The following is a 72,089-nucleotide window of genomic DNA, read 5'->3' on the forward strand; positions in this document are numbered from 1 at the left end:
GTGTCCCTGCCCATGGCAGGGGTGGGATGAGATGATCTTCAAGGCCCCTTTTAACCCAAACCATTCTGTAATTCCATGACAAACCAGTGCTAAATTTTCATTTAATCAACAGCCCAAATCCCTTGGTTTGATCCTCCATCCCGCTGTGACCTTTCTGGACAAATTGGAAGAAAAATGGGAAAAACAAAAGGTCAACATAATTTGAGAAGCCCTTACAAAATACAGAGGGCCTGGCAGGATTGCTCTGCTTTGCTATAGATCTTAATTCCTGATTATTTATTTGGGGTTAGTTTGAGACTCTGTCCTTTGTAGGACAGAGGGAGAAGTTTGGTTTTGGGCACAAAGCTGAAAGCCAGGGAATATTCAGAGAATTTCACACCAGTGCAGTTTCTGGGGTGCTGCTTTATGGAGAGGATGTTTAAATATGTGAGGGGTGGTGGGAATGCAAAAACGACGTTGGAATTGGAAACAGAAACACGTGGGAGATAAAACATGACCAGATTTGAGATCTGGCACCAGATTGGGGAGGAAAATTTGGTGACACTTCAAACCACTCAAGGAAAAACTCGGTGGTGTTATCTCTAATTACAGAGTAGTCCCATTGTCTGGGGTTTGCTACAACACAATAATAACGATGCAAATCTTTAATCTGAATTGTTCAAAGCAGGAAAACACCTGGAATTTACCAGTATACAGCTGGTTTTTACTGGGATTGATGCCTCGAGCAGGCTACCCTAGAGCAGAGGCTGGATGGAGTTCCAGAATAAAGCAGGGATTGATTCAAAGAATCTCCTCCATGGATCCACCTTGGGCAGCACAAGAGCCCAGCCAGGGCTGCACCCAAGATGAACCAAAATGGCCCCAAAATGCACGGCCGGGCATGGGGTCTGTCCCTGGGATCAGTTCTGCTCCATTTGCACCTTGCAGTTCATTGTCCCATTCCAGCTTTAGCCCAGGCAGTCCCAGCCTGCTTGTTTTTCTCTCTCCAGCCCACGGTGTTTGTGCTCTTGGGCTGAGATTTGGATCATTTGTCCTTGGTGCCCAGCTGGAGCAGGAATTGTTTTGTCTCCCTGCTCTGTGCACAGAGCTCACCATCCCATAATATGGAGCCCAGACCCACTCACTAAAGCAGCACAGAATGTGAAAAATAGAAAAGCTGAACCTAAGGCATCAGGATCTCCCAGTGCAAATCCATTGCTGTTGTATTAAACACATTTACAAAAATTCTCATAAATATACAGTAATACATTACACAACAATACTTATACATGTATTACAAAACAACACATTACAACTTATACGTTATAACAGTTACCTTACTAACATCTATCTCTTCTAGTCGAGGCAGTCATAACTCAAAGTAAATCCCTCAAATGTCCCAAACCAAATCCCTCAAATGTCCCATAATTATTACTTGTTGGTGGCTCACCTATTCCCAGGTGTCTTGATTGAGATAATAAGGTCTAGACCTCCTTGTGGCTTCCACCTGCCACTCTCTGCTTCACCAATGCCGCCTCCCCCACTCCGTCCCAGTGGGTCACAGTAGCCCTAAACACTCATACTTATACATTACAGTAAACCTTACAACAAACACTAATACGTTATAGTAACCATTGCAACTACAGAGTCCATCCTGTCCAGGGGCTTTTCCCAAAGCATCCAGCCAGGAGCATCTGCAGCTAATCCAGCAGCAATCCAATGAAGGATATTGCTGCCAGACTGCCACAGAGCCCTGACATGTCCAAAGCTTCTCAACCCTCTCCTGGGGTCTACCTTCTTCTGATAACAACAGAGTCCATCTCCTCCAGGGTCTTCTTCTGGTCTTTCTCTTCTGGGGTCTTGGGATCCTTCTCTTTTCTGCTGGGGTTCCTGGTCTTTGCAGCAGCCTTCTCCTGCAATCTTCACAACAGCCATGCAGCTCTTCTTGCAGTCTTCATCCAGCTCTTACTCTGACTCTTTGGCTGACTCTACCCTTTTATGCTCCTTGTTCTTAATTGCTTACAGGTGTATATGTCACTTGTTCTTAATTGCTTGCAGGTGTATATGCCACTTGTTCTTAATTGGTTACAGGTGTGGGCTGTTCCTAGCAACCAGCTGCAACTCCTTGTGCCCCCCTACACCTTGCCATTTGTATAAGTCCCAATTCTTTTCTGCTGCAGGAACTCACTCCTTCTGTGACAGGAAATCCTGGAATCCCAGACTGGTTTGGATTGGGAGGACCTTGAAGATCATTGTTTCACCCCTTTCCATGGCAGGGACACCTTCCACTGTCCCAGGCTGCTCCAAGCTCCAGGGTCCAAGCTGGTCTTGGGCACTTCCAGAGATCCAAATGATGCCTCAGGTCTGAGCTTTTCTATTTTCACATTCTGTGCTGCTTTAGAGTGTGGGTCTGGGTTCATATTATGGGATGGTGAGCTCTGTGCACAGAGCAGGGAGACAAAACAATTCCTGCTCCAGCTGGGCACCAAGGACAAATGACCCAAATCTCAGCCCAAGAGCACAAACCCCGTGGGCTGGAGAGAGAAAAACAAGCAGGGTGGGACTGCAGGGGCTAAAGCTGGAATGGGACAATGAACTGCAAGGTGCAAATGGAGCAGAACTGATCCCAGGGACAGACCCCGTGCCCGGCCGTGCATTTTGGGGCCATTTTGGTTCATCTTGGGTGCAGCCCTGGCTGGGCTCTTGTGCTGCCCAAGGTGGATCCATGGAGGAGATGCTTTGAATCAATCCCTGCTTTTTTCTGGAACTCCACCCAGCCTCTGCTCTAGGGCAGCCTGCACCAGGCACTACAGGGGCAGCCACAGATTCTCTGGGAATTCCATTCCAGCCCCTCCTCACCCTCCCAGGCAGGAATTCCTTCCCAATATCCCAATTAAATCTCCCCTCCTTCACCTTAAAGCCATTCTCTGTGTCCTGTCCCTCCATCCCTTATCCCGAGTCCCTCTCCAGCTCTCCTGGAGTTACTCCCCCCTCTTAATTTCTCCCTTCCAGCTTCCACATCCGAGTTCAGCATCTCAAGGACTTTCAGCATTTTAGCAAAGTCTTGTTCCAGCAAGATACACCCGACTCCGTTTCCCAAACCCCGGCAGAGATAAGATCCGGGCCGATTGCGGGTTGTGTATTTAGGGATTAGCTGCTGTGTGTGGATCCTTCAATTCTCTCCCCATTATGGCAGAGCAAGATAAGGAGCGGATTTTGCACCTTTGCTAATTTCTCTGCCCGTGCAAACAGAGATAACCTTTCTTCTCTTATCAGCTATCAGCTGCTCTATCACATAATTGCTGCTCTCTCAATTAACATGTGCTGCGGGAAAGAGAAACAGGGATCACAGACCTGACTAGAAAGGGAAAAGGGAATTTTTGAGACCGTGCAGGGAGGAGAAGAGGGATTTAAATTGGGAGAACGCAACCACCGTGGTAGGGAATGTTCTGTTGGATCGGCGGCTCGCACAGGATTTTTATCACAGTGGGAAGAAAACTGATCCAGAAATCCTTATTTTGATCCTGGTTCAGCTATGCCTGGGATTGGTTGTGTTTGGTTGAGAGGCAGGGATTGGGAAGGGCTGATGGAAGGGGCTGAAGGTGGGTTTGGATGCAGCCTGAAGGAAATTGGGAATGTTTGGAGAGGCCAGTCCTGGAAATAGGAAGGTTAAACAAGCTGGGGAATGGGAAGGGCCAGTGAAAAGGTCTGAAGGTGGGTTTGGATGTGGTCTGAAGGAAAGTTCGGAAGCTTTGGAGAGGCCAGTCCTGGAAATAGGAAGGTTAAGAAGGCTGAGGATTGGGAAGGGCCAATGAAAGGTGGTTTGGGATGTCTGATGGAAAGCTGGGGAAGTTTGGGGAGGCCAGTGCTGGAACCTGAAAGGTTTAGAAGGCTGGGGATTGGGAAGGGCTGATGGAAGGGTCTGAAAATGGGTTTGGGTGGGTCTGAAGGAAACTTGGGATGTTCTGAAGAAGCCATTCCTGGAAATAGGAAGGTTAAGAAGGTTGGGGATCAGAAAGAGCAAATGAAGGAGTCTGAAAGTGAGTTTGGATATTATCTGAAGGAAAACTGGGACACTTTGGAGAGGCCAGTCCTGGAAACAGGAAGGTTGAGAAGGATGGCACTCCAGCAGCTGGTGAGGTGACAATAATGACATCATCATCCCTGCAAAGGGCACTTGTTAGAAAAGCTTCCACAGCACAGCAGCGACCGAGGTGAGATCCTGCCCGGAGATGGCCGTGCCTGTGAGGGAATCCTGGAGGCTGGGATGGGATTCAGTCCTATCTAAAGGGATTGGAAACCATGAGCTGGCCACAGCAAGAGTGGGTGGATGGCTGAGCCTTGTCACCGGGCTGGCCAGGGAAGCTGTCCCAGAAGGAAATGTCACCAGAAGGAATTGTCACCTGTGAGGGAAACCTGACTGCAGCAGTGGTGCTGAGCCAGGAGCCGTGAGTGCAGGGATAAACAAGGTGTGGGAAAGGGGGGTTATAAAATAATACGGAAAATTTATGGACTAGCACAGAATTCCAGGATGGATCAGGCTGGAAGGGGCCACAGAGGGTCACTGGTGCCAGTCCCTGCCCAGGGCACAGGATTGTGTCCATGTGGCTCTGGAATATCCCAGGGAGGAGACTCCAGCCCCTGTCTGGGCTCTGCTCAGGGCTGGGCACTGCCCAGGGCAGGAGTTCTGCCTCCTGTGCCCGGGAATTCCTGGGATCAATCCCTGCCCGTGGCTCTGGGGCCATTGCTGGGCCTGGAGCAGAGCCTGGGCCTGCTCTGACCTCCTGCACACACGGACAGACAGGGACAGACAGGACAGAGAGGGACACCAAGGGTTGAGGGCCCCTCTCAGCTGGGGCTCCTCCTGAGGCTGAGCAGCCCCAGGTCCCTCAGCCTCTCCTGGCCATGGACATGCTCCAGGCTCTCCAGCACCTCCAGCAGTGAAGGATTTGGATCATGATGGGGGTACAGAGAGAATTCTGGGATGAAGCATCCAGTCTGGAACACGGATACCCCATGGATGAGAGCAGGATTGGAGCAAAAAGAACAAACCCTAAAGAAGACCTTTCACTTCTGACAGCCCCACTGAGCCTTGGGATCCATCCTGTGCGTTCCTGCTCAATGGATGCTCCACATTCCTGGCAGGATCCACCAGCCACAAGGTCCATTGTGCTCAGTGGACTTGACATTGTGCTGGGACAATGGGTCACACATGGCTGCCAGATGGGGAAGGCTGGAGCTGGTGAGGATCCCAGAAAGATGAATTGCTGTGGGCACTGGATGGGGAGTGGGGAGCCAGCGGTTCCAGGGATGCAGCAGGCAGATGGATTTAGGTTTGGATCTGCAGCGACTACATGAAGTGTCATTATGTCCTCCCTTGTCATTTTTCCAGGCATTTGGCAGCTGAGGATTGCTGGACAGCTGGAAAAACACCTGGGTTGTGTGGTGCAGAAGAGCAAGCTGGATGCAAATATTCCAGAACTCCATGGGTGAGAAATAGTGGCTCTAGGGTGAGAGGATAATTGTGCAAAGCTGCATCTCCCGCCTTGGATCATGGTGCAAAAGGGAAAAATCCTCCTTTGCAATCACAAGGAATTTTAATCATTGAAATGGGCTGCCCAGGGAGGTTTGGAGTGCCCATCCCTGGAGGTGTCAGAGGAATTCCTGGATGTGACACTCAGTGCTCTGGGCTGGGGACAAGGTGGGGATCAGGCACAGCTTGGACTCGATGGCCTGGGAGCTCTTTTCCAGCCTCAATAATTCTGGGATAACAGGCTGGGAATCTGCAGGGTGGACAGGGCTGTAAAACCTCCCTAAATATTGGAGCTGTCACAGTCTGAGCTGGGCTGGGTTCATTAACTCTGGCTGGTGCATCCATGTCCACATGGAATCACCTTTGGCTGCTCCTTGCCCCGGTGCAAAGACAAGGAAAAACTCATTTTCCCCAGGAATAATTTCCAGCCTTTCTCTTCCCCTGCTGAACAACCCCAAATCTTCTGGTGGACCTCATTCCTGGCAGCACAAATCCTTTTAAAACCTGAGCTTGGCCAGATTGTGCACAAACTCATTCCTGCTCACTCCCAGAACCGTTTGTCCCGGAGCACTCCGGAGCAGGTATTCCTGGAGAAGAATTTGCAAAGCTCCAGCTTCCATAATTTATTCCCAACTCCCGCCCCGCCAAGGTAACAAAAGCTGGCACCAAAGGCACAACAACAGTTGCTAAATGACAAGATGGAGCAGCCCACATGGAGCAGGGAGGGAGAAGCACAGATGGCAGGGAAGGGCTTGCAGGAGGCAGCGGGAACGCGGTCGGAATGCAAATCCCGAAATCGAAACATTCTGGGAAAGAATTTGTCCAAAAAAAAAAAAAAAAAAAAGGCAGTTTGGTTTTAGATCTCTGGAAGTGTTTTATGTTCCCACCTCACACAGAACTGGGAGAGGTCACGGCTGTGTCCTGAGGGGTGGGAGTAAACAAAGGGTTTGGGAATAAATCCTTGTTATAATCTGGGACATAATGCCGACTTTTCCAGAGGAGGAGTCAGGTGGAATAAATTGTTTTTTTTCATATTTCATGGAGAACCAGGAACATTTGGTGCTTCATGAACACAAACACTGCTCTGATTCTGCCATGGGATTTATGGAAAGGAAAGGAAAGGAAAAGGAAAAGGAGGCTCAGCTGGAACCTTCTCCCTCTCCACACTCCCTGTGCTCTGCTCTCATGGAACAAGGATGAGAGGAAATGTTGAAATATTTGGGAATATTTCCAGGAATATTTCCATATTTTTCAGGAAGTCTCTGTTCTATAGAAATACACAAAAAAATTTGTAAATGAAACCTTTATTTTCTCCTGAATTAATTTCTCCTATATAATGGTCATTTTTAAAAAACCCTCTGATGATTTTGCCTTTATTTTATTCTGGAGCAGACTCTCAAAATTTTAGTCACATCTAAAATTAATTTTCACCTCAGAGAATTTTTTCTTAAAGTTACAAATAACTTATTGAAACAGACTGAAAATCCCACTTGGACCAAAATCTTCTAGCTCTTCAATGAAAAATGAAACTTTATTGATAAAAGCATTTAGTTTGGAAAGAACATTTGGAAAACCAAAGCATAAAACAGAAAATTATGAGACTTTCATAAGCATGGACATTTTAGTTGGGTTTTTTACAATTTTTCTTTAGGGATTTTATTATCAAATTCAAAAGTGCTTTCAGAATTGCCTTTCCTGGCTTGGAATTAGCTGCTAAAAAAAAAAAAAAGGGAATATAATTGAAAATAAACCCCCATTTTCCTTGCTTCCAGGTGAACCTCACAAACTAATTCCTGAAATTCTCTTTTTTCCCCTCCCCTTTCTGTGGCTTCCTTTAAAGGGAGCCCAAATTCCTTTAAAAGGAATGCATAGGAATGCATCAACCATGTTAATTAATTAATTAGTCCACCCTGAACCTTCTTTTCTCCAGGCTGAGCCCCTTTCCCAGCTCTCTCAGCCTCTCCTGGTGCTCCAGACCCTTCCCAGCTCCATTCCCTTCCCTGGACATGCTCCAGCCCCTTATGTCTTGTCATGAGATGCCACAGAGTCCCATCCTTGGACATTTTTAATGTTGTTCCCCAGGGAAGAGGCATCCACAGGTCTGAGAATGTCCATGGAATGATGGTCTTGAGGTGCTCCTTGCTGTGATTTGACATCCAGAGAGTTGGGCCAGATCACTCCAGTTGGGAATGTGGCCTGAGGGCCTTGGTAGAAATATTTGGATTCTCATTTGTTGTGTGTATCACAAAGAACATCCAACAGAACCGAGAAGATGTGGCTGCCCCTGGATTCCTGGAAGCGCCCAAGGCCAGGTTGGACAGGGCTTGGAGCCACCTGGGGACAGCGAGAGGTATCCCTGCCCCGGCAGGGGTGTAATGGGATCACCCTTGAGGTACTTTCCATCCCAAACCCCTATTCCATGATTTCTCTGTTGCTCAGTCCCTGTTTTGAAAGGTTTGGGGAATGTGAATCCATATGATGCCGGACCATGATGTCCCTCCATCCTCATGGATGGAAGTGGATGGGATTTAAGGCCCTTCCAGCCCAAACCATTCCATGATTCTTCTCACATCATGGATGGAAGTGGGTGGCATTTAAGGCCCTTCCATCCCAATCCATCCCACGATTCTCCTCACATCCACAAAGGTTTTAGAAGCTGTGTTGGCCCCAGAGCCAGCTTCATTCAAAACCTAAATTCCACTTGAAAAAACACCACTCCAGAATCGAAATCCAGATTTTTTTCCCCCTCAGGAACCCAACTGCAAACAGGCCTCAAGGGCTTTAAGAAGATTCCTGCAGAGCTTCTGCTCAGCCCCGCGCGTGCCTGGCAGTTCTGCAGGAGCAGTGACCTCCTCCTTGTCCGGGGATATAAATAGAGCCTCTCCTGCGCGGAATGAATGCTAAATATTTACCTTCCCAAAATAGCGGCTCCAGAAAAGGGAAGGTCCAGGCTCAGGACCAAAATGCTCCGTGTGAGTGTCACTAGCTGAGAGGTGACAAATCCAGGACTTCAGGATTCACAGGCAGCCAGGAATCCTGCCAGGGATAAGGTGTGAATCCCAATCTCTGCGTTTCCAGTGGCAGAGGGGATGCATTGGATATTTTGGATTCCAGCTGGGTTTTATGGATGATGGCAGCTCTGTCACTCAGCCCCTGACAGTGACTGCTCGGAGATGGGGACCAGAGAAATAATTGATAAATCTGAGGGATGAATTTATTCCTTCTGGCTCTGGGTTTGCATATTTTTATTCTGGGATAATGAAGAGGCAAATTTGGCACCCAGTCCATGCTTGTAACTCATTTAAAGGAGAGGGAAAAGGTGGGAATGGCCTTATGCTCCAAATCCAAACAGGATTTTTGCTGTATTTTAAGATGGGCCTTTCTGCACTTCCACAGGTGCCCAGGATGATCCTCTGGAAGTTATCCATGATTCCAGAGAGAGGAGGGAGCAAGGGGCATCCTCACCTCCTGTAGCCCCATGTTGGATCACAGCTCCTTGTTCCTCGGGAATATTGGGAATTCCTCTGCCACTGCTTTCCTTGGTACACTTCCTGACTTGTGGGGGTTTTATGGAAATTACTTTGGAAATTGCTGATGTCTGGGTTTGGGATCAGAAGGATTTTTTTCCTTGGGGTTTGCATCCTTTTCATGCTGTTCTTGCATCAGGATAAGGTCGTGGAATTATAAAATCCCAGAATTCCAGAATGGTTTGGGTTGGAAGGAAGCTTAAAAATCATCTCATCCTGCTCCTGCTATGGACAGGGACAGCTTCCACTATCCCAGGCTGCTCCAAGCCTCATCCAACCTGACCTTGGAGACTTCCAGGGATCCAGGGGCAGCCACAGCTGCTCTGGGAATTCAATTCCAGGGCCTCCTCGCCCTCCCAGCCAGAAATTCCTTTGTTATTCCATCTAACCCTGACCCTCCATCAATTTAAAACCATTTCCCCTTGTCCTGGCACTCCGCTTTATTTTCCAAAATCCCTTTTCAACTTCCTTGTACCCCTTTAGGCACTGGAAGGGGCTCTAAGTTCTCCTGAGCCTCTTCTTCTCCAGGCTGAAATGAATAAATCGTAATTATTACCACTCCTCATCCAAATAAATCCATTTATTTTTTTCCTGCTTTGCAGCAATGTGAGCTCTCACTGTTTATCCCTGATCCACAGGGCTCGGGACTGCTTTGAATAATGGAAAAAGGAGCCAGACCCAGGAGATTTTCCAGCAGGAGAAAAGGAGAGAAAATCCAGAGACAGCACAAATCCCTGGGAATGGGCTGTGGAGAGTCTGAGGGTGAGGTGGTGAGGGCCCTCTTGGCGCTGATTTTTCATTCCAACCAAGTGGCATCCCATCATCAGCTCCGAGCGGAGTGAGAGCTCGGGAGCAGTGCCAAAGCAGCCTGGATTTGTTTCAACTCGAGTTTGCTCCTGTTTTTTAGGAGAAGGATGCTTGTGAATTAATAACCTGACAGGTTTTTTTTTGTCCCTTCCTTCAGCAGATGTCCAGAAAGGCAGAAGATCTGGGAGGGAGGAGGGAATATGAGCATGGAAAAGGAAGGAGAGGAACAGGCTGAAGTTGCTTTTGTTTGAAAATTTCCTGAAGTTTCATTCCTGTGCTGGTGTTCACAGGGGTTCTTGGATGAGGGAAGAGATGAGGATCTGACTCCATGTTTCAGAAGGCTGATTTATTATTTTATGATATATATTACATTAAAACTATGCTAAAAGAATAGAAGAAAGGATTTCATCAGAAGGCTAGCTAAGAATAGAATAGCAAAGAATGATAACAAAGGTTTGTGGCTCGGGCTCAGTGTCTGAGCCAGCTGGGCTGTGATTGGCCATTAATTAGAAACATCCACCATGAGCCCAATCACAGATGCACCTGTTGCATTCCCCAGCAGCAGATAACCATTGCTTACATTTTGTTCCTGAGGCCTCTCAGCTTCTCAGGAGGAAAAAATCCTAAGGAAAGGATTTTTCATAAAAGATGTCTGTGACACGTTCCATTTTGTGGGATTGGTGGAAATTAATGCGTGTATTGATGAGCAACAGCCCTAGCCAGGCCTTGGCTTGGGAGGGTGACAAATAAATGAGAGTTTGGCTTTTCTGGACCAAAATGAGGTGTCAGTTTGAATCCCAAAATTATTTGGGAGGGAAGGGACCTTCAAGCTCACCTCATCCCACCATGGACACCTCCCACTGTCCCAGGCTGCTCCAAGCCCCAGTGTCCAACCTGGCCTTGGGCATTTCCAGGGATCCAGGGGCAGCCACAGCTGCTCTGGGAATTCTACCCCGGTTCCTCCCCACCCTCCCAGCCATGAATTCCTCCCCAATATCCCATCTAAATTTCCCCTCTGCCAGTTTGAACCATTCCCCCTTGTGCTGTCCCGGCAGTTCCTGGGGGAACAGTCGCTCTCCCATTCCCTGGAGCCCCTTTGGGTACTGGGATGTGCTGGAGGTCTCCACACAACCTTCTCCTCTCCAGGCTGAGCATTCCCAGCTCCCCCTGCCTCTCTCCATAGGAGAAGTGCTCCAGTCTCTATCAACTCCGTGGCCTCCTCTGGATTCCAGTGTCTGGATAAATTGCAAACCAACCTCCCCATATGCTGAAATTCTTGTAGGAGTCATACCTAAAGAAGAATTTATAAAACACATTTTAAACGTGATTTTTTTTTTTTTTGTGCCAGACAGAGAGGTTGAGTTTGTCCTTGGGCATTTTTCCTCTACTTTCCAGACACTCAGGTGATTATGGCAATATTCCTGCAGGAAAACTTGGAATTCTTTTAGATTTGCTTTAAAATAATTGGATAAAAATGAGCTTGGCTTACAGTTAGAGAATTCCAGATGGGTTTGGGCTGGGAGGGAGTTTAAAATTTATCCCATTGCAGCCCTGCCATGGGCAGGGGCACCTTCCACTATCCCACATTGCTCCAACCTGGCCTTGGACACTCCCAGGGATCCAGGGGCATCCACAGCTGCTCTGGGAATTCCATCCCAGATCCTCCCCACCTTCCCAACCAGGAATTCTTTCCCAATTACCTGGGAATTTCTTCCAGTATTCCCTGCAACATTCCAGTGCAAGGGAATTTTTCCATCTGTCAGTACAGCATCACAGGGGATCCCTCTATTAATATTTATCCCATTTTTTTTTCCTAATGTCCCACTTCCAGCAGCCTGGAAATGCAGTGCTGACGTCTCCACCACTGTACTCTCCCTTGGATCACTCTGAAAATTCCCCCTCAAAATGCCCAGGAAGCCCAGCAGGAATCACGGATGGCAGAGCTTTGTGCACAGAGACATTGCCCTAAAAACCACTTTGCTCCGAGGAGTTTCTTACAGAGAAGCAGCAGCTCATTCCCAGAAGGAATTTTCTCTTGCAAGGCTTTTACCTAAACACTCACTTCCAACAGGAATTTTCACTCAGAATGGAGACGCATCCAAACCGCTGGTGGTTCATCTGGGAGATGGAAGAGGGCTTTCATTTAATTTATGTCCCGCACCAACCACTTACTCTACACAAAATAATTCACAAAATTATTCACTGGGCTATATATAGAGAGGATATATGCAGGATGTGTTTTTCCTCCTTTTTATCTGTTTTTTGGAGGTTAAAGTTTTAAAATCCTGGACAACAGCATCAGGCTGTGACCCAGGGCTTGGTTTTCATGGGGATTTCATGGTGGGTGCTGCTCTGTGGGTTCTTCCAAACCATGGAAGAGGAACAGGGCCCAGGACACAAATCCTGAGTCCTTTCCCTCCTGTTCAGGAGGTCTCAGTTCCAGCTCATTGTACCCAAAAGGAGGAGGTGAGGGATAAATGGTTTAAGATGGAAAAGGGTGGATTTAGGAGGGATATTGGGAAGGAATTCCTGGCTGGGAGGTGGGGAGGGGCTGGGATGGAATTCCCAGAGCAGCTGTGGCTGCCCCTGGATCCCTGGCAGTGCCCAAGGCCAGGCTGGACATTGGGGCTTGGAGCACCCTAGGACAGTGGGAGGTGTCCCTGCCATGGCAGGGCTGGGATGGGATGGGATTTAAGGTCCCTTCCCTCCCAAACCATTCCAGAATTCCATGATTGGGACAGTCTCCCACCCTTTGATTCCTTCATCCAGAGGAATGGTGGCCAGGACCAACAGCTGAATGAAATGTTCGTGGATTTTGATGCTTTATAATGAAATTATTTGCAGGAAGTCCAAATGAGGATGGAGGGACATCATGGTCCAGCATCATATGGATTCACACTCCCCAAACCATTCAAAACAGGGACTGAGCAACAATTCCAATCATGGAATAGGGTTTTGGGATGGAAAGTCCCCCAGGGGTGATCCCATTCCACCCCCTGCCATGGCAGGGACACTTCCCACCATCCCAGGCTGCTCCAAACCTCATCCAGCCTGGCCTTGGATACTTCCAGGGATCCAGGGGCTCCACAGTTTCTCTGGGAATCTCTAAACTCCGTTTCATGTTTTAACATCTTCCTTCCCCATGGCAGATTTTCATCCAAAAGCCCCTTCCAGCAGCCCCTGAATCAAGCAGGTGTGATTGATCCAACCCAGAGATATTCCATCGTTTATTCCCAGCCCACGGGAATATTGGCTTCCCTGCTAAATATTCCACACCCCACACTTTGTATGAGATATTAAGTTCACAAAATGAAAATTTTATGGAACTTTCTCCAGACATTCCTCTAAATTAATCTCATGCATGACCAGGATCCAGCCCAGCCCTTGAGGTTGTTCGGTCCAAGTCCTTCAGTCCAAAGTTGGATTTGATGATCTTGGAGGTCTTTTCCAACTTTAAGGATTCTTTGATCCCACCATTTCTTTTCCAGGAATTCTGGCAGTGAGGAAATCATGGGAATTTTGGAATCCACTGACAAAATGCCAGTCGTCCAGGGAAAGCCACCCAGGAAAGCTGGGAATATCCCTGTGGAGGGATATGGCTGGAATGTGTGTGCTGCGGGGATTTGAATCCTGAAATCCTTTATTGCATTTTTTGAGGCTCTTTTAGGAGCAGGGAAGGCAGAGCTGCTGCTGAGGGGTTTTATATTTTAGGCTGTCTTAGGCTAAGCAGTAAAATATATTTAGGTTGGTGTTTTCCCTTGGATTTTACTGGGATAATGACAATTCCAGTGTCTGGATAAATTGCAAACCGACCTGCCCATATACTGAAATGCTTGTAAGAGTCATAGCTAAAGAAGAATTTATAAAATACATTTTAAACGTGATTTTTTTTTGTGCCAGACAGAGAGGTTGAGTTTGTCCTTGGGCATTTTTCCTCCACTTTCCAGACACTCAGGTGATTATGGCAATATTCCTGCAGGAAAACTTGGAATTCTTTTAGATTTGCTTTAAAATAATTGGATAAAAAAGAGCTTGGCTTAGAGTTAGAATATTCCAGATGGGTTTGGGCTGGGAGGGAGTTTAAAATTTATCCCATTGCAACCCTGCCATGGGCAGGGGCACCTTCCACTATTCCAGATTGCTCCAACCTTGCCTTGGACACTCCCAGGGATCCAGGGGCATCCACAGATTCTCTGGGAATTCCATCCCAGATCCTCCCCACCTTCCCAACCAGGAATTCCTTCCCAATATCCCTCTCTCATTTTGAAGCCATTCCCTGTGTCCTGTACCTTCATCCCTTGGAAATCCTCTCTCTCCCGGGATCTTTCCTGGAGCCCCTTCAGGCCCTGGAATGTCACAACGAGGTCACCCCCGAGCTTCTCTTCTCCAGCCGAGCAATCCCAATTCTCTTCTCTGAATTCAAACCCCAAAATTTGGGGTAAAAATAAATAAATGCTCCTTTCTTCGCTGTAAAAGTTTGGAAATTATTTGTTTAAATCATGGTCAGGGCGTGACTTTTTGTGTCTTTTTCAATTAAGTAATTAACTTGTGCTGGCCTGGCCTCCCCGACCTCGCTCCCTGCTTGGAGGATCAATACCTGATCCTGCTCTGTACATCCACATTTTACACCGATAAATTAGGGAATTATTAATTAAAGTGCATGCTGGAATGCACAAGGAGCCTTTAATTTAGCAACAGTCACAAACAGAAAATATTGGGGATTAAAATACATATTTTAATATGAATTTGGTTTTTAGGCTTTATCCTTTTCATCAGTCAAACCCATAAAAAGCTCAAGGGTAAAATTTAGAGGCTTAGATCAGTTAATTATTAGAAATATTTGTCATCAGGACATGAGCTGGACAAGCTTTTTAACTTCAAAATGAGGAACCATCCAGTGAAAACAGGAGCAAATAAATAATGGAATTCCAAACACATTGCTGCTGCTTCTGGAACAATGGATCCAGCAGCAAATTCCTGCTTCCAAATTCTGTTTATTTTTAGGCAGGGGGGGTTTAGGAAAGGAAGAAACTCCTTAATCAGGGATTGGGGAAGGATGGAAATTGCACAGGGTGGGAAAAAATGGGTGCTGATCCCAGCAGGAATTTTGAACACCCCTTTTTCTTTCAGGAAGAATGGATTTCCACCCAAAGATGGAACATGTTTTTCCTGGAATTGTGGGATGTGACCAATTCCCAGTCAGTTCCCAACTGGATCAGCTCCAAGGAGGAAAATTAACTCCAACTTAGCCAAAACCAGGACAGGTATAACGGAATTTAAATTACCTGGATAAATCCAAGGTTTGGATCAATCCATAAAAGGGTTTGGAAAGCCCCAGATCTCAGTTTGCAACCTGGATCCATCTTTTCCTGCAGAAATTACAGATATTTCTGGAATGGCAGCCTGGATCCACCTTTTCCTGCAGGAATTACAGATATTTCTGGAATGACAGGTGATACAGAGCTCTGGTACAATCAACATCCAGGCTGGATATCAGAAATCAAGGAATAAGCAGAGATAAATCCACAATTCCATGATTATTAATAAAAATACTCAATATGAAATGCCAGATTTTAATAGGAATGGACGTGATTACCATGGGAATAATGGTGATGAGGGAAATAAAGGTTTAATAACTGAGCAGCACGGATTTATTATGGTTATTTTATGCTTTTTGCTCCTGTTTTTGCAATTTCTGGGGGGTTTGCATACACAGAACGCAGCCCATTGTTCACTGCTGCCCTGCCCAACTAATTATGCTTAATTTTGGCACTTCCTCGTGCTTTAATTAAGAACTGTTTGCATTTCCAGAGCATGCACAGAGCCAAAGTTTGCCTTTTTAATTAAAAGCACAAAGCAAACGAAGATGTTGTGGGAGGAATGGGAATGAAGCTCCAGCGAGCAGGGAAGGGCGGGGATGGAGTTCAGCCCCGGTGAACTTTAATGCCGATGGTGCAAAATGCAACTAATTAGGCAAGAATCGATTGTTCGCATGGAGGAGTAACTACAAATTTATTTGTAATCCCGACAAGGCAGGAGAACCGCTCCTCTCGTTCCCGGGGATCGCTGGAATTCGGGATGGCACAAAGCCGAGCCGCCCCTTTGTGATGCAAATCAGCGGCGGAACATCGACAGCTCACCTGGAAAAATTGGGTTTTACGGGATGTTCACCGGGAGCAAACATCCCAAGGGGATCGAATGCCCCTGAAATGTATTTAAGGAGCTGATGTCGGACCACACTCGGTGCTTGTGGCGCTTGATGAAAGTTTTGGGATGGTGTCCCAACATTTCCAGCAATTTTGGGAGTTAATCTGTCTCATAGGGCTATAAAAGAATCAGCACCTTTTAAAACAAAAAATCTGGCAGGGATATGGAAATAAAACCGGGGATAATGGAAAGGGTCCTTGCCCATGGCAGGGGTTTTAAGGGCCCCTGAAACCCAAAGCAGTCTGGGATTCCCTGATTTCCATCAGGATGCGCTTTTCCATAATGTATCTACTGCTTGTTCTTAGCAACTGCTGCAAAATGCAAATATCAAAGAATTTGCAAATATTTGCTTGCTTTGAGTCCACAAATCGTCACACCAGGCACCCTTGGGATTTTTGGGAAGTTCTGAATATTATGGGTGTTGACAGAAATTGAGAACTTCTCCCTGCAGTGGGAAAAGGGCTCAGGTTGCAACCAAGGGAAGTTTAGATGGGATATTGGGGGAAATTTCCTCATGGAAAGGTTTGTCCAGGCCTGGAACAGCTGCCCAGGGCAGTGGTGGAGTCCCCATCCCTGGAGAGATTTGAAATCCATGTGGATGTGGCTTCCAAACAGCTTTTGGTCCTTCCCATGGCCTTTCCTTTCCCGTGGCAGTGGTGGGAGGCAGCTCCTGCTGGAGATGGTTTTCCCAATCCTGGTGCTCCAGCAAGTTGTAGGAATGAATTTTCTTCCAGGCAAAACGAGGTATATGCCAGTAAAATTATGATCCCTCACAATTCCTGTTACATCATTCCTGATATTTATACATCCTGCACTTCCAAAATATTGGAGGGGACTTCAAGGATCATGTCATGGACAGGGAGATGTTTCCTTCATTCCCTGTGGAGGTGATCCTTGGATCACTGCACTCAGGAAACCTTGGCAAGCTGAAGGATGAACCATTTCCAGAATCTTTGGGCCTAAGCTTTCACTTGGGAATGATGCTGGGATGTTCTTCCTTGTTGTGCTAAAAGTCCCAAGGAAGAACTTCAAGGGAAGTGGGAATTTTCTTCATGGAGTTGGATAAAACTTCAGGCCAAATCCTTCTATCCCATACCAAGGCATTAGCAAGGGAATTACTTTAAGAGCCTATATGAGGGATGTGGGACTCCAGGGGCTCTCCCAAATGCAGTTTATTGTATCCAAGGTGTCCCAGCAGCCCAGGGCCGTGGGTGACAGAGCTGTGCCCACAGCTGTCAGCTCCAGCTGCAGGCAGGCCTGCACACCCTTAGTTTAGGTCACAATACATTATAGACTTTTCTGTGCTGAGCATCTTCATACAGCAGAACCAATCTGTACCTTAACTTTTACCTACAGCCCATCACAACTGCTGTAATTACCATATTCATGTCACTGTTCTCCAGTCACTAAAAGTCAGTGCATCACAGTTTAAGCTAGGAGTTGTTTTTCAGTTTTCCTGCAGTGGAAAATTCTGAGACCTTTTTTCTACTTGCCACATTTGCTGACTTGTTTGCCTGTGCTCTCTTTGTGCTTGGTACAAACATCTTCTTGTTTGGGGTGGGTTTATCCTTTGCTCTGAGCCATAAAACCCCTTCTAACTAACACACCCTTTGCCTCCTTGGTTATCCAGTAAGGCTGGCTCAGCAATTCTTTTCTTCTAGATCAAAACTTGCTTCCATCTCTATTCCTTCTTCAGATTCTACATTCAAAAATCTTTCTGCCAAGCACCCATATCTGTGAGACTTCCTTGTCAAACTTCCATCCTTTCCAACAAATTACCAGAAATCTATTTGCTTATCCATGTGTTCCCAGTCCCTTTCCATTCCTAATATCCTTTTAATTTCTTTCCCAACCTTGGTTTGTCTCCAGCTCATCCTCTTGTTCCCTGACAATAATTCCTGAGGATCCAAATCCTATCCTTGCCTTGGCCTCAGCCAGGCATTGACATTTTCCTTCCCTTTTCCATTATTAAACACCTTGAACCAAGGACTCAGATCTTCCATGGGATGCGCTGGGAAGAGCTGGACCTGGGATTGGAGCTCCATGGAAAAAAGGTTATTATGGAATAGCATCCTCCAAAGCTCACACATTGGAGGATATTGTATCTTGTCTCTCCTAAAATCTCATTTTTCCTTGGGAGTGACCTCATCCCAAGGCAGGATAATGTGGAATGTTAATGAGGCAGCAACGGGAATAAAGTGTCCCCAGGATGATTGAAATCCCAAACAGCTCTTCCCCCTCCAAAAGCCTCCTAAGCAGAGCTCCCTTTGATGATGGACGGCTCATTCCCTTATTAAACATTTATTGTTTCCTCAATAAAAGTCATCTTGCAAGTATTCAATTATTAATATAAATCAGACACCAAATGGGAAACAGCAGCAATCTCATTTTCTTCTTTTTTTTTTTTCCATTCATCTTCTTTCTTATTCCACAATCACAAGAGGAGAGTGGATAAAACCCATTCAGAATCACTGGAAAACAAATAAAGCTGGAGTGAGAAAAGCCAAATTTTGATCTTGATCTGTGTCAGGAGAAAAAAAATAAATTAAAACTCCTTGGAAACCAGGAACGTTCCCAAATATGTGGTGAGGTATTGTTGGTTTGGTGTCCCCAGCTTGGAAATCAGGAAAAATTGAGGCTGGAATGGGAAAGAGAAGTGGATCAATATTTATGGGATCACAGCAGGAATTTTGGTGCTCAAAGCTCTGAAATAACGATGGATTAACTCAACTCCAGGTCCCCTTGTGCAGATCATGAACACCCTGGATTGGTTTGGTCCCCAGGGACGAGGGAGGAATATTTTTAATATCAATTTAATTGCTGAAATAGTTTTACTACAGTTGGGACAGTCTGGGTTTTTTAGGAATCTTTTCAATCCATGTTACCCATTACACCTTCCAAAGCCAAAGCCACCAGTTCCTGGTATAGCATCAGCTGAACTCAAGTCATAATCTCCAGGTTTCCCTCATTCTTAAATATTTCAGTTTTATTGGAATGCTTTCTATTATTTTCATAGATCCACCAGTTTTTTGGGTGTTTGGAATGATCTCCTACTCCAAATCCAGCCAGGATAAAAGTGTTTCACATTTACGTGTGAGAGAGCTGGAGAGGGATTTTGGATTAAGGCAGGAGTGACAGGATAAAGGGGAATGGCTTCCCACTGCCAGAGGGCAGGGATGGATGGGAGATTGGGAATTGGAATTGCGAATTGTTCCCTGGGAGGGGCTAGGATGGAATTCCCAGATTTGCTGTGGCTGCCCCTGGAAGTGTCCAAGGCCAGGCTGGACAGTGGTTGGAGCAGCCTGGGACAGTGGGAGGTGTCCCTGCCCCTGGAATGGGGTGAAATGGGATTGGATTTTAGATCCTTTCCATCCCAAACCACTCTAGAACAATCTCTGAGCTGATTTTCATTCCAGTCAATTATTTTACAGGATAACTATAAAAGGACCACTTTTCCTGGGCAACATTCCCTGATTAAAAAACAGGATCAAACATTCCCTGATAATAAAACAGGATCAAACTTCCCTGCCCATGGAATGGGGTGAAATGGGATTGGATTTTAGATCCCTTCCATGCCAAACCACTCTAGAACAATCTCTAATCTGATTTTCATTCCAGTCAATCAATTCTACAGGACAAATACAAAAGGACCACTTTTCCTGGGCAACATTCCCTGATAAAAAAACAGGATCAAACTTCCCAGAACTTTTTATCTGATCTCTTACAGCAACAAATCCAGCAGCTGTCAAAAAATCAAACAGAAAGGGGCTCGAAAGCACCTTTTAACAGACTGAAAAGCATTTTCATGGATTTAAGAGTCCTTCACAGCCAATTATCAAATCAAAATGCAGCCAATCTGCCTAACATCACTCCAGAAGGATAAAAACATCCATGGATAACTCATCACTCATCAGCCTGCAGAGCAAACGCTCTCCCAGCCAGTGCTGGATTTATCTGGGAATTTAAAGAGGAATGTGGTCCTGATAGGCACAAAAATGCTGCAATGTTCTCCCAGCTGCAGGAACGGGAGCCCAGGAGCCCCAGGAGCCGTGTGGGCAATGCTGGCAGATGAAGCTGAGTGGGAGCTTTTCAACATTCCTGCTGGCTTGGAGATCCATGGGCAGGTGTGGAGACGGATGGAAATGGAAATGGAAATGGAAATGGAAATGGAAATGGAAATGGAAATGGAAATGGATGTGAATGTAGATAAGGACTTGGGGCTGTTGTCAAGACAATCCAAGGAATGGAGCAGCTGTGCTCTGGAGCCAGGCTGGGAGAGCTGGGGGTGCTCCCCTGGAGAGGAGAAGGCTCCAGGGAGAGCTCAGAGCCCCTGGCAGGGCCTGAAGGGCTCCAGGAGAGCTGGAGAGGGACTGGGGACAAGGGATGGAGGGACAGGAGCCAGGGAATGGCTCCCAGTGCCAGAGGGCAGGGATGGATGGGAGATTGGGAATTGGGAATTCCTGGCTGGGCTGGAATTGCCAGAGCAGCTGTGGCTGCCCCTGGATCCCTGGCAGTGCCCAAGGCCAGGCTGGACATTGGGGCTGGAGCACCAGGTCCCTGCCCATAGCAATGGTGGGATGGGATGGGATGGGATTCAAGTCCTTTCCAATCCAAACCATTCCACGATTCCATGGTGATTCAAACTTGTCAGGGATGGATCTTTTCTCATCCCCAGCTATCAGGAGATGGAGGGGTAGAACTCTCCCACCACGAAATGAAAGATACCAGAAATCCCACAAATAATCCGTTACTCCCAACAGTGACAAATGGAGTCACACTCCCAAATCCAGGACGTCCCTCCCACTATCCCAAGTTGCTCAGAGCCCCATGCAGCCTGGCCTTGGACACTTCCAAGGATGGGGAATGCACCCATCCTCAAGAAAAAGACAGATTTTACACCGTTCCTGAGCCTGGCAGCCAGAACTATGCAAAGCAGGGATTTACAGCCAGAAAAAACTCACATCTCCTTCCAAAACACAGATGAAAGCCTGACATTTCCTCAAACCCCAGGATTTCACACAGATCCCAGGAATTTACCCTTTGGATAGCCCAGCCACATGCTGACGAGTCAATCTGGAGTGTTGGATGCCTTTGGAGAAGGACAGAGCCTGGCTCCCATTGTCCTGGGAATGTGTCTGGAGAGGAAATGTCAGCCAGTGGCATCTGGGGCTGCGTGGGGACAGACGGACCTGGGAATCTGCTTGGGAAGAGGACACCAGGCAGAGCAGGAGCCTGGCAGATGGTGGGATGGGCTCCATCCTTTCCTTGTGGCTGGGAGACTCTGGAATGGAGCAGCTCAATCCTACGAATGCTCTGCTCCTGCCACAGTCGTTATTCAGCATTCCAGGCTGGGCTCAAAACTGGGAATTGCAGGGAATTGTTTCCTTGAGTGACTCTTTGATGTCGCCACATTTCTCTTCCCAGAGAAAGCAAGGCACAATTCTTCCCAAGAATATTTTTGGGTTCCACATTCTCTGAACCTCAGAGAAAGGAAAAACAATTCTTATCATTTGTTGTGCCTGTGTTTGTGCCACAGCAGAATGCAATGTGGAGATTGTTCAGCCACAGTGACGGGGTTTGGGTTCCTTGGCCTGTCAGGGCCAGGTGTGTGTGTCAGGACTGTCGGGACAGTCACGAGATCCTGGGCAGTGTGAGCAGAGCTGAGTGCTTGGCAGATTCAGTTTAGATGTAATCTAATATAGTGTAATATAGTATAGAATAATATCGTATAATCAAGTAATTAATTAGCCTTCTGATGAGATGGAGTCCTCCTCATCACTCTCTCCCCTCATGGGGGGTTCCCTGCAAATTCTATACTTTGAAGGTCATGGTTTAGCCATGGTTGAGGTAGCTTGTTCATGGAAAACACATTCCAAGGAAAATGTTCAGTTCTGCCCTGTTCCGAGGAAAAGCGAAAGTTAAAATCACACAAAACCCCCTCATCAACCCAACAAACAAACCCCAAACAACAACAAACAAATAAAAAATAAAAAAAGAAACAAAACCGCCCCTCACAAAACCACCAAAACAAATAAAAACCCCTCAGAAAGTAGAAAATAAGGTAATTTTTAAAGTTAGTTAATAATGCAGCCATTGGGTCATCCTTGTTTTATCGCCCTTTTGAATCCAGTGAAATATTCAGTAATACTAATTTTAGAAATTTGCTGTGATGAAAAATCCAACAAAACTCTCGTGAAATTGGTCCAGGATCAATTAAATCACTGCTTAAAAATTGGGACGTATTTCCAAATCTGTTTTATTGGTTTTAGAGATGTTGCAACACAGAGGAATCCAACAAATATCCAACATGAGGAGACAACATCTGTCCTTTGTTCCTCCATGCCTGAGAATTTATTGGGACAACATCCATCTTTTGTTCCTGCGTTCCTGGGAATTTATTAGGCTGCATTGAAGCATTCCTTGTTTGTTTTCACTTTTCCAACACTCAGCACAATCGCTGCTCATTAGCAGCCTGTTCTCTTTGTTACTTACTCCTAATTAACGGCATCTGCAATCTTAATTAGTGAGAATTTCGGGTTATTGTTTCAAATATTAACAGAGTTAAGATGTGGTATCGGAGGTATCAGCTAAATAGCAACATCCAGACAGCTGGAAAGGCTTGAATTCCCTCAGGTACTCCTGGGACAACTCGGGATTGTCCTGGACGTGGATCTGGAAGTCAGGGGGCACCAAATGCTTTATGGAATTTTAAGGATACACCAATAGAAGTTGGATGAATGAGGCCACCTCAGATTTCCAGCAAGGTAAGCACAGGAATTATAAAATTTTCAGATCCAATTTTTTATACCTAATTTTTATCTTTAATTTTTATCTCTAAAAATCTCTATTTTTAATAGTGTAGCCACTGCTAAAATAAAGTTGGAAAGGAAAATATTTAATTGTTTTGATGCCGTGTAAGATTAGTTTGTTATTGATTGGGGATTTTGAAAAGTCACAGAATTAAGGGATGGTTTGGGTTGGGAGGGACCTGGTTGAGGGCTGGGATGGGACAGGATTGAGGGCAGAGGGAGGTGAGCAAAGAGTGCAAGGTCAGAACAGCAGATTCCTCACAAGATGAGTTCTTGATATCCTAAATGATGATATCCCAAATGATGGCATCCCAAATGACGATACCTAAAATGATATCCCAAATGATGTTATCTCAAATGATGATACCTCAAATGATGATATCCCAAATGATGGCATCCCAAATGATGACATCCCAAATGATGGCATCCCAAATGATGACATCCCAAATGATGATATCCCAAATGATGGTATCCCAAATGATAGCATCCCAAATGATGGTATCCCAAATGATGGTATCCCAAATGATGATATCACAAACGATTATACCCAAATGATGACATCCCAAATGATGATCCCATTGGTCACGTTTTGATATCCCAAAGGATGATATCCCAGGTGATCATAATTTAATACCCCAAATGTTGGTCCTGCCCATCTGTCCAACCACCTCACACGCTTGTCCAACCAACTCACAGAAAACAAAGAACAGCCTGACTTTTCCAGGTGTGTTCAATTCTCCACAGAAATCTGGATATTTGCAATATTTTCTGTTTCAGAAACATCCCCACTTGTCAAATACCCGACCACACCCGTCAGATAATTCCGGTGATTCTCGTTGCAAAGCAGAACTCAGTGTGTGAACATTCTCCACGTGGAATTTTGGGGTTTTTTCAGCCCTGTGCCACCACAGGTCAAAGATTTGAAATCCTGACAACTTTCCAGACATCCTGAGGGATGAGATGTCAAAGGAAATGGGCACCAAAAGTTTTCCAAAACCTTTGACTACGATGAGCCCAAAGCTCAACTAGTCATGGAACCATGGAATATCCTGAGTGGGAAGGATCTGAAAGAGTCAAAGTCTTTTGTCGTAATTGTGGATTTTTTGGGATGGGATAAGCCTTCTCTGGATGTGTGGAATGTACTAAACACAGCTGGGTACTTCCCTGCAGTTGCTATTAATAAACAGGATAGTAAATAATAATAAATTGTAATAATATTAAAATACATAATTAATAATAATTTAATCAAGAAATCAATTTTCCTCTAAAAACCACAAGCGTCTCTCTCTCTCTCTTCAGGCTGGAAAACCTACTTAAAATGTTCTCATTTTTTCTCCATTTTTATTTTAACTGCCTGGTTTAATCCTCATTACATTTCTCTCCGAAAATCTTGGAGGTATTTATTCCATCTCCCCTCCTGCCATGGATGACATTTATCCCCGGGCAAGGCTGAAACCTCCGGCAGTTCTGGAGAGGGGACGTTGGAATTCCATGCTGGGAGAGAGGCCTTCTGTCCGTGGTTTATTTAGAGACAGTCTTGTTCCCAAGCCTCCCAAAATCAGGATTAATCAATAATTACAGCCCTCATCAGCAAGTGAACCCCTGGGGTTTTATTTATCCTCCAGTCACACTGCTCCGAGACCTAGAGCAATATCCAGGAGTTTTTGCTGTTGGGAAAATAAATCAAATTACATTTTTTGCATGCGCATGTAGTTAAGGCTTATCTTCTTTAGTCCTGGGAAGGAACGGAAATTTCTTTTAGAGTTGCCTCTTTCATCTCCATTTTGTAATCGTCATATTTGGGCCACAAAATGATTCCCAAGCTGTGTTTGCCAGTTGGGTTTAATCCTTGGAGTTTTGAATTTGGAAAACGATAGGAGTCTGTTAATTTGCAGGAGAGAGATTAAAATAAAAGGGATCTTTGTGTTTGTACTCCAAGCGCAAAGATTTCCATGCCTGAGTACCGGGATGAATAAATGTTCCTTCATTTGAATTTCTGAGCAGGAAGTTTTCCACAACGAGGGAAAAAATCTCCTTTCTGATTCACTTTCTTGCAGAAGTTCAAGTGGATGTTTAGGATGGAAAGTTAAAAGTCTTAAAGGTGAATTTCCAAAAGTTGGGAGCCAGGAAAAAAAAAGGAAAGCAGTACCTGAGGGAATCTGAGGAAGCTTTAGGCCAGATATCAGGAAAAGAGTGAGACAACTTCAGACTTCAATTCCAGTCCATGAAAATTATTAAATACTTATCCCACTCCAGGGATTAGCCTGAGACATTACCAGGAGAAGTCCCAGAATTCCTAAAAAAAGAGTTAACTGTGATTTTGTCTGTCCCAGCTGCTCTGCTGATTCACAGAGAGCTCAGCACTGGTTATTTTTGCCTTTTTCCACCACCAGTATTGATGTGGAGCTGCAGAAGAAGAGAGAAACCATCCAGAAGATGTTTTCTGAATAGTGAATCATTGAAAATAAAAGGACTGATGTTGGAAAACACCTGCTCTGGTGTTTGTTGATAGATCAGCTAAGCAGGCTGAGGTGTCCCACCTTTTAAAATCCAATTATTTTTGATTTGGTTCTGCTCCTTTTGTATTGGATAACCTGTGGATACTCCAGAGATTTGGCTTTTGCTGGATGGAGCATTTCTCCATGGAGTGAAGCCAGGACTGTGCTCTCCATGGGGTTTTTTCACATTAACAAAAAAATCATGGAATCGTGGGATAGGTTGGGTTGGAAAAGGATCTGTCTGAGGCCTGATGGAAGATTTTGGGAGAGGAACAAAGCGAGCAAGGTCAGAAGAGCATTCCAAGGATGATTGAAAGAACCACCTCGTAAAGAACCTCCTCGAGGTGGTTGGCTCCTGAAAAACCAGGAAGTTTTTTCCATGGAGAAGGGGTTGAGGAGAACAGTCAGTCTCCAAATCCAGATGGGATCAGACATGGGACGATCAGCCCGTGCAGAGATGTGCCAGCAGAGGTGGAGGGTGAGGAGCAATCCTGTTCTCCTTCCAAGGGGCTCAGGGTGACAGTGGTTGGAAAACTGTAGTGCCACACGGCTTCCTGATGGCCTAAACGGGAATAAACTCCAATTCCAGAGAAATTTGGGACACCAGGAGCAGGGAGACTCTGAAACAGCTTCCCAGTTACACCGGTGAGAGGAAACTGGGGCATTTCTGTGTCATAGACATATTTAATGAAAAATACTTTCATTAGGATTTTTCTCCTGAGAATCTGAGAGGCCTCAGAGGAAAAGAAAAATAATAATAATCTGCTGCTGTGGAATGCAACAGGTGCATCTGTGATTGGTCTCATGTGGTTGTTTCTAATTAATGACCAATCACAGTTCAACTGTCTCAGACTCTCTGGTCAGTCACAAGATTTTATTATCATTCCTTTCCTATTCCTTGCAGGGCTTCTGATGAATCCTTTCTTCTATTATTTTAGTATTGTTTTAATATATAATTTTCTTTTAATACAATATATATCGTAAAATAATAAATCAGCCTTCTGAGACATGGAGTCAAGATTCTCATCTCTTCCCTCGTCCTGGGACCCCTGTGAACACTACTGCACTTCTGAAATTCAGATCATTGATGGGTCACCACTGAGGACTTCAAGGGATGATTTATGGTCCTCAAAGTGTTCCTTGAATCCCTCTGCTCTTCCCAGACCTCTCCATGGACCTGCATCCATGTGAGACGCCACAATCTGCAGGAGAGGGTTGAGGAACTCAACATTGTGTGGGTTCCAGCCACAGAAGCAGCCCCAGCCAGGTGAAAATGAGCCCTGCAGGTTCCCAGGACAAAAATGTATCAGTCCCACTCCCAGAGGATCCACCAAAACCCTTGGAATGCTGTCCCTCTCCTTGTTCTGGCCAATGGAGAGGCGAGAATCCTTCCCTGCCTCCCCTCCCTCTCCTGCTGGACGGCAAAGGAGTTGCATTTCTTCCTAGAGGTGGAGCTTCCAAATTCTGGACTAATTTTCCTTTGGTTTTAAGGAGCCCTTGAGGAAGGCAAGTCAATTTTCCTATTTGACAATAGGAAAAGCAGGATTTGCTTTAATTCCCACCTAATCCAGGCTCTGCGCAATCATTAATGTTATCAGCAAAAGCCTTGATTTAATGTAACTCATGAAAAGCAGCTTAGTTATTGATATAATGTTATTTTCCCAGGAGATTAAAGCTCCCCGTGCTTCAGGAATTTCGCCGCGGAAAGGCAAATGTGGAATGGATGATCCAATATCCTACAGCAAATGGAGGAGCAAACAAAGCCTGAATATTTCAAAAGCAGGGAGATAAGGATGCCAAATCCACCCTAATGTGCTGTGCACATATCTCCCATCTCTGATCCGTGTTTTTTAAGCCTGGAAAAGGAGCTCGGAATTCTTTTATTTCCCAGCTGAAGAGGGAGGTTTGTAAAAGCTGATTTGAGCATGAAATGCTGAGTGGGAATCTTTGAGGGGTTGTGTTTGGAAATTCCTGTTAACAAATGGAGCTCGGAGCAACTTGGGATAGTGGGAGGCGACCCTGGCAAGATCAGGGAGTGGAACTGGATGATCCTTAAGGGTCCCTTCCAATCCAAACCATTCCATGATTCCATGTTCAACCAAAGCCTCAAATTCCTCTTTTTAACGTTTTCCAATAGAATTAAAGAAGTCTGGGATGTGTTTACCAGAGGAATCTGATGTGGGGTCTCTGCCTCACCTGGAGCACTTGAGGAAGTTGTGGATCTGAGGTCCCGTTCCCACCTCATTTCCCGGTTTTCCAAGGAATTTATTGCCATGGCCGGATGGGACATGAGAAAACAGGAAGATTTTGCCTCAGACTGGTAACAAATCCAAGTCTGATTAATTCCCTGAAAACAAAATCATGGAGCAGCAAGCTGGAGTTTGCTTCCACTTTGTCCCTCGGATGGGAGGCTCCTAAGGAAATGGACCACAGAAATTTGGAATTTTTTATCATGGAAAAGGTTTTCCAACCCTGGCATAGCTGCCTGGGGCAGTGGTGGAGTCCCCATCCTGGAGGGATTTACAATCCATGTGGATGTTGCCCTTGGGGACATGGGGCAGCAGTGGCCCTGGAAGAGCTGGGAAGAGTTGGACTTGATTTTGGAGGATTTTCCAGCCTAAATAATTCCGGGATTCTATGTTGCAGCTGCTTGTTGGGATGGGAGTCAGTGATTGGAGCAACAGGAGCAGCAGCTCCCAGCTGAGCTCCCAGGAAAACCTTTAGGTAGGAGATGTTTTTATGGATAAGTTTCATTCCAATCAATATCAAAATTCATATTTCCTGAAGAATATTGGAAAAACTTCCAAGGGAAAAAGGTTCTGTTACATGAGATTTTTGGGAAGTGCAATTTTTACATTTTCCTTCCAATTAGTGACCAAAATACCTTTGGAAACTCCTAAATATTTACAGTTCTCACCTTGCACACTGATTCCCTGAATCTTTGGAAGGCAGCACATCCCATTTTGGAATAAGAGTCCAAATAATTTATTTTTCATTAATGCTTCTAAACAACACTAAACATTTTCCTCTGCTTCTCTGAGTATAAATTGATTGTTAAGGTTGGCAGATAGACAAGACACTTTAATCTTGGATATTTCCTTAAAAATGCTCTCAAGGATGTGCATAAAAATAATTTCTAAGAAAATTTTTCTGCTCCTCATATTATTTGAAAAAAAAAAAGATCAAAAGAAAGAAATTCTCCCTCTGCTTGCTTTTCAAAGTTTTTTTTAAATATACAGGGATTTTTTTTTAATGTTGGATTATTTTTGTCTGGCCAACATCCTCATTTAGTCAAAAGTAATTTAGACATCCCTTCCTTTCATTCCCAGTTGGAAAATCGAGTGTTGAGATGCATGAAACACCCTCAGAGGTGTGGAGAGATTTACCTGGGAGCAAACAGAGCTGGGAATTGCCAAATCTTCCTTCCTGGGAGCTGTTGCCCCTCTCTGATAAAAGTCAATTTATTGATGTGCAGAGCAATCCTCTGAGAGGGCACAGTGGTGGCCACTCCCATCCAGTTGTATTTGTAGGGAATGTCCCAACAAAGGCGGGGATGATGAATCTGACTCCATGTTCTCAGAAGGCCAATTTATTACTGTATAAAACTATATTATATTGAAGAATATTAAACTATACTAAAGAATACAGAAAGGATACTTACAGAATGCTAAAATGATAATAATGAAAACTCGTGACTCTCTCCAGATCCCTGACACAGCTTGGCCCTGATTGGCCAAAGAGTGAAAACAACTCCCAGCAGAATCCAATGGAACAATCACCTGTGGGTAAACAATCTCCAAACACATTCCACATGAGCACAACACAGGAGAAGCAATGAGAGAAGAATTGTTTTTCTTTCCTCTGAGGCTACTCAGCTTCCCAGGAGAAAAATCCCAGGCAAAAGGATTTTTTCAGAGAATGTGAATGCCACACCATCTCATTCCCAGAGTTCCTTATGCTCGGGATCAAGTGGATAAAAGGTTGGGATATCTCTGTCAGAGTCAGCTGAGCCCCCACTCCCCCATTTTCTGCTTAAACCATCCTTGGATCTGGTTCTTTTCAGTGGGTTTTGGTTCACAGATGCTTCAGAAATTCGGGAATTGAACCCAGCTTTGGGAAGGGAGAATCAGGAGCAGAGCAAACCCCATGGGATGGGCTCCTATGAGGTTTGAAATTCTGGATCATTAGAAACCCAGCTTGGTTTTGTTAATGAGAGCTCTGAACTGCTCCCATCTCTTTATTCCCGCTGTTTTTAATCCAGAGGTGGTGTGGTGCTCTCCAGAAGCTGATTTATCTTGGAATTACTGGAATTATTTACTGCCAAGCAAGTCTGGAGGACCCAAACTTGATTTCCAGGGATCCAGGGCAGGTTTCAGCTCCCAGCTCCAATTCCTCAAATTAATGAAGCCACGAGGAACCCCTGGAAGAGTCATTAAGGAATTCATCCCTGCCAAGAACAGAAAAGGATCATAGGAGAGAATCATGGAATCATTAAGTTTGGAAAACACCTCGAGGATCATCAGGCTGGATGGATGGGGGTTGCTGAGTTCATAGGGAAGTTTCCAATGGATTAACAGAAAACCACTGGAAAAAAGACAGGAATAATAATTTCTCTCTTCCCGGGAAGGCTCTAACCAGGAAAATCAGGATTTTTGTCACAGAAAGGAAGATTTGGGCTGGGATTGGGAAAATGTTTTTAGTGTGGAGGGTCAGGAAGTGACTCAGTGGGGATCTGGCAGAAAGGGGGGATCTCTGATCCGTTCTGAAATGACAGGGGACATTTGGGATCAAGGAACCAGAGAATGGTTTGGGTTGGAAGGGGACTTCAAACCCATTTTATTCCAAGCCCTGGACATCTTCCACCATCCCAGGCTGCTCCAAACCTCAGCCAACCTGGCCTTGGACACTTCCAGGGATCCAGGGCTGGCCACAGTTTCTCTGGGAAAATCATTCCAGCCCTTCTCCACCTCTCAACCAAAAATTCATTCCGAATATCCCATCTAAATCCTCCCTATTTTGCTTAAAACCACTTCCTCTTGTTCTGTCACAACTCTTCCTTCCCATTTTGTGACACAGGACAAATCCCCACATTCAGGGGACACTGGGTTCTTTCCTGATTCTTTTGGAGTTTTCCCATAAATCTTGAGCTTGGAAATGTGATTTGGGATTGCAGAGACTTTTGGATGTCCAATGTCTGCCTGAGCTAAAAACCAAACACTCTCCCCTTGAACAAAATAATTTAATTATTCCCATTTCTGACTCCAAAACCTTCACCACGTTTCCAGAAGGAGCTGGAAAGCTGGAAACTGTTTTAAATCCCACAGGAATTCCCAGCCCTTGGGACTCCCATTCCAAATCCTTTTCTTTTGACAAGGAGCTGGTAAAATCCCAATTGCTCCTTCCAAGTCCTCTCACTGGGCATTCCTTGTGCTCCGAGCTGGAATCCAGACCAGGAATTCCCATCCCAGGGATTTGGGGGGGTTGGAAAAACGTTGTCACTCTGCTCATCCATTGGCATCACCCAGCTCATCCTGTGAGGTCACCGATTCTTCAAATTATTTTAAAATTATTTTAAATTATTTTTAAAGTGATATTGTTATTATTTTTATAAATTATATAATTTAAAATGGTTTTATATAATTTTATTATTTTATTTTTATGTTTTAATAATTTGTTATTTTATTACTCTATTTCTTTTATTATTTTAAAATTATTTTAATTTATTTTACAATGACTTTTAATGATGATTGTGCAGCAGAGCTTCCCATACAGAAAGGATTTCTCACTGTGCTTTTTCCCTGGTTTTATCCATTTTAGGTGGCTCCCAAAATCTTGACTTTAATGCTGTGTACAACCCACATTTGCATATATTTATTTAATTTATGAATCACCTCACAAAAATCCACAATTAAATCCTACAGACGGCAATTTGGAAATGGTTTATTTGATTTTGTGTGTAATAAAAAATTCATAATAATATAATTACTTGAATTTGAAAAGCACTACAGATGTCATTGTGCATTCTTAGTTTCAGTTTTAACAAGGCAGGCTTTAAATTAAACTCCAACTCCACACTGAGATTATTTCAATTAAAGAAACCTCTTGTGATCAAATATTCTTTGCTTTAAAGTCATCGTGCTGCATAAATATTTCATCCTGTATTTAATAACAACTTTTTCAGAGTGGAGAAACAAACACAGAGCTCTGAAATCTGTGGATTTAAACAGCTGCTGACAGAATTTTGAGGAATATTTGAGTTGGGAATTAATTCAGCTTGGGGAAAAATGCAGAAATAATGTTGGGAGGGAGGGAGCTGGATGGAAACAAGTAGAGGAAAATGTTATTTTTGAGCCATCAATTCATAATTTGCTGTCACAAAACTCTCCTGGGGACCTCAGTGAACCAACAATTAAAGTGGGATTTAAAACAAAACCAATTCCAGGCACTCCAATGGAAAATAAACATTAATTGTCACAGGGATTTTTATTTCTATCCCAAATAAAGACCCCTTTGGGAGGAACAAGGAGGAATTCATTGGGAATTTAGCACGGAATGTTGGGACAAAGGGACAGCTGGACAAAGGGACACCTCCCACAGTCCCAGGTGCTCCAAGCCCCAATGTCCAACCTGGCCTTGGGCTCCCCCAGGGATCCAGGGGCAGCCACAGCTGCTCTGGGAATTCCATGTGGGAATGTTCCCATGGGCATAATTCCAAATAATTCCCCCTCTTCATTCCTCATGCGCTTCCTCACAACATTTTCCCGCCTCAAATGTGTCACATTTAGGATTTATCACCTATAAATTCCCCATATGAAATAATAAATCTCGATTTTTCAAGGAGATTTATGAAAGGTGGAACTCCTGCTCATCCAGCACCTTCCATTCCCTGATTTCCATTTCCTCCACAGTTTTCCTGTTGTTCCTTTTATTCCATGTGCTGCCTTTTACTACATGTCCCACATCCTGCTGTGGGGAGAGCAACGTTTATTCAGAATTCATAAATTTTCATAGTTTAAAAAAAATTGAGCCATAAAATCAATTTTAATGAGCATTTAATTAGAATTTTTGGGGCACTCCTGAGGTGAAAAAGTTGGGAATGGGAATTGGCAGATGTGAAACGACGCAGAGACATTTGCTCCAAATATTTTATGGATAAACCACCAGCTTTCCCAAATATTTTGTGATGGGATTCTATAAAGTGGATGATCAAGTAGGGATGGGTTTAGCACCAGAAAGAAAAAAGGGAATCTGAGGCAGAACAGCTTGAGGAGTAAAATTCCTGCTGCTCCACGGATGGAAAAAGCCATTGGAAGCAGGAAAATATAAAATGAGAGTTGTGAGACAGAATTCGCAGGAAAAGCCATTTTTAGTCTTGGTTTAGTCTGGGACTTCCTGAAACATCTTGCTCCTGCTTTTTTTCTCATCACATTTTAAGGAATGGTTTTTTGGGGAATTCATTAAGCAGAAGATTCCATGTGGGATTTCACTTGGATCCATCACTGTCTGACGCCCTCCTGGTTTTTGACTAAATGATGTCATTTTGGGTTTAGAAAGACTTTAAAATGCTTTGGATTTAGTTCATTTTGCCACAATTTGGAATTCTACCAAGGAACATCAGAATTAAAGACCAGATCCTCTAATAAATGATGGATAATGGGAGGAAAGGAAAAGGGTTTTTATCACTTTAATCAGGAAAAAAATTATTTGGTGCCTCTCTGTGACAATCCCAAATCTCAATTCCTGCTGGAACTGAATGCCAGACACTTGGCTCCATGGAAATTATGGAAAGAAAATGGTTTTAATTTTGAAAATTCCAGGTTTTAAAGTCAGGATGGTCTTCCAAAAGTCTGATCCCTCAGGAGGTTCACGTGGATATCCAGTGGGATATTCCCCAGGACAGCCAGGAATGGGAATGCCTTGGGACTCCAATTTGTAACATTTTAAAAATTTATTGATGATTTTGTACAGAAAAACTGATCTTGAGGACCTGACCCCAAAGAAAGGGGTAGGATGGGTTGTTCCCATCATCATTTGGGAACAGAGATGGAAAATCCATGGGCTGGGGGAGCTGTTCCTGGTTTTTTAGGTGGCCACTGAGCAGTGGTAACCACAGACACACAAAAAGATGGAAATTTGGCTGTTTTCCTGTTAAATCCAGCTCTGGCTTCATGGGGTACAGGACTACTGAACTCACCCATTTTCCTGTGGTTTTAATGCCAAGTTTTCTCCTAAACCCACGTTTTTAACAACAGGAATCAGAAGACACAAAGGGTTAGGTGTGATCCAAGCTCACAGTCCTGGGATAAGCACTTTGGGACTTCTCCATACCCAAAATCTGTGTTTAAACACTTCAGGAAGGGCTTAATCTGGGCTTCGACACTGCAGGAACCTCCTCAGGTAGGGAATTTATGGATCAATCCATGGCCTCAAGAATTGTCCTGGCCTGAGATAACTCCAGTCTGGTTGTGGCAAACAAACTCCTCAGTTTGTCCCACTGGCACAGAATTATTGCCAAAATATGCTTTAGGATTCCTTTTAATTACACATCTGATAATTAACAGGAAGCAGTTTTTGTTATTCTGAACTGCTCTGGTTCCAATCCCATTTTTATGTTCCCACAAAACCCATCCCAGTGAGCAGGAAAGAATTCCAGATTTCCAGTGTTTTCCTCCCATAGCATCCCACCCTTAAAGCAGGAGGAGAGCAAATTCCCACAAGGTTTTCTTAAAGTTTTGAGTTGTTATTTTGGCAGGAAAATTTCATGCTCAACCCCCAGAGAAGAGATTATTCCATGAACCCTCCAACAGAGCAGGGAGCCCTAAAAAGTTCTTGGGAGAATAATTTGTTCTTTAATATTAAAAAAAAAAAACAGAGAAAGTGCCCAGGCAACAAGAAAGGCATTAAAATAACTCACCCAACACCCAGTCACATGCAGAAAAAAAAATCCCTAAAAATAAAAATCCTGGAAGCAGAGCTGTTGTATTGACAAGGAATCATTCCACAGCCCCTAATCCAGCATCTGTTATCTCCAAAAACCTGCTGCACTGAATTCCCTGGAAACTGTGGCTGGGAAAAATACTGCTATTAATTGATTCCCCAAATTAACTGCTAATCCAAGAATCCTGATTATGATTAGGCTGGTAATCAATTCATTTGATAGAAAGCTCCTTAAATTTTCCAAATTGCAGTTCAGCTCTTCCCTCTCTCTCTTTTCCACTTGTTTCATTAATTAACTGTTTTTCCCAGCCATGAAAAGAAGGATTTTCCTCTTTTAATAGCCTCTTGACCCTTCCTGGCTGTGCCTTCAGAGGTTCCTCATCAGGAGCAAATGAAAATGTTCTCAATGAATTAAAAATATTGCTGGGCCCAGAGGAAACTTCCCAGCCTGGCTGTGGAAGTTCTATTTGCCCAAGGAGTGAATAAAAACTCCCATTTACCCTTTGGCGTTCTGTTTATCCAGGTTTGCTGAGGAAAATCTGGGATTTTCCTGGGATGCTGGGCTGGCCTTCGGTTCATAGAGGTGAGGGAGCAACCTCCCCGGTGGCTCTGCACTTGCTGGTTCCAGAATTCCTGTTCCCAGCAGCAGCCAGGGGAATTCTGCAGCCCATGAGGGAGTTTTGCTGCCACAGGAGCTGCCCAGATCCCTGAGGAGCTGGGGGGGGGTCTTTGGGAAGTGGTTGCAGCTCTGCCCTGCTCAGGTGAGGTCCCACCTGCAGAGCTCCATCAGCTCCGGGGTCCAACAGCAGGAGGATGTGGAGCTGCTGGAGTGATCCAGAGGAATCCATGGAGCTGCTCCCAGAGCTGCTCTGGAGCCAGGCTGGGAGAGCAGGGAATGTTCCCCTGGAGAGGAGAAGCTCCAGGGAGAGCTCAGAGCCCCTGGCAGGGCCTGAAGGGGCTCCAGGAGAGCTGGAGAGGGACTGGGGACAAGGGATGGAGGGACAGGAGCCAGGGAATGGCTCCCAGTGCCAGAGGGGAATTTTAGTTTGGGAATTGGGAATTCCTGGCTGGGAGGGTCTGGAGGCCCTGGCACAGAATTCCTGGAGAATCTGTGGCTGCCCCTGGATCCCTGGGAGTGTCCAAGACCAGGTTGGATGTCACAGACACATTTTATGAAAAATCCTTTGGTTAGGATTTTTTCTCCTGAGAAGCTGAGAGGCCTCAGAAACGAAATGTAAACAATAATTATCTGCTGCTGTGGAATGCAACAGGTGCATCTGTGATTGGTCTCATGTGGTTGTTTTTAATTAATGGCCAATCACAGCCCAGCTGACTCGGACTCTCTGGGCAGTAACAAGATTTTATTATCATTCCTTTCCTATTCCTTTCAAGCCTTCTGATGAATCCTTTCTTCTATTCTTTTAGTATAATTTTAATATATAATTTTGTTTTAATATAATATATATAATAAAATAATAAATCAGCCTTCTGAAACATGGAGTCAGAATTCTCATCTCTTTGTCCTGGGAACCCTGTGAACACCACCACATTTGGACATTGGGGTTTGGAGCACTCTGGGACAGTGGGAGGTGTCCCTGGCATGGCAGGGGTGGGATTGGATGGGATTTAAGATCCTTCCAACCCAAACCATTCCAGATTCCATGAAGCAGGTACAGCCATGGTTTAAAGCCCTGTTCCTCTCAGGCAAATTCCCACCCATCCCTTCTTTTCACCTCCCTTGTTTTCATCTCACAGCCAAATTCCAGAGGTGCTGCTGCAAAGTGCTCGCTCTGTGTAGCACTCAGGGAAATATTGGATTCCCAATTAATGCTGGGATTGAAAAGTCACTCATTGATTGAGCTTCGTTAGGGCGATAACGAGGAGATATTTTTCATTCAGAGGTCTCTAATGAAGAATGGCTTTCCCATTCATCAAATTCCTGAATTCTAACAGAGCTGCGTTTACAGGAATCTCACACAAATCCCAGGTAATGGTACCACACTCAGTTCTCCATGAGTTTCTTTGGGTCCTGGAGTAGCAGGACATCAAAAGTGAAACATTCCAAGGCCAAAAATCCTCCTTGTCCTTCCAAGATGTCCCATTATGGAGCAGTGGGATGGGATTGGAACGGCTCTGCTGCCGTTGTGCTGGTTCTGCTCTCAACTGAGCTCTGGGAAAAACCAAAATTAGTCTTTCCTGCTATATTCCAGCTTGGAGAAAGGAAGGAGCCCGTCTGTCAGGCTGCTGCATCAGTGAATGATGGGGAAAGGTAAATTCAAACCCCAGCTCAAAGTAGATGAAAAATTATTAACAATTATTAACAACAGGTTTGGAAATAATTTACAAACTCCCAAGGTTGTGAGGTCCAAACATATCCATGGCCACCATCCCTCTGGATAAAAGGATCACAGGGTGAGAGGTGTCCTGATCAGAGAATTCCAGAATGGTTTGGGCTGGAAAGGGACCTTAAATCCCATCCCAGTCATACCCAACACCTCCCACTGTCCCAGGCTGCTCCAAGGCCCAGTGTCCAGCCTGGCCTTGGGCGCTGCCAGGGATACAGGGGCAGCCACAGCTGCTCTGGGAATTCCAGCCCATCCCTCTTCACCTTCCCAGCCAGGAATTCCTTCCCAATATCCCATCCAAAGCATGGTTGCCACTGATGTCATCAAACCCCACTTGGCTAAACTGGGGTAGGGATGGGAATCAGCTGCGTTTTCTCTCCATTATTTCTCTTTATTTCTTTTTTAAAAACTCTGCAACAAACCCCCAAAATTCCAAGCTCACTTTCCTCTTTTTTCTCCCCTGAAAAAGATGTCCAAAGATGGACATTAATAATCCCCTGGGATGAGGCCTGCTCTTCCTGGAGGAACCACAGACTGATGTTTTTTGTTTTCTGTGATTTTGGACACTAGGTCAGGATCAGCACCTCAAGAAGAAAGGAATTTGCTTTTCAATCCCAGATTTCGGACCATGTGGAACAAAGAACCTTCTCCTGGGAGGAAATCCGTGGGGATGCATCCAGGTCATGAATTCCGTGAGGATCAGCCATACTTCTGCTGGAATCACTGGAGCCAGCCCAAGGTAGAGAGGAAAATCCAGCAAATCCTGAGGAAATTATCCAAATCCTTCATATTTCCAAAGTATTTTAATTGATGGAGCAACTGTTTTATGGGAAAAGGGATAATTCCTGTTCTTTCTTTTCTTCCTTTTTATTTCTGATACCTAAAGGGAAGGAAGGGGTTGATTTATCTCTGGTTGCTCTGGGATGAGCATTCCCTGTCCTGGAAAATCCTTTGGCTTTTCCTTCCTGTGATTTCCTACCCCCTCCCAGCCTCTTTTAGAATCTTTCAGGCAATTTCTGGAATACTGGCATTTTAAAATTAAATTAAATTTGAATTTAAATTTCTATTTTTTAAAGCAAAAGATTTCAAGGCAATTGTGATTCCCAAATAAAACCCATCACTTCCCCTCCAAAAAAATCTCTTGTTCCCATTTTCTTTATCCTTCTTGCAGCCCTTCCTGGGATGATTTCTGATCATGTGGATCTAGGTTGGGATCCAAGTCATTTCTCTTGCAGTCCATTGCAGGGAATTAAATAATTTATTACTCTGAATTTTTTCCCTCTCCTATCCAGGCCTGTGACTATTCCAGAGCTTTTAGTCCCATCTCAATTAACCTTAATTTTATTCCTTTCCTTGGGCAAAAATTCCTTATGCTCCTTATATGTCCCTTCTGATACTTTGCTCTTCTAATAATTACTTAATAAACATTTTTCTTTAATTTTTATGAGATGCCCCCCAAAAAACCCAAAGCAGCTGCTTGACTTTATTAATTAAACCCTAAAGAAACCCTATAAAACTCTAATAATATTTTTATGTGCAGCATTTAATTCCTATCGATTTTCCAGGAGGTTGTGGCAGGAAGAAAAAGGAACTTCCATGTTTTTTTAATCAGAATTTTATTTTCCTGCTGTGACGGTGGCCCAGGAATACAAAATATTCCAGAGGAATCATTTTGCTGACTTGTGGTGAAAGTGGAAAAGGCATGAAAAATGCAAATCAAATTAAGAGGGAGGCAAAGAGAAATGTAAAAAACAGGATAAAAAATGGTGCTGCCCAAAAATATCTGTGGGAGCCTGGATCATTATTTCCAAGCACAAAGAATTATAGGCAGGAATGAGATAAGATATTGGTTTTTTATTTGGATTTAATATAAGGCCCGAATGTAGTAAGAAAAAAAATACATAAATCCAAGAGGAGCCTGTTGAGGAATTAATCAAGGATTTTGTAATTTAGGGAATGATGCCATGGAGTGGTTGTAGGATCACTAAAATGTTGTATTTCAGTAATTTTGCCTTTTATGCACTGGAATAATCTTAATTCCATCAGCACTGATTTATTACCAGGAGGAGAGAAGCAGGAGAGTGGGAGATGGAATTAAAGAGGAACCTTGGGAGGTATCAGCTGTGGATTTGGGGATGGAATTATTCCAGGACATCATTCCCACGTGCTATCCCTAAACCTGGATCCATGAGGGCACAGCTGATGGGTTCCCCTTGATGGAAAGCTCTGGATGTTCACTTGGAAGAGCCAGGAGAATTCCCACCAGCTGGGAAACTGTGAGAGGTGATTTATGGAGGAATAAACACGTGGGATGATTTTCCCTGGAATGCATTTGGGGGACAGCAGCATCAGACACAGCAAATCCATGGAGCTGCACCGACAGCAGGGAAACTCGATATGGAAATCTGGGAGGTCTTTCCAGCTTTTAGATCAGATTTCCAAGTGTGGGAAGGGGGACATGGCTGGGGTCTCCGGGTTGGGGATCCTGCTTATGATGCCTCAGGTTTTATCTTTTCTATATTTCACATTCTGTACTGCTTTAGTGTGAGGGTCTGCGCTTCACATTATGGGATGGTGAGCTCTGTGCACAGAGCAGGGAGACAAAACAATTCCTGCTCCAGCTGGGCACCAAGGACAAATGACCCAAATCTCAGCCCAAGAGCACAAACACCATGGGCTGGAGAGAGAAAAACAAGCAGGGTGGGACTGCCTGGGCTAAAGCTGGAATGGGACAATGAACTGCAAGGTGCAAATGGAGCAGAACTGATCCCAGGGACAGACCCCATGCCCGGCCGTGCATTTTGGGGCCATTTTGGTTCATCTTGGGTGCAGCCCTGGCTGGGCTCTTGTGCTGCCCAAGGTGGATCCATGGAGGAGATGCTTTGGATAAATCCCTGCTTTATTCTGGAACTCCATCCAGCCTCTGCTCCAGGGCAGCCTGCACAAGGCATAACTTGGAAAAGCTGTAGGATTTCTTTGGAATTTCTTTTGTTCTATTATTTCTAGGAGTTTATTGTGTTCCTATTTCTTATTCCCACATTTTGAGTATTTGCTGGAACGGTTGTTAATAACATAATGATATTACTCAACTCCCTATTGATTTATACCCATGTGTACACACATATACATATATGTATTATGTATTAAATATATAAATGAATGAAAATACAGGATCTGAGAGGTCTCTTCCAACATTTTTATGCCCCATCCCTAGAAGTTTCCAAGGTCAGGTTGGATGGGGCTTGGAGCAACCTGGGATAGTGGGAGGTGTCATAAATATAAACACAATTCTATGTTTCTAATCAACTTTATACATGGATATAAACTTACTTATCTATATCATGGAATCATGGAATGGTTTGGGTTGGAAGGATCTTAAATCCCACCCAGTGCCACCCCTGCCATGGCAGGGACACCTCCCACTGTCCCAGGCTGCTCCAAGCTCCAATGTCCAACTGTTAGGGTTCGGAAACATATAATCACATAGGCAATTATATGTAGGTGCTTTTATTAAGAGCTCTGGAAATCAGGGGTGTTTTCACCTCAAATCTGATTTCGCCATACATTCGAGAGGAACGGGTTTTTATATTCCATCATTATATAACTTCCATGTTAATTATTAAACTTATATTGTTCTATTGTATACATAGGTTTCAGCTAAACATAGCTCTCTTAAGTTTTCATATAGTTTCTCATGATTCTTCCTATGGTTATACAATAATTATATTTAATTACTAAACAATCATCATATCTAACAATTATATCATTTATCATACTGCTTACGCAAATGCAGTGATCTGAGAAAACACAAAGCCTAACATTTTCAGAATCTATCTTCAGCATTTTTCAGGGTCCCATTATCACAATCTGGCCTTGGTTGGACAGCACTCCCAGGGATGAAGCAGCCACAGCTTCTCCATCATCATCAGCCTCAATTTCTTTCTTGGAACAATTCAAATTTTCCCAAGGTGAAGGAGCATCCAGAGGCCTTCACCAGCTGGGTGTGAGCTGAGCGTCGTTCCTTGGTCACGGCTGGAGAGGAACCCGGGGCTGATGTGGACCTGAAGGTTCCAGCCCCTCTGGAATGACACAGACGCCTCAAGTTTACACCAGAATTCCGCTTTTCCCAGTGGATTTACCCCCCAGGAATGATACAGAGACATGAGGCCTGCTCCAAGGCTGAAGGCCGTGCAAAGCGGAGATTTTTTTCCGTTCATTCAGCAGAAACATTTAAATAAAACAAGAGAGCTTTGCCTCTGAGGCCTGGAGGCAGTCCCAAACTGGGAGAAAGTGTTAAATACACTCAATTTCGGCTTTATATTAACAGGAGTGTGATTTTAGGACCCACAGGCCTGGGAAGTGCGTCCTTAAGGAATATCTGCACATGGAAGTGCTACATGCAGGCACAGCAAGGGGGGATTTTAGGGGTGTAGATAAAAGTGAAATAAAACTTGGTAAACCTTCCCATCACTCACAGATGAATTTCACTTTGGATGCAGTGAATCCGTTTGTTCCTCTGTCCCATGTGGGCCTTCACCAGTTTTTGTTCCATTCCTGGCAGGATGGAGCCACAATTCCCCCTTAAATTCGCTCCCTTTCCCCTCGAACACCCTGGCTTGAACAGGTATTTCAGGCTCCAAGAAGGAGCCGATGTAAAACTGATAAAGAAAAAATGAAAAACACTTGAAAATGCTATTTTGAGGCTTCTGGGACTTGAATAAATGAGCTTATTAACTCAATTATGCACGACATTTGGAATATTTTATCCTTTCAGCCCATTCCTCCCTCTTTGCTGGAGCAGAAATGCTGGAATTCTCCTCTCTGCCTTTCCCAGGAATTTTGAGAAACTTCCAGATATGATGTCCAGGCTGCATGAACTGAAGATGCTCCTTCTTTCCTTCAAGATGCCCTGAGTGATCATTTCCCATCTATTTTATTCATCTTTGACATCTATAAACTTTTTTTTCCTTATGATCTAGTCCTGGAAAGAACCGAGGACTGATTTGAGTTTGTTTTAGTGGTGAATACAGGTGAGATCTGCCACGAGATTATTGTCAATTATGGGAAATTTCAAGTTTCTTCATGGTTAATTTTCAGAAGTTTTCACATTTGGGGTTCACCTGATCTTGGATTAAAATGTGCCCCCTCAAGGACAATTTCCTAAAGTTTTTTGTTTTCACTCTCAAGCACAAAATGTGGGATTTATCTGCTCAAAAGCTGATACCTACATCTAAATATATTACTTTACATTTATAAATCTGTCTTACCTTATCGTGGAGATTCCCATTGGATCGAGAGAATGAGAAATCCCATCCCAAAATTCTTCTCATCCCAAGGGAGGTGTGGAAGTAGAAAAACATTTTAAACATTTTAAACATTTTAAACAAACATTTTAAACATTTTCAACAAACATTTTAAACATTTTCTCTCTGCTGATTCAAGAAAGACTTGAGGCCAACAAATTGACCCTCCAAGGTTGTTTCGACACTGGATTCAAACATTTATTTGCAATAAATTGAGTCCGAAAATGAAAGAAAAAATTATTCACAAAGAGTTAATTAATAACCTCATTAAAACCACCTCTCATGAACTCTTGGCCAAACCCCACAGGAGGTGGGGTTGCAGCTCTGCAGAGCCACGAGGTGGCTCCAGGGGAAGCTGATTTTTGGGGTTTGGAAGGTGGATTTTGTTCCTTCTCAGTTATTCCAGGTAAGCAGCAGAGCTGAGCCCCAGCGCTGCCCTGGGAATGCCGTGACCTCTCTGGAATTTTTTTTTGGCTGGTTAAATTTAGTGTAAATGTGGCGAGATTCCACCTCTAGGAATTTCTGAGGTAGGAAAGAGCTGGTTTCCATTTTTCTGGGGGTATTTTTCCTCCCCCAGATGTCAGACTGGTGGCTATGGTGGGGTTGGGTGATTTTGCTCTATTTTCAAATAAAACAATAAATACTTAGGCAAATAAAGCTTATTTGAAAAAAAACAGGAATGTACTAGTTAATCCATTCTGAAAAAGCTGATGGATGCATCAGCGAAAATGAAAGTGGAAATAAGACACAAATTAGGAAATAATTCATTTTTGGGAGGATGCTTTAATTACTGAAAGCAGAGGCAAGAGCTTTAAGAGACATATAAATGGATTTTTTAGTTAAATTATTGTACAGTCAATGAAAGATCAGGACAAAATGTTAATTAAAGGGGCAATGTGTTTGTTCGAAGCAAAAACAACACAAGATGGGACAAAAGTCACATGTCTGGGAGATAATCCAAATTCTCAAGCATCCTGAGATAAATTCAATTCTCACTTTTTGTTTATTTTTGTTATTATTTCATCCTGGAGACCTTGGATAGATGTTTTCAATTATCCTCACCTGTGAGGAAATCCTTATTTAAAACCCAAAATTTCAGTTGTTGTTGGGAGAGAATAAAAAGAATCCATAAACTGATTCAAAAGTGAGTGTGGGGAATTGCTAATACTGCAGAGAAACTTTTGCATCTGAAAGCCACAAAACAGTGGATTGAAATTTGGATTTTGTCTCCCAAGAGCTACTTCAATGGTCAGCCCAAGTGGGAAAATAAGGATAATTTGGGATATTGGAAGGCTCTGATGATGAAGACTAAAAACTGATCTCAGAGTAGAGTGGAAAGAGGTGTTGGAAAAGGGGAACTGATGGTGGGAGAGTTTTACTTTGGGAAGTCTGGATTTGGGAGCTGCAGAAATTATGGAAAATCTGGTGCAGGTATTGTCTGAGCTCCTGTGTCCACTTCTGGGCTCCTCATCTTCCAGAAGGATGTGGAAGGGGCTGGAGAAGGTCCAGGGAAGGGTCTGGAGCACCAGGAGCAGCTGAGGGAACTCAGCCTGGAGAAAAGGAGGCTCAGGGAGAACCTTCTGGAAAGGAACGGCCTCAGGCTGGGCCAGGGCAGCTCAGGGTGGGCACAGCAGGAATTTCCCCATGGAAAGGGGGCTCAGGCCTTGGCACTGCCCAGGGAGGGTTGCAGTACCCATCCCTGCAGGTGTCCCCTGGAGGTGGCACTGAGAGCTCTGGGCTGGGGACAAGGTGGGCATTGGGCACAGCTGGGACTCTGATCTTGGAGGGCTTTTCCAACCTCAACAATTCCACGATTATAAAAGATGTGAGGCCACTTCAGAGCAGCGACGTTTTCTCTTGGATCAGCAAGAATTTCCTTTTCACAGCTCATGGCTCTGCCTTGCAAATAGCCAAAATCAAATCCTTTGGGAGCAGCTCTCCAAAATTCTCGTCACCTGGAAGAACTCACAGGTGACTGGGTGGCTCCATCCAGTGATCTTTGCCAGTCATTAACTGGGATCAAGGGTTTCCTCCTCCCCTCAGGAAAACTCAGCTGCTACAGCCTCAGGGGATATCAAGGGAAAGGAAAGTTTCCTTCCACTGGAGCTGTGGAGAATTGGATTCCAGGCGGTTTCCTTCTCCCAGGAAAATGAACCCCGAGCCAGTGGTGGCCCCTGGGCACTGCAGGATCCAGGGAAGCAGCGCAGGCAGATGTTGGGCTTAGAACAGTCACAAAAGAGGGGCAGGAAAGAGAATTCCACTTGGATTCCATTTTGTGGAGAGATTCAAGTAATGCAGGAATTCTGCTGACTGTGGGGGAAGGTTTGGGTTGGATCTCAGGGAAAGGTTCTTCCCTCAGAGGGTGCTGGCACTGCCCAGGCTCCCCAGGGAATGGGCACATTCCCAAGGCTTCCAGAGCTCCAGGAGCATTTGGAAAACACCCCCAGGGGTGGGATTGTTGGGGTGTCTGGACAGAGCCAGGAGTTGGGCTGGAAAACTCCTGGATGCTCCCTTCCCACTCAGGATATTCCATAATTCCATGACTCAAGAACTGCAAAGAATACAGGGAAACCCAACCCCTCATGATGTGTCAAAGCTCAGCTTCCAGGCAGGACTGAGCTCCTATGTCCTCAAATTCTAATCCTTTTGTTCCTTAATCCTTCCTGGATGTTCTTGGAGCCGAGCCAGCCTGGGTTGTAAATCCCCGGAATTTAGGATCGGTGACTCTCAGTCCATTTCACTTGTCAGATTTAAGGTCTGTTTTGGGAAACAGCCCGAGATTTACTTTTGCAGGAGCCCTCCTTTGCAAAGTCCTCTGCGAAAATGCAACTGGATCCATTCAAAAAACTTGGGAGAGATGCAGCAGCAGCCTTGGGACACAGGAATGCCACACCTACCTGTCCATATATTGAAGCCCGGTTTTGACAGGAGCTTTCTGGGATAGGGTTGAGGAGCAGGTCACACAAAGGCAGCTGTGATTCCAAAGGGACCTCCTGGAGATTTCTGCAGGATTTGGGAGTTTCTGGGCTCTCTCCTGTGGTTTTGCTCCCTTTACATTCCCCAGCTTTTTCACCTGTCCCTTAAAATTTGGAAGATCTGTGTTCCTGAAGCTGATTTGTTTTTAATCAGGGACTCCATTCAAGCTTCTTCTCTGGACTTGGTTTTGCCCTGGCAGTTGCTTTGGTCATGGAGTTTTCTTTGGGTCAGAAACTCCATCGAGGGACATCTGTGCCAAGGACTGGAGCTCTCCCGCTGGAACAAGTCCTGTGAGGAGGCTGAGGGAGCTGGGAAGGGGCTGGAGAATCCCTGAGGAGCTGGGAAGGGGCTCAGCCTGGAGCAAAGGAGGCTCAGGGGCCCTTGTGGCTCTGCACAGCTCCTGCCAGGAGGGCACAGCCGGGGGGGTCGGGCTCTGCTCCAGGGAACAGGGACAGGAGCAGAGGGAACGGCCTCAGGCTGGGCCAGGGCAGCTCAGGGTGGGCACAGCAGGAATTTCCCCATGGAAAGGGGGCTCAGGCCTTGGCACTGCCCAGGGAGGGTTGCAGTGCCCATCCCTGCAGGTGTCCCCTGGAGGTGGCACTGAGAGCTCTGGGCTGGGGACAAGGTGGGCATTGGGCACAGCTGGGACTTGGTGACCTTGAAGGGCTTTTCCAGCCTCAGAAATCCTGGGATTCTGTCTCCAAATCCCAAAGCACAGCCCAGCGAACACAGAAATATTTGTAGGACCGGATTTTCAGCTGATAAATGCATCGGAAAGAACAACAACTGCTGGAACTGATCCTGGCACAATCTGAGTGGATGTTTCAAGGAATAAGCACAATATTAATTCCACACTTTGCCTTCAGCACAAAGCTCGGGATGAGAAGCTGAGAACAAGAAAAAGCAGCACAGTCCTGACACTGTCTGAGTAACAAAGGAATGCTAAAAATATTCCCAGACATTGTTATCATCCCAGATATTATTAAAGACTGCGAGGCCTAAAGGAAATTACAACACCCTGGAGATTAAAGGAGATTTATCCCAGCTGCCTGTGCTGCCTCATCCTCCACAGTCATGGAGCTGTGGAATGTTTATTTGTGGGACAAGAAATAAAAAAAAGGAAGTGGTAAAACACTGGTACAGGTGTCCAGAGAAACTGTGGCTGCCCCTGGATCCCTGGCAGTGCCCAAGGCCAGGTTGGACACTGGGGCTTGGAGCAGCCTGGGACAGTGGGAGGTGTCCCTGCCATGGCAGGGGTGGCACTGGGTGGGATTTAAGGTCCTTCCCACCTAAACCATTTTGGGATTTTCCAATTCTTTGCTGTGGGAGAGGAGGAATGGATCTGAGATTCCTCCTGAACATTCTCCAGGCTCATCCCACTCGGGCAGATCCCATTAGCACAAAACAGGGAATTGCTGGACAACAGGAGCTGCTGCTCAAATGTAGGGAATAATTGATGACCTAAAAGACCAAAAACTAATGGATTTAAAGGATTTACTCCCCAGGCATGTCAAACCCTGAGCTGGGAATGAACAGCAATCCAAACTCCAAGAGGTTCATCACAAAATTGTTCTCTTGACCTGGGAAGTGAAGATCAGCTTCCAGGAAAACACGTGGGGCTTCATTTTAATCCTAAATCCTATTTAACTCTGGTGTTAATTACCATGGAAAGCCAAAGGCTTCTGTTCATGTTTAAAGGGTTTTAAAGCCTTTTTATGCTTCACCTTGAAGGAGCTGCCACTCATCAGCAGCACATCAAAGCCCAATTTGCTCTGCTCCAGCACAAAGTCCTCACTCCTTGCTTGGCAAAGCTCCTTGGGTTAATTACTGGCTCCCAGGAAAAGGACAAATTTAATGTAATTAGCCAATGGCTAAATAGTGGAAGAATTTCCTGTTGCATCACACTTTGCATCTAATTAATGACATCGCCGCCCTTTTCTTTAAATGGATTGGGACATGTTTGGGGAACAAACAAGGCAGGGGTTTTATAACTAAGCCCAAATTTGCATTTTCCTTGGAGTAATCCAAAGTAGGAATTATTTCAGCTGGGAAAGGAGGGATCAACTCTCTCTCTTGCACAGCTGATGCACCAAAGCTGCTGCCATCTCCAAAACTCTCTGCTACTTCTGCTCTTCCCTTTTCTCCAACAAAACAGGTTTTTCAGTTTTATTCCATGCTTTTCCCAGCTTTTAGCACTGTTTGGACTTTCCTGTTTTATTTGAGATGTTAACTGAAGAAATAATGGAATCATTGAGATTGGAAAAGCCCTTTGGGATCATTGAGTCCAACCTGTACCTGATTCCCACCTCAAGTGCCACATCCAGGAATTCCTTGGACGCCTCCAGGTGTTGGGACTCCAAACCTCCTTGGGCAGCCCCTGCCAAGGCCTGAGCCCCCTTTCCATGAAAAAATTCCTCCTGATATCCAACCATCAGATGGAAAGTTGGAAAAACCCTTTGGGTTCATCAAGAGGATTCTTGACTTAAAATTCCCATTTCTCATGGCCTCATAAGTAAAAAAAAAAAAAAAATCAAATCTGTACAGCCGTAGGAGAAAAAAAACAAACAGGAATTCATGTTTCTCATAGTCTTGTTTTAAATATCTCAAGGCAAAACTTTTCTAAATAAAAACTTTTCTAATGGAGAAGAAAAGCCTGGAGAAAGTTGCCTCTCCCACCACTTTAGAAACATGTTGGTAGGTGATAAAAATCAGAAGGAATTTTCCAAGTGCTTGATAATGGGAAAGGAAAAGAGAAGTTTAAGGAACTTTCTCTGTTTAAATGTGATTTATTTATCCCCAAACTTGTGTCCACTTCTCCACACTCAAGGTTAAAGGACAAAGGGAATACCTCTGGCATGGGAATTTCAAATTTAGGAGGTGACAAATGGCCTGGAGGAAAAGGCTTGGGAAATCTGACCTGCAAAAACTGGGAATAAAGAATATAATTGACATTTAGAGTGTGGATGTGGCATTTGGGGACATGGGATAGTGGTGGGCTTGGAAGTGCTGGGGAATGTTTGGATTTGATGGTCTTGGAGGGTTTTTCCATACGGAATAATTCTGGGATTCTAGGATTCTAAAAGAAATTATAAAAGAAAAATGTTTTTCCATGCAAAGCAGTGATTTCCCTGTGGAATTCATCATTCTGGGGACTCAAGGGAACTCAGAACATGGCAAGACCTGGAATTAGCAGGCTGGGATGAGCATTGGGAATATCTGGAGTGGCTGCAATTAGTCATAGGAAAAAATACCATGGAAGAGAGGAAAATTCATGTTTTCCACTCAAGTAATCCCCAGATCTAAAGGTAAAATCTCCTTTGTGGGGTGGATTAATCCTGAGCCATTCATTCCCAGCTCTGCCTTTCCTTGGAGACATCCATTACAAATTCCTGTGTAGAAACAGCGCTTTTTAAATGGGAATTTTGAGACTCATTCCAGGAATTGGAAGTTTTGAAACTTAAAAAGTGCATTCGAACAGAAGAAATCCCTGTGAAGTAACTCTTGGAATGTGTGAGTTACAGGGAACATTTCCTTTTTTTTTCTTTTTATGGCTGGGGTGAATCTGTCCTGGATATTTATGAATAATTCTATTTTTTTTTCCTTTAGTCAAGGATTATAAAACAAAAAGTTTGCAATTTTGTGCTCTATGTGAAGGCTACAGCTCACAAACTCAAATCATAACCACATTTAGGATTTTATGGCCAGGTTGGAAGTTTATTTTTGGGTAATGTGTGCATTTTTTCCACTTTCAGTCCTACAGGAGGGCAATTTCCAAGGAAAATAAACCCCCCTTAACCAGATTTCCCTTCCATACCCTCTGGCTTATTTGATTCAATATTTAATTTTTCTTATCAGTTGAGAATCACAAATTTCACTTCAGCTGTGTCCTGTTTTTTTTATGTATTATATGAAATTCATTTTCTGTAGGCTGGAAAATAATAATAAAAATTGATTTTTTTCAGTATTCCTGAGAACAATTTAATTTTATAAAAAACTCTATTTAGGGAAGGCGAGAACAAGATTTATTTTTAATTATCATCCAAAAAAAGATGGATTCAAAGCTTCAAATCCTTAATTTCTTTTAGCTGTTCTTTTCCTTCAGTCTTTTGCGTTTTAACAAGATTGGAAGGGAATAAAGGAAAGAGGAGAGGAGGGGAAAATGGAGCTATCCCATAAAATTACAGAATCCCAGAATGGTTGGATTGGGAAGGATCTTTAACCCCATCCAGTTCCACGGGCAGGGACACCTTCCACTGTCCCAGGTTGCTCGGAGCCCCATCCAGCCTGGCCTTGGACACTTCCAAGGATTTGCAGGAGGAGGAGGAGGCACTTCCAGTCCCATTCCTGCTTGGATGGGTCCTTGACCACCCTCTGCTCCCCACAATCAGATTTTTTTCTATAAAATCTCTTTCCCCAATCAGATTTTCCCCCTAAAATCTCTTTCCCCAAATCCCCGCGGTGAGGAATGGCCGCGTGCAATTCCCTTATCTCTCCGAGGATAAATCTTCCCAGATTTATCCTGTAATTTCCCCAGCACTGTTTTGAACATTTCCAGCTTTTTGCTAATAATTTCCCTCCGCTTCTTGCTCCCAATTAACCTTTCTGCCTCCCTTTAATCCCGTTAACGGCGCTTTCCCCCATTTCCATTTTTCCGCGGACTAATGGAGTTTTTTTTCATCCCTTTCTTTTTGATTCCCCATTTAATGATGTTGTTATTGCTGCTGTAAAACCAGCTGGTTATTGATAACTCCTGCTCATTACTAAATTAAACTTGGCTTTATCAGCACTCAAGGCTCAGCCTTGATGTGGAAATCAACCCCTCAGTGTTTTCCACTCGTTCCCAAGGTTTGATTTCCTGGATATCTGATGTTAAATCGCTCCTCTCAGTGCTTCAAGAAGAAAATTCCACTGTGGCTTTGTCCAGGGTTTATTAAAAATATGCACAAGAGATTAGGCTGTCACTCTGGGAGAGGTTCAAGTGTTCTGAAGGAAAACTGCTCTGAAATTTTAAAAAAATGGGAGAAATCTTTCACAAAAACCTTCAAAATCACTGGGAAACACAGAATTTTTTAGTGTTTGTGGCACAAGCACCCTTCAAATAAATTCACGTTGCCTTTTGTGTCACACGCTGAGGAATTTTTATTTTATTTTATTTTATTTTATTTTATTTTATTTTATTTTATTTTATTTTATTTTATTTTATTTTATTTTATCTACAAAATCCGAGAGCTGGATCTTGGGCCTGCAGAATCTTGGGCCTACAAAATCCAGGAGCTTCCCCATTTCTTTAGAGGGATAAACCAAATATTAATTCCCAGATGGCTCTGGGAGAACAAAGACTTGGAGCAACCTGGGATAGCGGGAAGTGTCCCTGCCCGTGGCAAGGAGTGGAACTGGATGGGCTTTGATGTCCCACCAACCCAAGCAATTCCAGGATTCTCTGATTTTCTTTTTCTCTTCCCACTAAGGGCATTCCCAGGGATGCTTTCCTTCAAAGCTGACAGGGCAGGTGATTTTTTGTTCCCATTTTTTTTCTCAAGGATGAAATGTCGCTTTTTCTGTGATCCTGCTTGAGTCTACCAATCACCCAAGCCAACAAATCTCCATGGTCCAATACCTGGAATGAGCAGATGTCTGGACACCCTCAGCTGCCAAATAAACTCAGTGGAATTACATTAAGAAGATCAGAAGGATGTGGATCTGGTGGAATGGAGGATTAGAGGAGGCCATGGAGCTCCTCCAAGGGTTGGGGTTGCTCTGGAGCCAAGCTGGGAGAGCTGGGAATGTTCACCCAGAGAGGAGAAGGCCCCAGGGAGAGCTCAGAGCCCCTGGCAGGGCCTGAAGGGGCTCCAGGAGAGCTGGACAGGGACTGGGGACAAGGGATGGAGGGACAGGAGCCAGGGAATGGCTGCCAGTGCCAGAGGGCAGGGATGGATGGGAGATTGGGAATTGGGAATTCCTGGGTGGGCTGGAATTGCCAGAGCAGCTGTGGCTGCCCCTGGATCCCTGGCAGTGCCCAAGGCCAGGCTGGACATTGGGGCACCCTGGGACAGTGGGACGTGTCCCTGCCATGGCAGGGCTGGCACTGGATGGGATTTGAGGTCCTTTCCAACCCAAACCATCCCAGGATTCTGTGAAAACTTCCTGGGAAATCACCTCAGGCAGTTCCTACCCAGAGCAATCTTGCCAAGGCCGCAGCAGCTGCCCTGACAAATCCTTCTCCCCAAGGATTAACACATCCCAGATGGAATTTAGGCAGCTTTTGCTGCCAGAGACAAAGCTCCTTGTTCTGAACGAGTGCCAATCAGGAGTGCAAAGTGAGGGTCAACAGCACAAAAAAGCAGGATTTTTCAAAATTTAGATGTATTCTCTTCCTAATGGGAGAAGGTCATGGAAGTTCATGGTGAGCTTGGAAGGGCGGAATTTTAAGGAATAAGAAATCAAATCAGGTATCAGCTGCATAGAAATGAAATTAAACTGGACATTTCTGTTCCTGCGAGAGAAAATGAGCAGACAAAGGGATCAAAAGCAGGGAAGGCAACTGGCAGGAAATGATATCCAGCAATTATTGGACAAGATGGGATTGGAGCTTTTTCATGGCACCAGGGTAAAGCCAGGGTCTTCCTAATGTTTCCAAGGAAGAATAATCAGAAATAAGAATGGCCAGTGTCAAATTTAGAGTAATTTTGTTGAAATCACGTGGAGAATTCAAGAGGCTGCTGGAGCCCTGCGAATTCAGAGCAAAAAAAGGCTGGAATTTTTTGGAATTTTGTGGAAAGAGGGAATGGAGCTTTCCCAGCTGCTGGAATTATTTCACCTTGGTCACTTGTGAGTTTTACACACAGTTCTGTTGTATTTCCACGTGTTCTTGCGGCACTGGGAAATACCCATTCCCTAAAATCCCTGGAATATTTTCCAATTCCTTCCCATCCTTAGCAGAGTTCCTTTAGTACCAGCCCCAAAGATGTCCAATTATTATCCTTCCTGGAATATTGTCCAATTATTATCCTGGTCTCCAATTATTTTCCTTCCTGGGAGTTTAACCAAACCCAAACACTTGGATAATCTCCTTTACTTCTTCCCAGTCACAATGGGGTTTTAGATCCTGCCTTCCCTTTTCTCCTGTATTCCTTGTACTCCTGATAAAGAAAAACCTATGGAGTTCTGGGTGTTGTTTTAAAATTTATTTTCAATTTTTACCCTTCCTTCCTGCTTCCCTAAGGACTGGGATGCTTTGCACGATGCAGGGAATGAAGGAGGAGATTCCCTCCTGGTTTTCCATGGAAACTGCACTGCAGAGGCAGCTGAGCCTCTTCTCCACCTCTGGAATACCAAAAGGAAAATTTCCCATCCAGATGGACTTGACTGACCTTATTCTGGGTCCAAGATTTTGTGAATCTTTAATTTTTGAAAACAGGAGGTTTTTGGGTTTTAATAAGTCTGGCTCTGGAGTGGACTCAGGAATGTCTCAGACTTCAGGGAAGCTTTATCCATTTGCACCTGGTTGGATCCTGTCACTTAAAAAGCTGCTAAATCCCAGCATGAGCTTATTTCTCAAGGTGTGCTGCCATTTAAAGGAGTGCCAGGACATGGAATTTTCACCTTCCTTAAATTCCCTTCATTAAATTTCCTTCCTTAAATTGCTTGAATAGGAATAAATAAATGGATACACTGGAATAATCTGGGGTTTTTTTCAGGTAATTTGGGGATCAGGTAGCTGAATGTAAGACAGTTGTGTTTGATTTGTTATTCTTTGTGTTGTGCATGGACTGCAGGATAAAGGAAAACCTTTAAATCCTGTTCTTGATTGATTTGGATCAATCACAACTCGTATTCCTACAGAAAACCTTTAAATCATATTCCTGATTGACTGAAATTAAGATTTATCCCACTGATTCAATACAAATTTTGGCATTTTCTACCTGGCAGCTCAAGTTTTCCACTTGATAACCCCTGTCCGGCAGCACAAACCAAGGATTCTTTCCCTACCCCTGCAACCTGGGAACGCTCCTTTAAAATTCATCCATCAGCATCTTTCCCTTACCTTGGATGTCCTTTCCCTGCCCAGGGAGCCCTAAACTCTCCCAGAGCTTCAGGGTGGATTAAACGTGGTTTGCTGAGCCTGAAATGAGAGCAGCAATTCCAGCCCTGAGAGCGCCAGGAGTGGGAGGATTTGCCCAGCCATGGAAGTGACTCCGGAATCTCCTAAAGCTGCTCCAGGGACCAGCTCCTCCCTCCTCATCCAGGGCTGATTTTCCACATCCTTCCCTGCCTTTCATCCCCGAGGATGAGAGCAGGCAGAGCCCCGTGGCAGGAATTGTGTCAGACCAGGCTGGCAGGTTGCATTTAACACCTTTTCCTTTCACACGGACACAGCAGCGCCTGGGAAATGGGGAAGAAAATCTGGGATGGGAAAGAGTCTGGGAAGCACAAGGAGGATTTGCCCTCACATGTTATTTTCTGATATAATATTTTTTGGTTTATGAACGAGTGGCCACGTCCCCCCTGAGGATTTCCATGATTTGGTTTGCGGGTCACCAATCCAAATGGGAGCAGCAATCTAGGAATTATGGAATTCAAAAGTAAATGTGGAATTTAGTAGGACTGGTTTATGGGGTTTGGGAACTCTCCCTTGTCTGCACCTCTTTCCATGGAGTCATGGAATGGTTTGGGTGGGAAGGGACCTCAAATCCCACCCAGTGCCACCCCTGCCATGGCAGGGACACCTCCCACTGTCCCAGGGTGCCCCAATGTCCAACCTGGCCTTGGGCACTGCCAGGGATCCAGGGGCAGCCCCAGCTGCTCTGGGAATTCTGTGCCAATCCCTCCCCACCCTCCCAGACAGGAATTCCCAATTCCCAGTCTCCCATCCAACCCTGCCCTCTGCCATTGTGGATGGGCTTTAAGGTCCCTTCCATCCCAAACCATTCCATGATTCCATTTTAGGGAAAAGCAGCCCCACCCTGGGCTGTTGGTGGCCTCACCTCTCCATTTGCCTCCTTTCCAGAAATCCACATCCAGAGCTCTCCCATTCCAACACACAAGCGAGCAGAGCATTTTCCTTTATGCTAAGGATAATCCCCTTGGGATTTTTTCCCTTTTTCCAAATTCTCCTGGCTCTGCTGGAGAGGCCTCATCCCTGGAATGAGCCTGTCTGCTTTCCCAAGCATCCATAGTGGAGCAAGCGCCAAGACTAATGCAGACCTTAACGCGAGTTTTGAACGTGTTTATCGTGGTTGATTAATTCAATGCCTCATAAAGAGAGGGAGGAGGGCTGCAATTCCAGTTCCTGAGGAAAATAAATCCACCTCCTGCAATAAATCAGGATTTGGAGCTTTATGGATCCTCTCACCTGTGAATCAGCAGTGCCTTTTCCGTTACTGTCTCCAGCAATGAATCAATTGTCCAGACGTTTTCCAGCCGATGTCTTATCCCAGCCACTCCCAACCCCCTGTCACAAACTTCTCTTTGCTCATGCAACAACCTCTGGAATCATTGTCCTAGGGTGACGTTGTGATGCTTGTATCCCCTTTTGTGTGTTCTGTTCATGCTGGATATCATGTTCTGTGCCTTCAAGACTGGCTCTGAAGAGAGAATGTTTTGGTTTGTTTTGTTATCAGTTTTGGTTTTGCTCTCAGCCGCTCCCCCGTGGCTGGCAGGACACACAGACAGGACAGTACATGGTGCAGATTTTGCTTTTTGCTTTGCTTTTCACTTTGCTCTTGCTCCTGCTTTGCTCTTGCTCTTTGCTTCTGCTCATTAGTTAGTTTAGCTAAGCAGTCCGAATTTTTCCCGGGACTGTTTCTCCTTTCTCTTTTTTGGAACTACTCGAGCCTGCTCCGGACTGGGGCCTGGGAACCCCAAGAGTTTGCATCTTGTGGCTGCAGCAGCTGCCCCAGCACAGGAGGGACTGAGAACAGAGCGACCACCCCCAGGAGACACTTTCTGAACTTGTCATCATTTCAGAGCAGTGACAGAGTGGTGTCACCTGGTATTGTTCATTTTGTGTGCTGGGGGTGCTGTGCCTGGTAAATAAACAGGTTTTGTGTGCTGGGGGTGCTGTGCCTGGTAAATAAACAGGTTCTTTCCACTTCTCTCTGAGGAATCCTTCCTGACCCGGTTGGAGAGAGGGGCTGTGTGGGTTTGCTTTCTGGAGGCGCCCCCTTTGGAGGTTTTCTCCCAAATTTGCCCTAAACCAGGACAATCATCCATCTCCAGAGAGCAGCGGAGTGGGATGGAATTTGGGAGCATAACGAGGGTGTCAGGGTGGTTTATGGGACCATAACAATGTAGGAGATGACAGCTGGGGACCCCGGCGTGCGCAGAACGGATGGCTGGCTCCGGCGACTCCTCGGAGTTCTGCTCGCTCTGGAATGGATGGATGGCACTGTGCCACTCAAAGGAAGGAGAAGCACTCCTGGAATACCAAGTGGAGGATAAAGTCTGCTTCAGTGGGCAGGTGGTGGCACTGGAATGTTGATGGGGACGCCCTGCGGAGATGTCGGGAGGAATGATGGTAGAGGAGCAGCCCTGAGGATGCGTGAAGGATCTTAATTCCATGAGGGATCTTAATTCCATGGAGAATCTTAATTCTATGAAGAATCTTAATTCCATAAAGGAAGCACTGCTCTGGGGACATGCTTTTTTATTTATCCTGATGAATTTTGGTGGCTATCCAGAGGCTGGGCAGTGACATCCAGGCAGGATCTGTTGGGTTTGGGTGCAAAGGTTTGACAGGAAAAAGAGGAATGGATGAAGCTGAAGGAGGGAAGGTTTAAATTGGATATTGGGAAGGAATTCTTCCCTGTGAGGGTGGTGAGGGGCTGGGATGTAATTCCCAGAGAAACTGTGGCTGCCTCATCCCTGGAAGTGTCCAAGCCAGGTTGGGTGGAACAGAGCACAGGGGGAAGGTCACAGAGCCATTGGTGCCACCAGCACATGGTCACAAGGATGCTTCCCAAAGGAGCAGCATTCCCACAGAGGGTTTTCCAGAGGGAATGGGCACAGAGAAAAATACTGGATTTAAAATGTCACCCCTCAGGGCCAATCTGCCTCTCGGTGTTAATTACGGGCACCGATTACTAGAAAATATGTATACTTTCCAATTTAACTATTTCATTATTTCCAATTTAATTATTTATCATCACACCCCTTGGAGACAGGGAAAAAAGGAGTCATTCTGAATCACCTCAGCATCCAGTCAACCAGGGATTTAGGCTAAGGACCAACCAGCATTTCACCCATGGATAAAGTGCAGAAAAAGGTCCTTTTAGTGGGAAATTCATCCTTCCTGTCCTGAACCTCCTCCCACTGAGGTCTTCAAGGCCCTGGCCCTCAAGCATGTCTATTTATGTACCTAAAAACCCATTTATGCACCTAAACCCCCATATTTTTGCCCGGAATAACCTATTTATGCACCTAAAAGCCCCTATTGAAGCACCTAAAAATGCCTGGGACAAAGGCACAAAGCTCCACTAAAACTGGCACAGGAATTGAGCCCCATTTAAGGGGTTTAAGAATTTAAGGTCCCTTCCAACCCTATATCTCCCATTCATGTCCCAACCAGCTCCTGGATCATGTCTGGAGTGATCACAGAGAAACCCTTCCCCAAATCCAGAGAAACCCTTTCCTAAATCCAGAAAAACCCTTTCCTAAATCCAGAGAAACCCTTCCCTAAATCCAGAGAAACCCTTTCCTAAATCCAGAGAAACCCTTTCCTAACTCAGTTTCTGCACAGCTCCTAAATTTGGTGCCGTTATTTGCCCGAACTTTGGTTTTTTTGGCATCGTGACCTTGTGCCACCATCGAGGTGACACCAAAACTTCAGCAGAAGGTGACAAAGAGCTGTTGGCTCATGTAGCCCTGGAGATTTTTTTCACAGAGTGGGGAATGGTGGAGGGGGATTCCAAGGGAATTCCAAGGTAATGGGGTAAACTGGGAGGTGAATGGAATGGGAATTTTTGTCCACAGAATCCGGTGAATGTGACTTTGGAATTCAGGTCCCACTTGTGTCATATTTTAGAAGTGTCAAGGTATTTTATTATCGGGTAAATGAAATATCATTGATATTTAGAAATATTGGGTAGAACATGCACCCATCTCTTCCTCCTTTGATTTTATGTCCTTTTTAAAACCATTTCTTAAACCATTCCAATGCCACTGTTGTGCCTTCCAGGATTACAACACTGAACTTGGTAATTCCAACAGCAAAGTTTTTGTTAAAGAGACCCAGCAAAGTGGGTCTTTTAAACTTCAGATTTTTCAAGATCACTTCCAAGACTCTATTTTTAAATAAAATTTTTATTTTTTAAAATGTTTTTGCAGGCTCCTAACAGGAATGCAAATAACTAAAAATTAAATCCTTTCAGGCATCCCCAGAGCTGCTGCTTATTTATTTATTTAAATTTAATTCATGATGGTGGGAACCCTTTTTATATTAAATTATGGGCAGGAAAACAGAGCCCAGCTCTCCAAGCAAGGTCTCAGTGGTGGAGAGAACTCATTAATGTCATTCAAATAAATTGGTGTGAAATATGATCATCCCAAGCAGTACATTTATTTACACTTGGAAATCAGGAATAATACAGTTAGGATATATGAGGCAGCAATTAGGGAATATGGCTGCAGGTATTCAAGGAAATATCATTCAGCTTCTGCTGCAAAAAAAGGAATATTTTATTGCTGCTGTCTCTGTCTAATTGAATAATGAGGGTTCCAACGCTCTTTTACAGGTGGAGCTGAAATGGAAATTTCAATTGAGTAAGGGATGAATTTCCCTGGAGCGGAGTTGGGATAATAAAAGGGTTTGTGTCTGCTCCGTGCAGAATCTTTGTTCTGCTTTAATTGCAAACCCCCGGGGGCTGTTCCGGTGGATGTCCTGCTCCATATGGGGCTGCAGAAAGAAACAGAAATGGAGAATCATGGAATGGTTCACGAGGGAAGGGATTTTAAAACCCATCCTGTTCCCCCCCCCCCGCCATAGCAAGGACTCCTTCCACTATCCCACAGTGCTCCAACTCCCATCCAACCTGGCCTTGGGCACTTCCAGAGATAGGGAGTCCACAAATTCTCTGGGAAATCTGATTTCCTGGCAGTTTAACCGAAATCTCTTCATCCTTGTGCTGCCCTAATTCTTCCTTCTGCCCCATCCCCAGGGAAAGGGACAGGCACAGCCCAGGGCAGGGCCGAGAATTCCTTGTTCCCAGGGAGCACCACCACCGAAGGCACCACCCAGTGATGTCCAAAGGGCAATTCCAGCTAAATTCACCTTTGAACTGAATCACAGAATCATGGAATTGTTAAGGTTGGAAAAGACTTTTAAGGTCACCAAGTCCAACCGTTGACCGTCAGCACCCCCATGGTCACCACTAAACCTGAATGTCCCCAGGTGCCACATCCACACATTTTGGGAACACTTCCAGGGATGGTGAGTGCACCACTGCCCAGGCAGCCTGTGCCAGGGCTGAACAACCCTTTCCATGAAGAAATTTTCCCTAAAATCAGGTCCAGACCTTTCCTGCTGCAACTTGAGGCCATTTCCTCACGTGGGGACGTTGGGAGCGAGGGGAAGGAGAGGAACAAGGCAGTGACAGCTGGGAGCCATCCCATGGGATGAACACTGCGATTGTCACTGCTCCCATCCCATCTTTGGGCTTTCCTCCAGTTTTATGATATTCCTTCAGCACACAGAGTATTTGGAGAGAGCAACTGGGACATCTCAGGATTTCTGAGGCCCCCAGGCCATGGAACACCTTCCTTCAGCTCTACTTCTGGCTCATTCCAAAAGTAAATGGCTTTTCCCCGTGTTTAGCCACCACTAGGAAAAGCTGCTACTGTTATGGGGTCTTATCCCATTCATATTTCTAGTTAATTATATTATAAAGGCCCATGGCAACGCTTTGAGCATCAATACCCAAGCTTTTAGGAGTTTTATAGCCACCACAACACCTTGAAATTCCTTTAGCTTCCTGGAATCAGTGGAAGCAGCTCCATTTGGGGCGATCACAAAGTGTAGCTGCGTTAGGAGGTTGGGGTTGCTCGGTGTGTCCCTGTCACATCACCCATTGAGCAGTCACATCCTAACAAAGCACCGTGAAATTTGTCATTTCCAAGTCAGATGAGTGCAGATTCCCATAATGAAGTCATCCCAGCACGTGGAGAAGTAATTATGCTCCAGCTTTGTCACTGCAAGGAATTTCTGTGTGCTGGAATACCCAGGGTGGCTCTTTATTTTATTTATTTATTTGGTTACTATTTTCTTATTGATGAATGACCCAAGAAGGCTCTTTAATAACTTCCCCCTGCAAAGGTGTTTTAATAAAAGAAATCCAGAAATGGAAAAAATAAATTCCACTTCGTTGAATAACATAATAACCAGTGGATTTCTTTGGGAACCTGAGGATTCATGGCCCAGATCAAAGGACTGAATTCAGCTGTATTTCCATGTTTGTGCACAAAAAGAGGGAATGAATTGGAGGGTCAGCATATGTTGGAGTGAGGAACAATCTGTTCCAGCAGGAATTTCATTCCTGCTGTACCTCAGCTCATTAGAATGGACGGATTTTGGTTTGTCCAACCAGTCGTGGGCAAAATATTTGGCCAATTTTGCAGTGCTGCCATCTGTGAAGGCAGCAAGGCTGTCCAGCAGCGCTGGAAATGTCACTGCTTCCAACAGGGCCCTAATGGGAATTTAATCCGTGGGATATTTTTTGATTAATTAAATGGCAGCTGATTAATGGGATGTGGCTGGGGATAGAGTGAGTGTGGGTCCTCTCCCAGGGGTGGGAGTGACTCAGCACAGCCCCACTGGCACAGAAAGAAACCCCCAAGCAAACACTGGAATCCTGCCCAGCAAATGTCAGGAAATGCCATAATTACGGTGGGAGAACATTCCAGATGCATCCCTTCCATTATTCCTGGCAGTTTTGGCTCTGGTCCCACTCAGCATTCAGTGTTGCTTTAGGTGTGGCCCTTGGGGACATGGGGTAGTGGTGGCCTTGGCACTGCTGGGTTGTAGGTTGGGCTGGATGGTCTTAGACGGTTTTCCAAGACCCGGGACTGTAATTCCATGATTCCATGTCCTGGAGTTTCCACAGTGCACCTCGAGACACCTCTGGCTATTGTATTTGCAGGGAATGCCCCAATGAAGGCAGGAATGATGGATCTGACTCCATGTTCTCAGAAGGCTCATTTATTATTTTATGATACTACATTATATTAAAGAATACTATATTAAAGAATACAGAAAGGAAACTTACAGAAGGATAAAAAGATAATAATAAAAACTCGTGGCTCTGTCCAGAGCCCCGACACAGCTTGGCCCTGATTGGCCAAAGAGTGGAAACAACTCCCAGCAGAATCCAATGGAACAATCACCTGTGGGTAAACAATCTCCAAACACATTGCACATGTGAGCACAGCACAGGAGAAGCAAATGAGATAAGAATTGTTTTCCTTTTCTCTGAGGCCTCTCAGCTTCCCAGGAGAAAAATCCTGGGTGAAGGAATTTTTTCAGAGAATGCCACATTGGCCTGCTTCCCACATGTGTTCAACTCCACAGATTTCTCTTCGAGGCTTTTGCAGAACTTCTCCCAGCGCCATCCTACTGCTCCCTGTAATATTCCGAGTATTCCATGCAGATCTCTGCTCCAAGGTGAGGGGATTTCACACTTTCCCTCTCATAAATTAGAAGATGAGAGGCATTTGCAGTAGGCCAAACAGCCCCAGCTGGATGGAGCCATCCAAGGATTGTTGGGAATACTCAGCGGGAAAAACAAGATGTGGCTGGAGGAGGGGCCATGTGGAGATGGGAATTTTCTGGGAATGCCATCCCTGTTCTGTCTCCTGGAGAGCAGCACAGCCCAGCATGGGGCAGGAATGAGGCTGGGAAGTGCCCATGGACTGGAGGGGGATGGAGACCACTCCAGAGCCCTGGAATCTCCAACCCATGCCCAGGAAGGTCTGGGAGAACAGACTGTGCAGAGAACTGATTTCCATAGAAAGGGAGAAACTCTCCAGGGTGGGAAACTCATCCCTAAAAAGGTGTCCCTGAATCCCAGGAGATGCCCCAGGACCCCTTTTCCTCCTCCTCATCCTTCCGCCCCCCAAATCCCCTGGATATTCACTCCATAAAATGGAGCAGTGTGGCCTTAGGGAAAACACCTGATGTCAGGGACACCCTGAACTCCCTGAGGGAGCTGAGTGACTCCTGAGGAACGAGAAAGGAGGGAATTGTGGGGGAGTGAGGGGATCATCACCTGAGCAACACAAACTTCATGTCTTGACCCGGGTCCCCGGGAGCTCTGGCAGAGCCAGGAACATCAAACATCCCCTAAACCTCAGCATTGTTCCTTCTTTTATGACATCTGATAAAAGAGGTTCTTTTATCACCATGGTTTTAGAGGTCAACTGCCTCTTCTGATCTGATTTCTCTCTTTCCCAATTAAGTTACTGTGAATCGCATCAAATTTCCAGGGGAGGGATTAAGAACAATTCCTTCCCTGATCCCGTTAATGCCTGTAAATATCAGCTATCGCCCTGTTCCCATAAGGAGCTGAAGGTGGGAAGAGGAAGACACCATAAACCAATTTTTACTCAAAGGCAAGGAGTAATAAAATGATCTTCATGTCCTTTGAAACCTGAGTGGCTTTTCCTAAGGATATAAATTTCCTTTTAGGAGCCAGCAGATGGACTCATTTTAGGAGTTCATAATTTTTTTAAAGCTGGTTTTTGGTTTCGGGGGTTTTTTGTGTCTCTTTGGTCCTTGAACATCTTCATGCTGCAGAGCAGGGCTGTACTGGGAATTCTTCGTGGGGAAAAGGGCGTGAAATTCTTTCCTGTGCCATTTCCAGGGAAAGATCCAAAGGATATCAAACTGGGAACAATGGAACAACAAATATGTGCACATCTCCACAAAATTCCCCATTTTGGGAAACTCTGTGCTGGTATAACACTTTACACAAAGATGTTTGTAACTATTTACACCATCCCAAATTAAACTTGCTTTTTTTTTTCCCTCAAATTCATTAATAAATTATTTCTGATTCATGTCATCCTAATTAATTTTCCTGAAGGATTTACTTATAATCTGTGGCTATTTATGAAGGAATCTGCCCTTCCGTGTCTCCTGAGTTATTGCATGGATCAATCTGACAGGAACAAAACCACATGGAATGTGGGGAGATGCTCAGGAAATGGATAGATGGATGGATGGATGGATGGATGGATGGATGGATGGATGGATGGATGGATGGATGGATGGATGGATGGATGATAGATGGATGGATGGATGGATGGATGGATGGATGGATGGATGGATGGATGAGGATGGATGGATGGATGAAGGAGGGATGGATGGATGGATGGATGGATGGATGGATGGATGGATGGATGGATGGATGGATGGATGGATGGATATAAATAGGAAATCACTGCTGCAGTTCAAACACTCCAAAGTTGCTCCAAAAGTGCCAGGGTGAGATTTAAAAAATGGGATGAGAACTTCAGGAATTTTTTATCTCCTGTGTTTTTTGAAGTTTGTTATGCAGGAAAATGGGAAGTGGACTCTGCAACATTGAAAATATTCCATCCGCAGGGAAAAAATTAATTTTAGTCCCATGTCTAAGTTGGGCTCAAATGGGGTTTTACAAAACCTGAGCATTCAGAACATGCGGAAGGGGTTCTTTTTCCAAGGAATTTTCACCCTGTGGTGTTGTGGGATCTCCAGAGATCCCACCCAGCTGAAATGTTCCCTGCTTTGGAAAAAGCAAAACTGCACCCACATTCCTTCCTTTGGGAAAAATCCCTGGGAGTTGAAGAAGAAAGACATCCATGAGGCTCTGGGCTAAATTAATATCCTGGAACATGGAATTATAGAATCATGGAATGGTTTGGGATGGAAGGACTTTAAAGTCCACCTCATCCCACCAGGGTGCTCCAAACCCTGTCCAACCTGGCCTTGGTTAATTCCAGGGATGGAGCAGCCACAGCTTCTCACCCCAACGAGATGAAATAAAACCAGGATCTAATAAAATCCTGGATAGAAAATCCATGTAAATCAGGAATTAATAGATTTTTCATCTAATTTCTGCCATGTTAAAAAATTGGAATGTCTTTTTAGCTTGGATCCTCAGGACTCACCTGGGAGGATTTTTGTTCCAGCTGGGATACAGGTGGATTATTCCAGGGCAGGAGGCATTGCTTTTATGGGATACTCTGGAGCCCTTTCAGCTCCTGGAATTTTATCAAGAATTAAATCAAATTAATTTGTGAGCCACTAATGTGATACAAGATGAGCCAAAAATCCTCTGTTGTGGCAAACTCCCATTGTCTTTCCTGACAGTTCCTCAGTTTTTATTTATAATCTCCATGAATGAGCAGGAAAAGCAAAGCTCCTGCTGGGAAATGCTGGTGGAAATGGAAGTGAAAGCTTCTTGAAATCCTATTATCTTTTATTTTAATCTGATCACTGTGAAAAACCTCATTCACTATGAAATCAGCCCTTTTCTTCATTAAATAAAATTAAAAGCCTTTGGGAACTGCTTTTAGCTCCTCAATCCAATAGCATGGGTGGACAGAGGGATTATTGGAAAGCAAAGATCTTTGGGAAATCACCTGCTAATCATGTCACTGCTCCCTGCAGGTCACAGCTGCCTCTCCTGGGGACAAAAGCAATCCCTCAATCTCCATTAGGATGATTCCAAGAGGGTGGCACTGCTGGGAGGTGCCTCTGCAGGGGACGGCATGGGAGGAGTGGAGAATCTCCAACCTGGGGGTTTGGAAAGGAACTTTTGGAAGTGCTTTTCTTTGTGGTTGGGGTTGAGGCTCTGGCATTGCTCTGTTTGTCCAGGGAGATTTGTAGGGAATGAAGCTCCACCCGTTATACTCCAACCAAAATGTTGCTCTGTAAAATCTTCCTAGAACAAACGAAGAGCCAGGAAATCAGCTCACGTTGGTGGCTTCTCATCCCAACCCACCAGCGCCAGGATTCCTGGGCTGGATCTGGGAAGAAGCACCAGGATCAGACTGATACAATCATGGAATTCTTGAGGCTGGAAAACAGCTCCAAGATCAAGTCCAGCCATCAACAACCACTACTATGAGGTTCACCACTAAACCACATCCTCAGGTACAACATCCAGATGGTTTTTGGACACTTCCAGGGATGGGGAATCCCCTTGGGATCCCTGGACATCACTTCCAGTGCTGGACAACCTTTTCCATGAAGAAATTTTTTGGGATGATGGCTCTGACCAGCACCTTGGGGCAGAAATTTCTTCAGTGGCCGCTATGAACTGTTCTGTTCTGCATCCAAAGGCAAACATCTCTGCAGAGAAGTCTGGGATAGGTTTGAGTGCTGGGAGAGTTTTGGTTACATCCCTTTGTGAGCTATTCCAAAATCCTCTTTAAAAAAAAAAAGAAAAAAAAGAATAATAATAAAAAAACCCAAATAAAAATAATGACATTCCGTTTTTTTCTCCCAGTGCAGCTCTGCTGGTGTTTATTTATAGCCATCAGATTCCTGAATGAAAGAGCAGCTCAGGAAGAGGAATGGTTTTGCCCTTTCCTGGATCCTTTGGACATTGTGCCCAAGCTAATGAGGAATTTGCTTTTTTTTCATGCCCTGAATGCCTTTAGTGTCTGTGAAAAGCCCCTGACAGCAGCTCCGTGCTGACATTTCCATTTATCCACCTCCTTTCAGGGAGCAGATGCCAAAACTGGACCCGCTCTCACAGTGATGCTCCAGACAGAGGGAATATTGTTCCCTGCATTCCCGTTCCCCCACAAACTCCATGTTGTGCCCCTCTTCTTCCTCCCCTCCTCACACAGCATTATTTGGTTTCCTATGGCCACTGAAGGAAAATAGGGGAAAATATCACTTCCATTCAAAAATGTCCCCTTTACCTTCCTGGTCTTTGCATTTCACTGCTTTAAAATGTTGTTAATAAAGGGACAGCTTTTCCAGGGAATTCAGATCCCTTCCTTTCAGTGGGCTCTTCTCACTGTCCTGTGTAGTTCCCAAAAATGGGACTGTTTCCTTGATCCAACCAGACCTTCCCATCAGGAAACGGAAAAACCACAATCTATGAGCTTTAAGCCTAAAATAGAATCATGGAATGGTTTGGAAAGGATTTTAGGGATCATCCAGTGCCACCCCTGCCATGGCAGGGACACCTCCCGCTGTCCCAGGGTGCTCCAAGCCCCAGTGTCCAGCCTGGCCTTGGGCACTGCCAGGGATCCAGGGGCAGCCACAGCTGCTCTGGGAATTCCATCCCAGCCCCTCCCCACCCTCACTGTAAAATAAATTATTTTTTAAATCTGTCTGATGTTGGAGAACAAGAGGAAAAATAAAGACATTAAAAAAATCACATGCCAAGATTTAATGGTGGAATATGGACATGGGGATCATGGAGTCATGGAATACCCTGAGTGGTAAAGATACACAGGGATCATCCAGTCCAGCAACAATGGACACCCCAACAGTCCCACCCTGGGCATCCCTGGGAGCATTATCCAAACATTCCTGGAGCTCTGGCAGCCTTGGGAATGCGCTCATTCCCTAGGAAGTTGTTCCAGTGCCCAGCACCCTCTGGGGGAAGAATCTTTCCCTGATATCCATCCCAAACCTCCCCTGGCAGTTTTCATTTTAGTGCTACTAAAAACAAATTTGAATGTTCATATTTCTTACTCCAAAAAAAAAAAAGAGGATTATTCCTGCTTCTCCTGCACAGCTCTCCGGGAACACACAGCTCTGCCTTCCACATATTTCAAAATATTCATTATTTTTACCCTTTCCAGCGTCGCCTCATAAAAATAAATTACAGGAATGAAAATTGGGAAGGTGATGGTTTAATTTCTCAGAAGCAAAATAATGATTCAAGCTTATGGAAATTGGGTTGTCCAATAGGAAAAAGGGAATATGCAAATGGCTGGGGGTGGGAAAGAGGTTTGGTGTTGCCAGGGGAGATTTTCCCCGCCCAGCTCAGCCCTGGTAAGGAGTGTCCATGTCCTTCAAGGCTTTCATCTGGTGGAAGGTTCCCTGCCCATGGCAGGGCTGGAATCGGGTGGGTTTTAAGTTCATTTCCAACCCAATCCATTCCATGATCCCACGACTCCACAATTCCATGACTTCCTGACCGAGCTGCCATGGATGCAGGTGAGATTCCATCATTGGTTTTCCCTCAGAAGGAGATTAGGGACTTCCAGCATTTATTCCCTGCTGTTCCAGGTAGGAAATCCAGGCACCTGGATTTCCTTCCTGGATTAAACCTTCTCAAGTGCGCAGAACTCACCAGAGCAGGAGCAGCTTGGCTTCCCTGTGGCAAGAACAAGTCAAATTTTACGAACTTACACTGATAACACTCGCTTCTTCCATAAGAAAAAAAGCTTAAGAAAAAGCTTTTCATAAGAAGAAGCTTATTAGCTTTTTTTTTCCATAAGGAAAAGCCAATAGATAATTAAAAAAAAAAATTATCCAATATTCATTTCCTGGAATTCATTTTCTGTTCACCCCAGTGGTTTTTAGATGTTTTACACAAGAATTTGTCCTCAGACCAACAAGTGGCTCCTCCTGCCTGGATTTCTTTCCCTTCAGGGGACTCTTTGCACGAGTGTGGCTTTAATTAATATCTTGCAACCTGCTGAGCTGCCGTTGCCTCTCACCAGTTTGAAACCCACTGGTTCCAAAAGAAAGGATGGAAAATCAATCACCACAGGACCTTTTTCAAACAACTTCTCTAATTAAGAAACCTGCTGAGCAAAGCGACCAAGCACGTGGGTAAGTCCATCTGTATTCAGGCAGATGCAGAAAGTTTGGAATGTGCTTCCCTCCAGAGGAATTGCCTGATGGATTGGGGACCTCAAGGAAAACTGGATACATCCATGTGCTCTTCCTTTAATGATCCTGTATTTTATATTCTGTAACCGGTTTTTTTGCAATGTGGATTTTTATCCCCTTGAAAGCACCTCCATGGAAAATTTCTTGGCACGTTTTTGTCAAACCTCGTTTTGAATATTGAAGGAACCGGGGAAGAAAAAGAAATGCACATTTCACTGAATCCCAGAATCTCCAGGGTTGGGAAAGAACTCCTAGACTGAGCCCAAGCTGTGCCCCATCCCCACCCTGTCCCCAGCCCAGAGCTCTCAGTGCCAACTCCAGGAATTCCTTGGACCTCCAGGGATGGGCACTCCAACCCTCCTTGGGCAGTTCCAAATCCTGACCACACTTCCCGTGGAGAAATTCCTGCTGATGTCCACCCTGAGCCTCCCCTGGCACAACTTGAGGTCATTTCATCTGATTTCACACCCCTGGAGCTCTGAGAGCCTGGAGCTGAACCCTCTGCTCCGGACAAGGATGACAAAAATCTCTTAAATGTTTCCCTCTAATGTGAGATTTCACATTCAGCAGAAAACTGGGAATCTTGCAAGGGAGATTATCCCAGTGGCAACACCATGTCCTTCACAGGAAACGCAAATATTTTTTAAAGTCATTTTTATTATTAGGCAGCAAAATATGGAGAGGGATTTTGGCCAAGAGCATGGAAGGACAGGGCACAGGGAATGGCTGCCAGTGCCAGAGGGCAGGGATGGATGGGAGATTGGGAATTGGGAATTCCTGGCTGGGCTGGAATTGCCAGAGCAGCTGTGGCTGCCCCTGGATCCCTGGCAGTGCCCAAGGCCAGGCTGGACATTGGGGCACCCTGGGACAGTGGGAGGTGTCCCTGCCATGGCAGGGGTGGCACTGGATGGGATTTAAGGTCTTTCCCATTCAAACCATTCCATGATTCCTTGTTAAACCTTGTCAAGTGTGCAGAACTCACCAAAGCAGGAGCAGCTTGGCTTTCCTGTGGCAAGAACAAGTCAAATCCATGTTTTCAGTGAGAATTAGGTCAAGCAGTCACTTGGAAACAAATTTCTCATTTTTCGATGTCTCCATCAGCTGCTGGGCGACCTCCTGTCCTCACATCCCACCTGGATCTTGTCAAACCCCTTAAATCCCTGGAAAAGGCTCTGTTTTTGGCAGCTCCTCTCCACTGAACAAGCTGCTTTTGAAAGCTCCCACTGAGCCCTCTTTATATCCCAAACCTGCTCTTGGGCTCCATGGATAACGCAGGGATTCCAAGGAATTCCAAGGTGAGCATTTAGGGTTGTCATCATTTGACATCTCACAAAGCTCTTCTCCTCCAGTTCCATTTTTGTCGGGCTTAAAAAGGAAAAGGATCTTTACCGTTCATAAAAAGGTGGAAAAATCCAGGCTTTTTCTTCCTGGAATGTCCATAAGCAGATCCTTCTCCCAATTAGGACACAACCGATATCAATCAATGCTTGTCCAGTGATTAGAATCTGTCTCCTCACCTCCTGTTTTCCACAAAAAGCACCAGGATGTGCCAAAAGGCTGCTGCAGGGTCAGTTTGCTCCCAGCACTCCAGGAGATGGGAATTGTGCCAGGAGAACCTGTCAGCTTTGGAAACCCAACCTGCAGAACCTGGGACGACCCAGAGCCAAGACCCTGCATTGGCTGAGGAACCCTTAACAGCAAAATATGGGATCAAAATTGTCCTCACCCCCCCAAGATGATCATTTGGAGAGCAGGATGAGCATGGTGGAGCTGGAAAAGGGAGAGGAAAACTCCACATATGCTTTGGTTTGGAATATTTTCATCTGAGCTCATTATTTCACCAATAAATTGCTGCTAAGAGTGAGGAGCTGACTCTGCTGAAGGGTTTCAGTCTCCAGAACTCCGAGGCTCCAACTGTGAATAACAAAACTCAAAGCCAATAATTTTTTGACCATAAATTTTTAACAAGAGTCTTCATTTAGGTCCTTATACCTCAAATGCCAAGATTTTTTTTTTTATTTTTTCCCAGTGGCTTCAAATGAACCAGATATTCCCAGTCAGGATCTGCCTGATATCCCATGGTTGTGTTGATTCTGTTTTTGCCCCAAAACAATGCCCTGCAGAGCTCAGTTTTATGGAGGGATATAAGGAATTTATCAAGGAAAAATATTCAGAATTCCAAAGTTTTCTGTGATTATTTATTTCCACAGCGCTATGACAAGACCTGCTGGGATTGTGCTTCCATAGGAAAGAATTCAATACTGGCCAAATTCACTCCAATATAGAAAAAAAGAGTACAAAAATTCCAACAATTACCTTCTACTTGTTTTTTCCATGAAAATCTACACCTTGCAACCTGTTCTCCAATATTTATTTATCCAAACATCTTGTAGATACTTCAGGCCACAGCAGGAGTCCTTTACTATAGAATGCAGATAGGAAAAAGAGGAAAAATCATAAATTTGTGGCGCAGATGGAATTTTATCTAGTTCCGGTGAACCTTGATGCAACACAAAGGCACCTGCCTTCTGTATTTCATTGTATTTTCCAAAAATATGAGTAAAACCAAGGAATGAGACCTCCTGAGCTTGGCAGATGAGGACTGGATTTGTCACTTGATTTATGGCTGATTTGGGAGCTGATTGGGAAAGGGAGGGAAGGCTGGGATTGGTTATTCCCAGTCCTTGAATCCTCCCCAAAGCAGGACAGAGCAGATGGGACCGAGGTGCAAATCAGACAAAAAACTCCTTAAACTCCAGACGTCAGGAACACACAGAGTATCCTAAATTTTTGCACACTGGAGCAAATTTTTTCCTGCTCCAATCACTCTGGAGTCTCACATTCCTTCCCTTTTGCCCCTCCAGCTTTGCCATCCCTTCCTCCAGGACTGAGATCTCCCAAATCCCACCTGGGCGCTCTCCTACAGAGGTGGCAGCGAACCTGAGAGGGATGAGGAGGGCAAGCCCCATGCTTGATAAATTAAACACCACCCACTCCCTTTTTTGAATAACAATTTGATTATTCCTCAGTGCATTCCGGAGAGGAGAATGCCTCTAATCCCGTTTTACCCTCTTTGGGTTTGGAATTAGTTTCCTGAGCTTTTAGGATAATGAAAAGGCATCGCTGTCATCTGGCACCATTCCCTTCCCACCACCTTGAGCCCCCCCCAGCCTTGTGAAGCTGCTGAAAATCCTGGGAATCTGCCCAGAAGAAGGTGCTGCTTGCATGGATGAAGACGGAATTCTTTCCACAACCATCAAGATGGGATTTCCTTGAGTTTTGTGACCCTTTGTGGGTTGCATTTAAAGTCAATTCAAAAGGAACACAAAACAAAACAAAAAAAAAAATCACTGGAGTTTGGATGGTTCTTTGCTCTTCTGTCGGATTTGGAATACAGAGTTCTTTGCTCAGAGGAGGAAGAAAAGAAGTGTATGAGTGTGTTGAAAATCATGGAATTGTTTAAAAAGCCTCTGAGATCACAGAGTCCAACTGTTAACCCAGCACTACCAGGGCCATCACTGCCCCATGTCCCCAAGTGCCACATTTCAAATCCACAGGGATTTGAAATCCCTCCAGGGATGGGCACTGCAACCCTCCCTGGGCAGTGCCAAGGCCTGAGCCCCCTTTCCATGGGGCAATTCCTGCTGTGCCCACCCTGAGCTGCCCTGGCCCAGCCTGAGGCCGTTCCCTCTGCTCCTGTCCCTGTTCCCTGGAGCAGAGCCCGACCCCCCCGGCTGTGCCCTCCTGGCAGGAGCTGTGCAGAGCCACAAGGGCCCCCTGAGCCTCCTTTGCTCCAGGCTGAGCCCCTTCCCAGCTCCTCAGGCATTCTCCAGCCCCTTCCCAGCTCCATTCCCTTCCCTGGACATGCTCCAGCCCCTCCATGCCCTTCTTCTCATGAGGTGTCCACAACTGGACCCAGACCAAAAAGGTTCATCCACAGTCCCAAGAGATTTGGGGCTCTTGAGGTGCAATAAATCTCTCCCAGCCCTAAATGATTAAAATGAGCAGGTCCTCAGGTGTGCCTTGGTTGGAACCTCCCATTCTTACCCTGGAAGTCCCTTCCTACCATGGGCACCTTGGGTTGGAGAGGAATTGGTGTCCCATGTCCTGGATGGGGAGGAAGCTCTTCCCAGGGATATCACACGTTGCATTTTTGGGCTTTTCCTTTGCCCAAATGCGGGAGCAGCAGGAAGATTTGGACCTTCTCCTTATTCCAGAGCTCCAGGAGCATTTGGACAACGCTCTCAGGGATGCCCAGGGTGGGATTGTTGGGGTGTCTGTGCAGGGCCAGGACCTGCCCTGGATGATTCTTGGGGGCCCCTTCCCATTCAGGATATTCCACGATTCTCCCCCTCTGCTCCCACCACCTGGGAGTGGGGACATCAGGAATCCCATCTTTCATTTTGATAGGATTGAAAGAGTTTTTTCATCAGGTTCGTCTCATCCACAACTTCATCATTCCCAGGCAAGGGAAACATGAGTGGGAAAAGTCACAAAGACCATTTCCCACAGCGAGTTTTGATGGAATTTCCCCATATTTACAGGCTGAAATCCACGGAGAGGATTAGCCTGGAGGAGCAGGTGGGCTATTTCATTAGGAGAAGCTTTTTCCCTAATAGGAAAAATGGGAAAATCTCTTTTTTTACATAAATCTGGAAGATTTACACAGGAATTTGACAATTCCAATTCATTTATCTGTGTCTTAATCAATCCAAAAGACTCAAATTGAGGGAAACCCTCTGGGAAGCCTCTCAAAGTGAGTTTTATCTTGAAATATTTTTATTTGAAATACTTTCCCTGCTCCTCCAGTCTTTTATTGCCTTTGGATGGCTGTGGCTCTGGATTTTTGGGGAAAACATCTCCATTTCTGGAATATTTTTCCAGAAAGATCCAAGACGAGTAATTTAATCCATTACAAATAATGGTAAAACCTTCAAATTTTCAGGACTAATTCCACATAGTATGTTAAATCAAGGCTTCCAAATAACATATAATAATTCATATGGCTGCTAATATGACAAGGAATCTGCCAGATAAAGAACAAAATTGAAGGAGTGGGAATATTTAGGAAGGTTTAACGATGAATTAAGGAATTCTCGTGGTTCTTCCTGGGGATTTTAATTGGAAGTGGAGAACATTTAGTGCCCCTGTTTCCTGACTCATTTAACTCTACCAGAGGCTGTCTGCTCCTTTGTTTTCTGGACGTGCTCCCTGTGGTTCAACCTATCCTGTTAATGATATTCCATGAGTTTTATTACAGCTTTGTCACTTCTCCCAGGACAAGAAAATCTCCTTTGGAGAGGATTCCTAGGGAGTTGTTCAGAGCCACAAGG

Source organism: Camarhynchus parvulus, chromosome 5 (assembly GCF_901933205.1).
Source record: "Camarhynchus parvulus chromosome 5, STF_HiC, whole genome shotgun sequence".
In the NCBI taxonomy this organism is placed as follows: domain Eukaryota; kingdom Metazoa; phylum Chordata; class Aves; order Passeriformes; family Thraupidae; genus Camarhynchus; species Camarhynchus parvulus.